The following is a 72,089-nucleotide window of genomic DNA, read 5'->3' on the forward strand; positions in this document are numbered from 1 at the left end:
GTCGAGCGAGTCGATGTGGTCGTCAGATGAGGCGGTGGTTGAGTCCGGGTCCCCCGTGGTTGAAGTTGGAGACGTCCAAGATGGCGGACAAAATGGCGGCGCCCATGATCCCGATCCCCACGCGGCTGGGGGAGCCCAAGATGGCAGACAAGATGGCTGCCCCCACAGTTCGCACGCGGCGCTGCTGGCGTTAGCGGTTTTACCTTTGCAGGCGCTGACATAGTGTCCTTTCTTCCCGCAGCCGGTGCAGGTAGTGTTTCTCGCCGGGCAGTGTGCTCTGGGGTGTTTTGCCTGGCCACAAAAATAGCATTTCTGTGCCTTGGACATCGCAGCAGCAGAAGGTGGCGGTCCCATGACCCAAGGTTGTGGCGTCCACGTTGCGGAGTGGTTAGGGGAGAATGCGTCCATATTCCTGTGGGCCGCGTCGAGCGAGAGCGCGAGGGACACTGCCTTTCTCAGGTCCATTTCTCCCTTTTCCAACAGTCTCTGCCGGGAGTAGTCGGACCTTAGACCCGCAACGAAAGCATCTCGGATCAGTCCCTCCGTGTGTGCTGTGGCTGATACTTCTTTGCAATCGCAGCCTCGGCCGAGTATCCGTAGTGCCTGTAGGAAGGCCTCCACCGATTCCCCGGGCTGCTGTCTGCGGGATCTTAAGAGGTGCCTGGCATAGACCGTATTTACCGGGCGTGTGTATTGCCCTTTTAGCAGATCGATAGCCGCCGCGTAGGTCGTCGCGTCCTGGAATATTGTATAAACTTGGTGGCTCACCTTTGAGGCCAGGATTTCCAGCTTGTTTTCGTCCAGGGTCACAGTTGAGGCTTGCAGATAGGCCTCGAAGCAACGCAGCCAATGCGCGAATTTGGTAGCTGAACCCGATTCTTGGGGGTCTAGGTCCAGGCATGTTGGTCTGAGGGCTCGCAGCAGCTCCTGCTGCTCAGCGTTTGGTGCAGCAGCCTGCTGCTCAGCGTTTGTTGTCGACATTTTGTTTTTGCTAATAAAATTGATGCGCCATCAATTACTCATAAAAGACGGAGAGTTAGGAGAGTAACTAAAAGACTTTTATTAGCAAAGAACAGAGCATGCCTCTCGTGGTTGACTGGGTTCCAAGAAGGCAGGGGGCTGCAGAGCAATCACCTTTATACCTGGGCCTGTGGGTGGAGCCAGGGGCGGAGCCAGCAGAGACATGCTGAGGCATGCATAGGTACAACAGTGTGTAACAACAACAACAACGGTGAACATCAATAACAGTGGTTTACCACAACCCCGAAGTCACCAGCTGGGTGCGTGCAAGGTATTTGGCAAGGTCGTAGGTGCTGGGACCTATGCCAGGGTTGCCTTGGCTAGGGGCTCTGTTGGGGGTCTCAAGGAACCGAGAGGGGATTTGTCTCTGACTTTCTCTATTCGGCATTGATGTGCCTTCAATAACCACAAAACTAGAAGTTATAGGCCTAGAAATTCAGTTGGCGCCGCGCCAGGGCTTTAGCGCCGGAAAGTTAGCGCCGGCGCTAAGTCCCCCTGCGCGCACCAAAAATTCAGTAGCGCCGCGCCCAAACAGCTGCCGGCGCTACTGAAGGGTGTTTGCGCCTGAAAATGGGCGCTACCTGCCGCATTGCGGCGCTATTCCGGCGCTGCGGTGCCCGATGCGGTGCGGCAGGCTCGGGAAGTGCAGGCCTCCTCCTTCAGTTAAGGAGGAGCTGCCTGCACCCGCCCGCTGGCCGGTAAAATCTTCACAAAAATGAGCCCGGCACCTCGGGGAAGTGCCGGGCTCGCAGCCCAGAAGCATCTGTTCCGCGGGGGGGGGTGGAGGAGTCCGGGGAGGGAGGTGCGGGCAGGCGGCCGGCGGGAAAGCGGCCGGCCGCCGCGCGACCTTAATGCGCCGGCGCAAACTCCTGTAAGACTCGGTTGCCAGAGTCTTAGTTGCGGCTGCCACGGGCGAGGTGGCCGCAACTCAATTTCGGCGCTGGGGCCCGTCACCACGGCAACCGGGACGCTGCGCACACCGATGACGTCATCGGTGCCGGCGCAGCGTAACCGGTCTACCGCTGATGGTAGGGCCCCAGGGAATTTCTGAACCGGCTGTAAGTCCAGCGCAATGACCTCTAGCGCCGCAAAATGGGCGCAAAGCCCACTCAATTTCTAGGCCATAGACTTTAACAAGTTGGCTTTTAATCACTAAGATCAGAGCTAACATCTCAACACACCGACTGGCTCACAGGAATGAGTCATACAGATCCTGGGATCTTTAAGTAAGAGAAGTCAGGGGCGGAGCCAAGAGCCAAGACCTGGAACCTTCCAGGTTAGTCAGGAAAGAGGAAGTGAAACTATACACCGTGTGGGGGAGGGTAATATACATGAGTGCAAAACGAATACAGGCAAGACAAACAGATTTCATTACATTCACCCCTTCTTTAGATTTAGTCCATCGGGGTGATGTTTCTTAAAAGTTGGTATAAGTGAGTCTGTCAGGAGGTTTTGCAGTTCTCAGTGATCGGCGCAAAGCCGGTTGGGGTGCCTCTAGGGGAGTGGATTCTGGTTCCTCCGCTGTCCGGGCCTCCGCAGTGTCTTCCAGGTTATCTGCAGTGTCCTCCAGGTTAAAGTTGGGTATTGATACCTCTTGGCGTCCTGTCTCTTTGTAGTGTCGGTCTTCATCGGGTAGTCTCCCATCGTTCTCTCCGCTCCCCGAGGGAGCGAGGTCTTTTATGGAAACAGTGTCCTCTCGCCCGTCAGAGTATTCGATATAGGCGTACTGAGGGTTTGCATGGAGGAGCTGTACCTTTTCCACAAGGGGGTCCGTTTTATGGCCTCTCACGTGCTTCCGCAATAGTACTGTCCCCGGAGACGTCAGCCACGCGGGTAGAGATATGCCCGAGGTGGATTTCCGGGGGAAAACGAACATCTTTTCGTGAGGGGTAGCGTTAGTGGCTGTACATAACAGAGACCTTATGGAGTGGAGCATGTCTGGGAGGACTTCCTGCCAGCGGGAGGTCGGAAGGCCTTTTGACTTTAAGGCTAATGTGACAGCCTTCCAAACAGTAGCATTCTCCCTTTCCACTTGCCCATTACCCCGGGGGTTGTAGCTAGTGGTTCTGCTAGTGGCTATCCCCTTTGAGAGCAAGAACTGGCGCAGTTTGTCACTCATAAATGACGTCCCCCTATCACTGTGTATGTAGTTCGGCATGCCAAACATGCAGAATAGATTACAGAGACACTTGATGACCGTGGCACTGGTCATGTCTGGGCAGGGAATGGCGAAGGGGAAGCGGGAATATTCATCGATGATATTGAGGAAGTATACGTTACGGTCGGCAAAGGGAAGGGGTCCCTTGAAGTCCAGACTTAGGCGCTCGAATGGCCGTGTGGCTTTGATAAGGTGTGCACGGTCAGGCCTGTAGAAACGAGGCTTGCATTCCGCACAGATGCGGCAGGCTCTGGTCATTGCCCTGACCTCCTCGATGGAGTGGGGCAGATTGCGGGACTTTATAAAATGGTATAGTCGGGTGACCCCTGGGTGACAGAGGTCGTTGTGGAGACCCTGTAATTTGTCCGTATGAATGCTGGCACACATTCCCCACGATAGGGCGTCTGGGGGTGCATTAAGGGCTCCCGGCCTGTACATAATATCATAGTCGAACGTGGATAGTTCGATCCTCCACCTGAGTATTTTGTCATTCTTGATTTTCCCCCTTTGTTTGTTATTGAACATGAAAGCCACCGACCGCTGGTCGGTGAGCAGGGTGAAACGTTTGCCGGCTAGGTAGTGTCTCCAGTGCCGCACTGCCTCCACTATAGCCTGTGCCTCCTTCTCGACAGAAGAGTGCCTGATTTCAGGACCCTGAAGGGTTCGGGAGAAGAAGGCCACAGGTCTCCCAGCCTGATTGAGGGTTGCAGCTAAGGCAAAGTCTGACGCATCGCTTTCGACTTGAAAGGGAATGCTTTCATCCACTGCACACAGTGCAGCCCTTTCAATGTCCTGTTTGATACTGGTGAAAGCCTCCCAAGCTTCAGCTGATAGTGGGAAGGACGTCGATTTAATGAGGGGTCGGGCCTTATCAGAGTAATTGGGCATCCATTGGGCATAATACGAAAAAAATCCCAGGCACCTTTTTAAAGCTTTGGGATTGTGTGGCAGGGGCAGTTCCTTTAGGGGGCGTAATCGGTCAGGGTCCGGTCCAATTACCCCATCTTCCACCACACAGCCGAGGATACAGAGACGGGTTGTGTTGAAGACACATTTGTCTTCGTTGTAGGTTAGATTCAGCTTTAGGGCAGTTTTTAAAAATCTCGCAAGATTTAGATCGTGGTCTTGCTGGTTGTGCCCGCAGATAGTGACATTGTCCAGATAGGGGTAGGTAGCTTGTAGTTTATTCTCGTCAACCATGCGGTCCATCTCACGTTGGAAGACCGAGACCCCATTTGTTACCCCGAAGGGCACTCTGAGAAAATGGTAGAGGCGTCCGTTCACCTCAAAGGCGGTGTATGGGCGGTCCTCCGTTCTAATGGGGAGCTGGTGATACGCGGATTTGAAGTCGATAGTCGAGAAGACTCGGTATTGCGCAATCTGGTTGACCATTTCTGATATGCAGGGTAAAGGGTAGGCGTCCAGCTGGGTATAAATATTAACAGTCTGGCTGTAGTCAATTACCATCCGTTTCTTTTCGCTATTTTTAACTATGACTACTTGGGCACGCCACGGACTGGTACTGCATTCAATAATGCCTTCCCGCAGGAGTCTGTCCACTTCTGCCTTGATAAAGTGTCTGTCTTCCAGACTGTACCGTCTACTTTTGGTCGCTATGGGCCTACAGTTCGGAGCGAGATTAGCGAATAAAGAGGGCGGGCTGATTTTTAAGGTTGATAGGCCACAGACTGTGAGTGGCGGCTGGGACCCGCCATATGCTAGCGTGACACTTTCGTGGTGGCACTGGAAGTCCAGGCCCGAGATTACATTAACACAGAGTTCTGGCATCACGAGGAGTTTAAAATCCTTGTAGTCCGTGCCTTTTACAGTCAGTGTTACCACACAGTAGCCCAAAATGTCCGAAGTGTGGGGCTTAGCAGCCATAGCAATTCTGCTCTGTGTAGGGGTTACCGTTAATGAGTGCCGCCATACCAGGCTAGGGTGGATAAAACTCTCGGTACTCCCACAGTCAATTAAACATTTCGTTATATTCCCGTTTACCTGTATGTCCATCATAGATTTTGTCAACGGGTGTGGCCTGGATTGATCCACCGTGATCGAAGCCACTGTTGGGCCCTGGGCGGCCGTTGAGTCGGGAAAAGATGGCGGATCCCAAGATGGCGGCCCGCACGGCACGCACGAGGCGGTGACGGAGTTGGAAATCGGATTCCCCCTGCAGACTTTGCTAAAATGCCCCTTTTTCTTACATTTGAAGCATGTAGCGTCCTTCGCTGGGCATCATTGTCTGGGGTGCTTGGCCTGGCCGCAGAAGTAGCATTTCGGGCCTCGAGACATTGCCGCTGTAGTAGGACTCCTGGGTGAACTTCTGTGTGGGGACTCCGGCGGTGTAGAGCTGGTCTGAGACCTGGATGGGGAAGATGGCTGATTCCAAGATGGCGGCCCGCTCGGCGCGCACGAGGCAGTGAGGGCCGCATGGCCGGAAGAATAAGAGTCAGAGTTTTTCTGGGCCACGTCCAGCGATCACGCAGTGGCCACTGCCTTTTTTAAGTCCAGGACCTCCTTCTCCAGCAGTCTCTGCCGGATATAATTCGATTTGAGGCCCGTGATGAAGGAATCGCGGACTAATTCGTCAGAGTACACGTTGGCCGTCACGGCCTTGCAGTTACAGTCCCGGACCAAGTCCTTTAGGCCCTGTAAGAAATCATCCATTGATTCCTCAGGTCGCTGCCTGCGTGTAGCCAGCAGATGTCTGGCGTACACTTCGTTTACTGGCCTCTGGTATTGGGCCTTCAGGATAGTGATGGCCTCCGTGTAAGAGGTGGCGTCCCGGATGAACGAATAAATCCGATGACTAACGCGAGTAGTCAGTAGACTCAGTTTATCTACCTCGCTAGCGGATGAGGCCCTCGCGAAGAGTTCGAAGCATTTGAGCCAGTGTCCAAATTGATTTGATGCTTCAGCAGAATGTGGATCCAAGTCCAGACGCTCTGGTTTTAGGAGTCGATCCATCCTAGTATTCTTTAGTGATTAAAATTGATGTGCCTTCAATAACCACAAAACTAGAAGTTATAGACTTTAACAAGTTGGCTTTTAATCACTAAGATCAGAGCTAACATCTCAACACACCGACTGGCTCACAGGAATGAGTCATACAGATCCTGGGATCTTTAAGTAAGAGAAGTCAGGGGCAGAGCCAAGAGCCAAGACCTGGAACCTTCCAGGTTAGTCAGGAAAGAGGAAGTGAAGCTATACACCGTGTGGGGGAGGGTAATATATATGAGTGCAAAACGAATACAGGCAAGACAAACAGATTTCATTACAGGCGTCCAATTCCTCTGCACTGTGTCTTCCGTTCTGCTGGGGGAGACTCTGCGGCTTGAGGCACGCCGTCTGCTTTGACCTTGGTTGGCAACTTGTGGCATGTTATACGAAGTGCTTGCGTCTGTAAAGATGTGCGGGCCTCCATCCCTTTCTCCTGTAAACTGTATGTCGGCATGGTCGCTCACGTAATCTATGGTGCGCTGTCGTGGACTCTGCCATGGAACGGGAATTAAAGGTTTGTAAGCTGTCTTGGGAACAGCTCCCTCCAAAATTGCCTCGAATACTTGCGTCTCAGCTAATGCAGCATCTTTCTGTTTTTTTTGCTGCAGAGCATCTAATGTGACTTGGTGACGGGCCTGTTCCGCTTGGAATTCAGCTTGGAGTCGGGCCTGTCCTGCTTGGAGTCGGGCCTGTTCAGCTTGGAGACGGGCCTGTCTTACTCTTATTTCTATTTCACTGTTCGCATGCGCAGCTCTGGCTTGAGCTGCCACTAGCTTAGCCCGTGCTCTGGCGATAGTCACGCTTATTCTAGAACCACCTGATGACCGTGAACCAGCTTGCGATCTGACGTAACCGGAGCTTATAGACCGAGTGTCACCTTCTACAGTTTCGTCTGCCCTTTTAAGGTCTTCTACTCGCTGCAAAGCACTTTCGTTATTATCTTCTGACATGTTGATGTGCGGTAGATGTGCTCTACGAGGTTAAGGATTACACCGGGTTCCTCCTGCTCCGCTCTTCACAGCTAGCCGTATTGCTCTCTTTTCACTGATATCTTTTCACTGATATCTTTTCACTGATATCTTTTCATTGTACTGGCCACGCTAGACGTGCTCCTAGTTATCCAGCAAGTTAAACACTTATTCAAAATAATTCTTCATGAAGCCGTTTGCTGTTTGAAGCTTTTGCTTGAACAAATTTTGTGAAACTGTAAACAAAGATAAAGTATGTTTTGTACATAAACTGAGTACTATACATTCGATATTACATAAAATATAACATATTTACAACAGTAGAATAGACTAATTGTACAACTAACTAACATTTGGACTCACTTCAATAACTATCAAATATTAACCTTTTATAAACATAGTGTTATCAAAATACTACTCTGACAACGTTGCTATTATGCTAACAAACAAAGATACGCACAGATATTGCGCTTGGCCTAACATATGAAATCAGATTACATTGGATTGTGAATCCCTTATGGAATCCTCCATTACTGCCAGGTTCTTCCTGGAATTATACTTCCTGGGATTCTACTTCCTGGGTTACACAGGAAGAAAGGTATGAAGGTCAAATGACCTCTCACAGGAAGAAAGGAACAAAGGTCAAATGACCTCACACAGGAAGAAAGGAACAAAGGTCAAATGACCTCTGTTTCATACAAACACACTGCTAACACAATAACCACCACCAGAGGGTGCTACTGCATGTAAAAATGTCCAGAATGTCACATAATGTCCAGAACATGGAGAGAGCAGCCTCCAAACCTCGCCTTTTGCCCCGTCTTGATGCCACTCTCCAAATGATTCTCCGGATCCCATTCTTGGTTATGAGGCCTGCCTTCAGAATCTTCAGCTCTTCAGACATTATCTGCATCACCTGCAACTTTGCTTCAAGCAGCTCAATCACTTTCAACATTTAACCATCATCAGCAGTCGATGCTGAGAAGTTCTGTAAAGAAAAAGGTTAACTCAAAGTAAATAAACAGCAGGAAATGGAGATAAGCAACCTCCTCTCAAAGTAATGAGGGATTCAAATCTTCCAACTTTTATAACGTGTCTTATTTTAATAAGTAATTCGTCACATGATGTTCACTAAATTATTGAACAAATACGATGAATATTTTTGTGCAGATGGGACACCTGTTTCCCTGTGCGGTTTATCCTTTCCATAAACTAATATTTATCTTCTCCCCTTGTTTCTACATTTCTCACTTTTCCTCTCTCCTCCCCCTCCCATACAAACCCTGAGGCCTACACACAGCTCAGGAGGCAGGAAGCCTAACGCAGATTTCTGCATCACTGTCAACAATCTCCAGTCCAAAACAAATCCCGCGTGCAGCTCCAATGCTTGTGGAGCTGAATGGCCTCCGTTGTCAGGAATATGTTGCAGAGAAAGCCTGGCAGCTGCTGTGATTTTTCTCCATAGTTTCTTTTCAGTCACCACTCAGGCCTTAGATGCTGCGATAACCTGAACTCGTAAAGTATAGAGGTTTGAGCGGGAGTGCGGCCTGTGAACTAAAGTCACACAAAGTGAGGACCGAACTCACCTCCACTGTGGCCACTGGACTAAACTGACCAGGGGACCTGGGATTCATCCTCTGACCGCTAACAGTGAGGTAATATCGAACACGGTGGCGTGTGTATATCAGGGGTTTACTGCACCACTGATTGTTCTGGCACAAGGTGATTCTAATAGAATGAAACATTCCAATATGACTTTCTCAGGGACCATGCTGGGGTTTTACAGTGTGGTGTTAGCCAGTCACAGTGTGAGTGTTTAGGTTCCTGTGAGGTAATTTTGCTTGCAATCTTTTTGATATTTTATTCTGTACATTGTAGACTGAGATATCAGCAAACTGTGATGGTCTTTTTCTGTACGTGACAGGGAACTGGGAAATGCATCCCACAAGACCACAAAAGAACTTGGGCACAGATAGAGAGACCATCAGTTCCTCAGATGTAGAGGAAAGCTGGCCCACAAAACCACCATGGAATCAGGCACTGTGAACACATGGCCCCCAGAGTACTACAGAAAAGTGACACCCACACAAGACACTGTGGATCACCTCAATGCCCAGAGCTACCCAGAAATACTCAGCTGTGCAAGAACTTCATTGTGGGGGGAATTTTAACCCCAAAATCAGGTGGGTTGGGGTCGAATGGGAGGTTAAAGTATTAAAAATTTGAATCCCGGCCACAACAAGCCTACAACCCGTCCACTTCTGGGTTTAACGGAGTCGGGACCGGGGGGGCGGTGGTGGGGGGGTGTTGGCAATTGTACTCATCAGTCACCTGAGAACTCATTTCTAGTGTGGAAGCAAGTCATCCTCAATTCTGAGGGACCGCCTAAGAAGATAACTAGTCTGGGAGCCTCTGATTTAACTTGCTGTGCAGGTCCAAAACTTAAAATTGCAGCCTCCGTGTCTATAAGGGTACTTAGATTTACCAAACACTGTCATTTAACATAGGAAACATCGGAACATGGAAACAGGAATAGGCCATTGAGCCCCTTGAGCCTTTTCCATCATTCACTGAGATCATGGCTGATCTGTGACCTAACTCCATATACATGTCTTTGCCCCACATCCCTTAATACCTTTGGTTACAAAAATCTATCTCAGATATAAAATTTACAATTGGCCCAATGCCAAATGTCATATGCAAAAGAGAGTTCCAAACTTCTACCAGCCTTTGCATGTAGAAATGTTTCCAATTTCACTCCTGAAAGGCCCACCTCTAATTTTTAGGCTATGTCCCCAGTCCTAAACTCCCCAACCAGCGGAAATAGTTTCTCTCTATCTACCCTATCAGTTCCCCTTAACATCTTGAAAACTTGATCAAATCACCACTTAACCTTCTAAATTCCAGAGAATACAACCTCTGTTTGCTGGGTCAAAACCCTGGAACTGCCTCCCTAACAGCACTCTAGGTGTACATTCACCACAAGGACTGCGATGGTTTAAGGCAGCGGCTCACCACCACCTTCTCAAGGGCAATTAGGGATGGGCAATAAATGCTGGCCTTGCCAGCAACGCCCACATCCCATGAATGAATTAAAAAAATGTTTGTGCAATCTCTCCTCATAATTTTACCCTTGAAGTCCAGGTATCATTCTGGTAAACCTACGCTGTACACCCTCCCAGGTCAATATATCCTTCCTAAGGTGTGTTTCCCAGAACTGCTCACAGTACTCCAGGTGTGGTCTAACCAGGGTTTTGTATAGCTGAAGCATGACATCTACCCCCTTGTATTCTAGTTCTCTAGATATAAAGGCCAGCATTCCATCAGCCTTTTTGCTTATTTTCTGTACCTGTCAATCACATTTTAATGTTTTATGTACATAAACCCCTAAGTCTCTTAGGACTGCCACTGTTTCTAGATTTTCACCTTTAGAAAGTACTCTGATCTATCATTTTTTGATCCAAAGTGTAAGACCTCACACTTGCTTACATTGAAATCCATTTGCCAGAGTGTTCTATTCATGTCTCTTTGCAATTTTATGCTTCTATCTACACTGCCAACAATGTCGCCTATCTTTGTGTCATTGGCAAACTTGGAAATGTGGCTCTTTATCCCATCATCTAAGTCGGTAATAAATACAGTGAATGGTTGAGGCCCCAACACAGATCCCTGCGGGACACCACTAGGCACACCCTGCCAATTAGAGTGCCTGCCCATTATCCCTACTCTCTGTCCTCTGCCGCTCTGCCAATTTCCTAACCAGGTCAATAATTTGCCCTCAATTCCATGAGCTTCAACTTTAACTAACTGCCTCTTATGAGGGACTTTGTCAAATGCCTTCTGGAAACCCATATAAATAATATCCATAGACATTCCCCTGTCCACTACTTTAGTCACATCTTCAAAAAAGTCAATTAGGTTCATCAGGTGAGACCACACCTGGAGTATTGTGTGCAGTTTTGATCTCCTTACCTACGTGCGTCAGCGGGAATCCTGAGCGGCAGAGCGGGGCTATAAAAGCCCCAGAGACCAGGTAAGGCCTCAGTGCGTCGGCGGGAATCTCGAGCGGCAGAGCAGGGCTATAAAAGCCCCAGAGACCAGGTAAGGCCTCAGTGCGTCGGCGGGAACTCAGCGGCAGCAGCGGGGCTATAAAAGCCCCAGAGACCAGGTAAGGCCTCAGTGCGTCGGCGGGAACTCAGCGGCAGCAGCGAGGCTATAAAAGCCCCAGAGACCAGGTAAGGCCTCAGTGCATCGGCGGGAACTCAGCGGCAGCAGCGGGGCTATTAAAGCCCCAGAGACCAGGTAAGGCCTCAGTGCGTCGGCGGGAACTCAGCGGCAGCAGCGGGGCTATAAAAGCCCCAGAGACCAGGTAAGGCGTACCAGTCTCCAGTCTGGAAGGAGAGGGGTAAAAAGTAATCCAAGTGTGACGTCACCAGAAAGCGGGTAAGTGATTGGTTGGTAAGTATTTCTCCCTTTTTAAGCTTAAATCTCTTTGGTTTATAGTTTCTAAGGTGTGATATTCACCATCTAGAATCGGGGCAGAGGATATTTAAGAATAATATTAATAAATTTAATTAATTACATAGAATGGGAGATCAGGTGATGTGTTGCTGCTGCAATATGTGGAAGCTGGTGAACACCATTGATGCTCACAGTGATCACATTTGCAGTAAGTGTTGGCTGCTCGAGGAACTCCGGCTCCGTGTTGAAGAGCTGGAGTCCGAACTTCAAACACTGAGACACATCAGGGAGGGGGAGAGATACCTGGACTCTGTGTATCACGAGGTAGTCACACCAATTAGATTAATTAATTAGTCCGTGGCCAGGGTCAGGATGGTGTGACTAGAAGTGAGGCAGGTACGGGGATCCAGGAGGTAGTGTTGGAGGAGCCGCAGCCCTTGCACTTGTCCAACAGGTTCGAGGCTCTTACTCCCTGTGAGGATGGGAACAGGGACTGCGGGGAGGATGAGCAACCTGAACACAGCACCATGGAGCAGGGGGCCATTCAAGTGGGGGGAGTTAAAAGAAATGTTGTAGTGGTAAGGGATAGTATCGTTAGGGGGATAGATAGAGTTCTTTGCAGCCGAGAGCGAGAGTCCCGAAGGCTGTGTTGCCTGCCCGGTGCCAGGGTTAAGGACATCTCCTCTGGACTGGAGAGAAACTTGGAGTGGGAGGGGGAGGATCCAGTTGTCGTGGTCCATGTTGGTATCAACGACATAGATAGGACAAGGAAGGAGGTTCTGCTGAGGAAGTTTGAGCAGCTAGGGGCCAAATTAAAAAGCAGAACCGCAAGGGTAATAATCTCTGGATTATTACCTGAGCCACGAGCGAATTTGGCTAGGACAAATAAAATTAGAGAGTTAAATGCGTGGCTCAAAGACTGGTGTGGGAGAAATGGGTTTTGCTTCCTGGGACACTGGCACCAGTACTGGGGCAGGAGGGAGCTGTTCCGTTGGGACGGGCTTCACTTGGCCAGTGCTGGGACTAGAGTCCTGGCGGATCATATAACTAGGGCTGTAGAGAGGGCTTTAAACTAACTAGTGGGGGGGAGGTTCCTAGAGAGCAAATAATAAAAATGACAACAGAGAAGGTCATAGACTTAGGTAGCAGTGGGGAAATTAAAAACCAGAGCGTGTCAGGAAGGGGCAGAAGGTATGGAGTAAAAGGTAAAGTAATAAAAAGGGCAAAAGCAGGAACTAAGTGTCACAAAACATATTTGAAAGTTCTCTATCTGAATGCACGTAGCATTCGTAACAAAATAGACGAGTTAATGGCACAAATAACTACATATGGGTATGATCTTGTGGCCATTACAGAAACATGGCTGCAGGGTGACAACGCCTGGGAATTAAACATACCAGGTTATTTAACGATCAGGAAGGACAGGCAGGAAGGAAGGGGAGGTGGGGTGGCTATGTTAATGAAGGAAGGAATCACTGTAATACAGAGAAATGATATTGGGTCAAAAGATCAGGATAATGAAATAGTTTGGGTGGAGGTAAGGAATAATAAGGGGGAAAAAACACTAGTGGGTGTAGTCTATAGGCCTCCGAACAGTGGCAACTCTGTTGGACGGAGTATCAATCAGGAAATAGTTGAGGCTTGTAATAAGGGAACATCTATAATTATGGGGGATTTTAACTATCATATTAATTGGACAAATCAAATTGGGCAGGGCTGCCTTGAGGATGAGTTCATTGAGTGTATTAGGGATGGGTTTCTTGAGCAGTATGTAACTGAACCGACCAGGGGGCAAGCAACCTTAGATCTGGTCCTGTGTAACGAGACGGGATTAATTAAAAATGTCCTAGTAAAGGATCCCCTTGGAATGAGTGACCATAACATGGTTGAATTCCATATTCAATTAGAGGTTGAGAAGGTTGGATCTCAAACAAGCGTGCTAAGCTTGAATAAAGGAGACTATGAAGGTATGAGAGCGGAATTGAGCAGAGTGGATTGGGAAAATAGATTAAAGGGTAAGACGATACATGATCAGTGGTGTACATTTAAGGAGTTATTTTACAACTTGCAAAAAAAAAATATTCCACTGAGAAGAAAAGGGTGTAAAAGAAAAGACAGCCATCCGTGGCTAAGTAAAGAAATTAAGGATAGTATTCAACTAAAAACAGGGCATATATGGTAGCCAAATCTAGTGGGAGGATAGAGGATTGGGAAAACTTTAAAAGACAGCAAAAAATAACAAAAAGATTGATTAAAAAAGGGAAGATAGATTATGAAAGTAAATTAGCAAAAAATATAAAAACAGATAGTAAGAGTTTTTATAGTTATATAAAAAGAAAAAGGGTGGCTAAAGTAAATGTTGGTCCCTTAGAGGATGAGACCGGGAAATTAATGGTGGGAAATATGGAGATGGCAAAAACACTGAATGAATATTTTACATCAGTCTTTACAGTAGAAGACACTAAGAATATCCCAACACTGGACAAACACGGGGCTAAAGGGGGGGGGAGGAGCTAAACACGATCAAAATCACTAAGGAAGTGGTACTCGGTAAAATAATGGGACTCAAGGCGGATAAATCACCTGGACCTGATGGCTTACATCCTAGGGTCTTGAGGGAAGTGATGGTAGGGATTGTGGATGCATTGGTAATAATTTTCCAAAACTCCCTGGACTCGGCAAAGGTCCCGGCAGACTGGAAAACTGCTAATGTAACACCCTTATTTAAAAAGGGCAGTAGACAGAATGCTGGAAACTATAGACCGGTTAGCCTAACATCTGTGGTAGGTAAAATTTTGGAGTCCATTATTAAGGAGACAGTAACAGGACATTTGGATAATCATAAATTAATAGGACAAAGTCAGTATGGTTTTATGAAGGGGAAGTCATGTTTGACAAATTTGCTGGAGTTCTTTGAGGAAGTAACATATAGGGTGGATAAAGGGGAGCCAGTGGATGTAGTGTATTTAGACTTCCAAAAGGCATTTGACAAGGTGCCACACAAAAGATTATTGCTTAAGATAAAAAATCACGGGATTGGGGGTAATATTCTGGCATGGATAGAGGATTGGCTATCTAACAGAAGGCAGAGAGTTGGGATAAATGGTTCATTCTCAGACTGGCAATCAGTAACTAGTGGTGTTCCGCAGGGGTCAGTGCTGGGTCCCCAACTCTTTACAATCTATATTAACGATTTGGAGGAGGGGACCGAGTGTAACATATCAAAGTTTGCGGATGATACTAAGATGGGAGGGAAAGTAGTGAGTGAGGAGGACATAAAAAACCTGCAAGGGGACATAGGCAGGCTATATAAGTGGGCAGAGATTTGGCAGATGAAATACAATACTGGAAAGTGTGAGGTTATGCACTTTGGCAGGAAAAATCGTAGAGCAAGTTATTATCTTAATGGCAAGAAACTGGAAAGTACTGAAGTACAAAGGGATCTGGGGGTCCTGGTGCACGAAACTCAAAAGGTTAGTATGCAGGTGCAGCAAGTGATTAAGAAGGCCAATGGAATGTTGGCTTTCATTGCTAGGGGGATAGAATATAAAAATAGGGAGGTATTGCTTCAGTTGTACAAGGTATTGGTGAGACCGCACCTGGAATACTGCGTACAGTTTTGGTGTCCATACTTAAGAAAGGACATACTTGCTCTCGAGTCAGTACAAAGAAGGTTCACTCGGTTAATCCCGGGGATGAGGGGATGGACATATGAGGAGAGGTTGAGTAGATTGGGACTCTACTCATTGGAGTTCAGAAGAATGAGAGGCGATCTTATTGAAACATATAAGATTGTGAAGGGGTTGGATCGGTGGATGCGGGGAAGATGTTCCCGATGATGGGTGAAACTAGAACTAGGGGGCATAGTCTTAGAATAAGGGGCTGCTCTTTCAAAACTGAGATGAGGAGGAACTACTTCACTCAGAGGGTGGTAGGTCCATGGAATATGCTGCCCCAAAAAGCTGTAGAAGCTACATCATTACATAAATTTAAAACAGAAATAGACAGTTTCCTAGAAGTAAAGGGAATTAAGGGTTACGGGGAGCGGGCAGGAATTTGGACATGAGTCTAGGTTCGGATCAGTCATGGCCCTGTGGGTAGCGGAGTGGGCCCAGGGGCCGTGTAGCCTGATCCTGCTCCTATTTAGTGTGTCTAATTCTGTTAGATTCAGGAGATAGTTCTGTGATAGTGGTTTGGCGGTTAGGATCAGATCAGCCATGATCTTATTGAATGGCGGAGCAGGCTCGAGGGGCCGATTGGCCTACTCCTGCTCCTATTTCTTATGTTCTTATGTTCTTATGAAAGGATATAGTTGCCATAGAGGGAGTGCAGCGAAGGTTCACCAGACTGATTCCTGGGATGGCAGGACTGTCGTATGAGGAGAGAATGGGCCGACTAGGCCTGTATTCACCAGAGTTTAGAAGAATGAGAGGGAATCTCATTGAAACATATAAAATTCTGACAGGGCTAGACAGACTGGATGCAGGGAGGGTGTTTCCCTTGGCTGGGGGGTCTAGAACGAGGGGTCATAGTCTCAGGATACGGGGTAGCACAATTAGGACTGAGATGAAGAGAAATTTCTTCACTCAGAGGGTGGTGAACCTGTGGAATTCTCTACCACAGAAGGTTTTGCAGGCCAAGTCACTGAATATAGTTAAGAAGGAGGTAAATAGATTTCTAGGCACAAGAGGCATCAAGGGGTATGGGGAGAGAGCGGGAATATGGTATTGAGATAGAGGATCAGCCATTATCATATTGAATAGTGAAGCAGGTTCGAAGGGCCGAATGGCCTACTCCTGCTTCTATTTTTCTATGTTTCTGTGTTTCTATCAGGCATGAACTACCCTTTACAAATCTAGTACAATAGCAAAATACTGCAGATGCTGGAAATCCAAAATAACAACAGAGAATGCTGGAAAAACTCAGCAGGTCAGGCAACACCCATGGAGAGAAAATTGAGTTGACATTTCGGGTTGAAACCCTTCTTCAAAACTGGAAAGAAAATTAAAAGATCGAAGGCAAAGCTGCGATCGAACAAAAGAAGAAAAAAAGAGACAATAAAAGATATGCAAAGCCAGATGAGATGGTAATGGGCCCGTGGAGACAAAAGGCAGCTGAGATTAGGTGTGAAGTGTACTGGCAGGATAAGGACAGCTCCCAGCTGAGAGAGAGAAACAAAAGGAAAGGATGGGGGAGGGGGGAGAATAAAAGGGCCCAAAACAAAGGGGTGGAAAAAATTAAAAGGAAAAAAGTAATAGGGGCCGAGGCTATGATCTGAAATTATTGAACTCGATATTGAGTCCGGAAGGCTGCAAAGTGCCTAATCGGAAGATGATTTGCTGTTCCTCGAGTTTACGTTGAGCTTCTGTGGAACAATACAAGAGGCCAAGGACGGTGAGGTCCGAGTGGGAATGGAGCGGTGAATTAAAATGACAGGCGACCGGAAGCTCGGGGTCACCCTTACGGACTGAACGGAGGTGTTCCGCAAAGCGGTCACCCAATCTGCATTTGGTCGCCCCAATGTAGAGGAGACCGCATCGTGAGCAGCGAATACAGTATACTAGATTGCAAGAAGTACAAGTGAATCGCTGTTTCACCTGGAAGGGGTGTTTCGGGCCCTGGACAGTGGGAAGGGGGGAGGTATAGGGGCAGGTGTTACATCTCCTGCGCTTGCACGGGAAGGTGCCAGGCGAAGGGGAAGGGCTGTTGGGAGTGATAGAGGAGTGGACTAGGGTGTCTCGGAGGGAGCGGTCCCTATGGAATGCTGAAAGGGGAGGGGAGGGGAAGATGTGTTTGGTGGTGGGATCACTTTGGAGGTAGCGGAAATGGCGGAGGATGATCCGTTGAATGTGGAGGCTGGTGGGGTGAAAGGTGAGGACAAGGGGAACCCTATCGTGGTTCCGGAAGGGAGGGGCAGGGGTGAGGGCAGAAGTGCGGGAGATAGAACGGACACGGTCGAGGGCCATGTCGACCACGGTAGAGGGGAATCCTCGGTTGCGGAAAAAGGAAGACATGTCGGAAGCACTGGTGTGGAAGGTGGCATCGTCAGAGCAGATACGGCGGAGGCGGAGAAACTGGGAGAATGGAATAGAGTCCTTACAGGAGGTGGGGTGGGAGGAAGTGTAATCCAGGTAGCTGTGGGAGTCAGTGGGCTTGTAGTGAATATTGGTCGATAACCTATCCCCAGAGATGGAGACGGAGAAGTCGAGGAAGGGAAGGGAGGAGTCAGAGATGGACCATGTGAAGGTGAGGGAAGGGTGGAAATTGGAGGCAAAGTGAATGAAATTGTCTAGTTCAGGGCGAGAGCAGGAAACGGCACCGATACAGTCATCAATGTATCGGAAAAAGAGGTGAGGGAGGGGACCTGAGTAGGGCTGGAACAAAGATTGTTCCACATAGCCCACGAAAAGGCAGGCATAGCTAGGACCCATGCGGGTACCCATAGCAACACTTTTAATTTGGAGGAAATGAGTGGAGTTAAAGGAGAAGTTGTTCAATGTGAGAACAAGCTCAGCCAGGTGGAGGAGGGTGGTGGTGGATGGGGACTGGACGGGCCTCTATTCAAGGAAGAAGCGGAGCACCCCCAGGCCATCCTGGTGGGGGATGGAGGTGTAGAGGGATTGTATGTCCATGGGGAAAAGGAAGCGTTTGGGGCCAGGAAACTGGAAACTGTTAAAATGGCGGAGGGCGTCCGAAGAGTCGCGGATGTAGGTGGGAAGAGACTGGACAAGGGGAGAAAAGATAGAGTCGAGATAGGAAGAGATGAGTTCCATGGGGCAAGAACAGGCTGAAACGATGGGTCTACCAGGGCAGTCCTGTTTGTGGATCTTGGGAAGGAGGTAGAAGCGGGCTGTGCGGGGTTGGGGAACTATGAGGTTGGTGGCAGCGGGGGGAAGATCTCCAGAGGTGATGAGGTCAGTGACAGTCTTGGAAATGGTGGTTTGATGTTCGGTAGTGGGGTCATGGTCCAGGTGGAGGTAGGAGGAGGTGTCGGACAGTTGGCGTTCAGCTTCCGCTAGGTAGAGGTCTGTACGCCAAACAACAACAGCACCACCCTTGTCAGCGGGTTTAATGACAATGTCAGGGTTGGATCTAAGAGAATGGAGTGCTGCGAGTTCAGAGGGAGGTAGGTTGGAGTGAGTGAGGGGAGCAGAGAAATGGAGACGGCCGATGTCACGGCGGCAGTTAGCGATGAAAAGATCTAGAGAGGGTAAGAGGCCAGGGGGAGGGGTCCAGGTAGAACGGGAATTCTGCAAGTGGAAGAAAGGGTCAGTCGTGCGGGGGGAAGACCCCTGGCCAAAGAAGTGGGCACGGAGCCGAAGGCGGCGGAAAAAGAGTTCAGCATCATGCCGAGCTCGAAATTCATTGAGGTGGGGACGTAAGTACCTTTTATTGTCTCTTTTGCTTCTTTTGTTCGATCGCAGCTTTGCCTTCGATCTTTTTATTTTCTTTCCAGTTTTGAAGAAGGGTTTCAACCCGAAACATCAACTCAAATTTCTCTCCGTGGATGTTGCCTGCCCTGCTGAGTTTTTCCAGCATTCTCTGTTGTTACTTTACAAATCTATGCTGGCTCTCTCCGATCAACTGAAAATTTTTGAGATTTCACTCTATCCTTAATTAACACCGGGTTTAACCCATTTAAAATGAATGAGTTAAGGTTAACATTAAAACAATGAAGACTGGAAATTCTCAGCTGTGCTGTGTGATGTGCAACTTACCACAACACAAGTAAGTGTTTATCACTACTATTACTAAACTCCAATCTGTCAGCTCTTCAGCGATGATGGAGCCGAATGAATTCACTCCACTGCTGTCGGTTCTGATCTGTATACCTTCCTGCGACAAGTCACTCTCGACATTGCCTATCAGAGGAAGACCGAGGAAGCGTTGGATAGACAATGTCAAGTAAGTGTGGAAACTTCAATAAAACTTTAATTGAAGCACTGTCACTGGCTAATGGGTAAAGGCACATCACCATGTAGGGGTAAAGCTGTACAAGGCAATGGTTAGGTCACCGTTACAGGAAGGATGTTGAAACCATAAAGAATGTATAGGATAGAGTTACCAGCGTGATATCAGGGATGAGAAACTACAGTTATAAGATTGAGATACTGGGACTATTTGCACTGGAGCATGTGATGAAATATGTCATTCATCAGACTCTGTATTTAACTACATATATTGTATTGCCTGCTCCTGTGTTTTTACCTTGTATTGTATATAGTGCACCGCCCCCTTTCTCCCCATTGGGTGTGTCGGCTCCGCCCATACCTGGCCCTACTTAAGACAAGCCCAGGCTTGTCTTGCAGCAGAACAGCAGAATGCTAGGTGAAGACACAGGCATCTTTCTTTGCTAATAAAAGTCTTGTTTTATCCAGTTAACTTTGAGCCTTGAAGTTATTGAGGCGCATCAATTTTATTAGCAAACTTTCAACGATGGATCAACTTTTGAAACCGGAACGCTTGGATTTGGACCCGCATGCTTTGGATGCATCGGCACAGTTTGGACACTGGTTCCAGTGCTTGGAATTTTTTATGGCCAACTCCGAAGCCGTCACAACCTCTAAAGCCACCGGAGATGTGAAACTCGGGATCCTGCAGAATCGGGTAAGCCACCGGGTTTTTCCACTCATCCAAGACGCCGCCACCTACCTGGATGCCTGCAACATTCTAAAGGCCCACTATCAGCGGCCTACCAACGAGGTGCACGCCAGGCATCTGCTTGCTACCTGCACACAGCGACCCGGAGAGTCGCTAGAGGACTTTCTAGTCACCCTAAAAGTGCTTGGCAAAGACTGCAAATGCAAAGACGTGAAAGCCACGGTATACACAGACGAGCTTATTCGGGATGCCTTTATCGCAGGCCTTAGCTCTAATTACATCCGGCAGAGACTGCTAGAGAAAACGGGCCTAGATCTGACACAGACTGTGGACACAGCGCGATCGCTGGATGTGGCTCAGAAGAACTCTGACTCCTACTCCTCAGGCCGCGCGGCCCACGCCGCCTCGTACGCACCAAGGGCGCCGCCATGTTGGAAGACATCTTCCCCGCCCGGTAGCCCAACACCGTAGGGGCCCTGCTCTCCCCACAGAAGTCCTAAGACCGCCGCGACGCATCGGGGCCCCAAATGCTACTTCTGCGGGCAGCCGAAGCACACCAGGAACCTGTGCCCGGTGAAAGGCACCACCTGCTGTAAGTGCAGTAAGAAGGGGCACTTTGGGAAGGTGTGCAGAGGGAACCCCGCAGGCAAACCCGCCACCGCCGCGTGCGCGCCATGGGAGCGGCCATCTTGGACGCCATCTTGTCCGACCTCGTGGGGTCCACCATCTCGCGAGCAGACATCGTGGACGCCATCTTACCCGGCCTTGTGTGGCCCACCAGCTTGCCCCGATCAGGGCCCTACAGTGGCGTCGATCACAGTGGACCAGTCCAGACCGCACCCACTATCCAAATCGATGGTGGACATCGAGGTAAACGGGTGCAAGGTTAAAAGTTTAATTGACAGCGGGAGCACGGAGAGCTTCATTCACCCTGGTCTGGTACAACGACTCTCTAACTATAGTCCCTACTCAGGGCACGATCTCTATGGCCGGCAAAACCCAGATATCGACTATTGCGGGTTACTGCGCGGTACGATTGTCCATTAAAGGCACTGTATATAATAATTTTAAACTGTTAATTTTGAAGGATTTATGTGTGAGCATGATCTTGGGCCTGGATTTTCAGTGCCACCACCAAAGCATCACGCTCAATTTCGGTGGGTCCCAGCCGCCCCTCACAGTGTGCGGTCTGGCTACCCTGAAGGTAAATCCGCCTTCGCTATTCGCAAACCTTACCCCTAACTGCCGGCCAATAGCAACCAAAAGCAGGAGGTACAGCTGGGAGGACAGGCGGTTTATCGCGACCGAGGTAGACAGGCTCCTGAAGGAGTGCATTATTGAACGCAGCAGCAGCCCGTGGCGCGCCCAAGTGGTGGTGGTGAGGGGTAGCGAGAAGAAGCGGATGGTGATTGACTATAGTCAAACAGTCAACATCTATACCCAACTAGACGCCTACCCGCTACCCCGCATATCCGAGATGGTGAACCAAATTGCCCAATACCGGGTATTCTCCACTATCGACCTCAAGTCAGCGTACCACCAGCTCCCTATCAGACCAGAGGACCGTTCGTACACCGCCTTCGAGGCAAACGGACGCCTCTACCAGTTCCTCAGAGTCCCCTTTGGGGTGACGAATGGGGTCTCGGTCTTTCAGAGGGAGATGGACCGCATGGTCGATGACCACCACTTGCAGGCAACCTTCCCCTATCTCGACAATGTCACCATCTGCGGCCACAACCAACAGGACCACGACTCAAACCTCGCGAGGTTTCTGAAAACCGCACAAAAACTCAACCTCACTTACAACGAGGACAAGTGCGTTTTCAACACCACGCGCCTCTGCATACTAGGCAGCGTGGTGGAGAATGGGGAAATCGGACCAGACCCCGACCGATTGCGCCCCCTACGGGAGCTGCCCCTGCCCAAAACTCCCAAAGCCCTGAAAAGGTGCCTGGGGTTATTCTCGTATTATGCCCAAAGGGTCCCTAACTACTCCGATAAAGCCCTCCCCCTCTTGAAAGCATCCTCTTTCCCGCTCTCTGCTGAGGCCCATGCTGCCTTCAAAAGCATTAAGCAGGATATTGAGCGGGCCACGCTGCAGGCAGTGGACGAGAACAATCCCTTTCAAGTGGAAAGTGATGCGTCTGACTTTGCCTTGGCGGCCACCCTCAACCAGGCGGGGCGGCCCGTAGCTTTCTTCTCGAGGACCCTCCAGGGGCCCGAGATCAGACACTCATCCGTGGAAAAGGAGGCCCAAGCCATCGTGGAGGCAGCGCGCCACTGGCGGCAGTACCTAGCCGGCAAACGCTTCACCCTACTTACCGACCAGCGGTCGGTAGCGCTTATGTTCAATAATAAACAGAGGGGAAGATTAAAAATGATAAGATTCTTAGGTGGCGGATCGAGCTCTCCACCTTCGAGTACGACATCATATACCGGCCGGGGGCCCTTAACGAATCCCCCGATGCCCTCTCACGAGGGATGTGTGCCAACGCCACCGGGGATCGGCTACAGACCCTCCACAACGACCTCTGCCACCCAGGGGTCACACGGCTGTTCCACTTCATAAAGTCCCGCAACTTACCCTACTCGATTGAGGAAGTTCGGTCTCTGACCAGGAACTGCCGCACTTGCGCTGAGTGCAAGCCTCGGTTCGACTGCCCTGATAGAGCCCACCTAATCAAAGCTACACGGCCCTTTGAGCGGCTTAGCTTAGATTTCAAGGGCCCCCTCCCGTCCGTCGACCGCAATGTTTACTTCCTGAACATTGTGGACGAATACTCCCGTTTCCCATTCGCCTTCCCCTGCTCAGACATGACCAGCGCCACGGTCATTAAATGCCTCAACAGCCTGTTCTGCCTGTTTGGTATGCCAAGCTATATGCACACGGATAGGGGGGCGTCCTTCATGAGTGAAGAGCTACGCCAGTACATGCTGTCCAAGGGGATTGCCACGAGCCGTACCACCAGCTACAACCCCCGGGGTAACGGTCAGATGGAGCGAGAGAATGGGACAGTATGGAGGGCAGTCACCCTAACTCTAAGGACCAAGAGCCTCCCTATCTCCCGCTGGCAGGAAGTCCTCCCACATGTGCTCCACTCAATACGGTCACTATTGTGTACCGCCACTAATGCCACGCCTCATAAGCTAATGTTTGTGTTTCCCCGGAAATCCACCTCAGGCGTATCGATACCATCATGGCTCTCCACCCCAGGTCTGGTACTTTTGCGGAAGCATGTGAGGGGCCACAAGACGGACCCTCTCGTGGAGCCAGTGCTCCTGCTCCACGCCAACCCACAATATGCGTATGTCCGGCACGCCGACGGACGGGAGGACACTGTGTCCATAAAAGACCTCGCCCCAGCCGGTAACAACAGCAACAACGACAACGACTACAACAACAACAGCAACAATGACAACAACCACAACAACTATTACCCAACCACTCCACCCACTATTCTTTCATCACCCCCGGAAGAACACCAGCCAACGGTACCCCCACCACCTACTCCTTCAACAACCCCGGTGGCGCCCACAGCAGAGACCCAGGAGGTCACCTGGGACACCCAGCCGGCACCCGCGGCACCGCAACCGTTACGTCGGTCACAGAGGACTATCACACCCCCGGACAGACTAAATCTGTAGAAGGGGTGAATGTGATGAAATATGTCATTCATCAGACTCTGTATTTAACTACATATATTGTATTGCCTGCTCCTGTGTTTTTACCTTGTATTGTATATAGTGCACCGCCCCCTTTCTCCCCATTGGGTGTGTCGGCTCCGCCCATACCTGGCCCTACTTAAGACAAGCCCAGGCTTGTCTTGCAGCAGAACAGCAGGATGCTAGGTGAAGACACAGGCATCTTTCTTTGCTAATAGAAGCCTTGTTTTATCCAGTTAACTTTGAGCCTTGAAGTTATTGAGGCGCAACAGAGCAGAGAAGGTTACTTAATCGAATATTTTTAAAATTATGAAGAGTTTTGTCAGTGTGAACAGAGAATGACTATTATTTCTGATGGTGGAGTCATTTACAAGGGGTCGTCGATTTAAAATTGTCACTAAGAAGAGAGGTTAGGAGACACTTCTTCATGCTGAGTTATTAGAGCACACAATGCTTTGCCACATGACATGGTTAAGGCAGTGACCAGTGCACATTTTAAGGAAAAAGTAGAAAAACATTTGAAGCTGAAGGAATAGAGAGATATGGAAAGACAGCAATGCAATGGAGCTAGTTCTGTTCCAGTACAGAGCCAGCACAGCGCCTATATTTCCTAAGAAGGCTGAAGGGATGTAACCTGTCACCCCTGATCCTCTCTAACTTTTACCGCTGCACTATAGAGAGCATCCTGACAAACTGTATCACAGTATGGTATGGCAGCTGTAGCTACTATGACCGGAAAGCCCTGCAGCGGGTAGTCAAAACTGCCCAACGCATTACCGGCACCCGGCTACTGACCATAGAGCACATATACCAGAAACGCTGTCTACGGAGGTCACGGTCCATCATCAAAGACCCTACCCACCCCAGCCACAGTCTGTTCACCCTCCTGCCATCTGGGAGATGCTACAGATGCATTCGCACCCGTACGACCAGATTTAGGAACAGCTTCTTTCCCAGGGCTGTCATCCTACTGAACTCCACAAATAAACTCTAAAGCCTGCGCGTCTGCCAATGCACTTTATTATGGTTATATTTATGTTAATATACTACAAGCCAAATGTATGTTGAATGTTTAAATGTCTTAATCCAAATGTACACTCTCGGGAGCCGCAAGCCTACATTTCATTGTACTGCACTTGTGCACTAACAATGACAATAAAAGTTGATTTGATTTGATTGATTTGATAGATACAATGGTTTCTTTCTGCAAATGTCAATGGTTCCATGGGTCTATAAAGCCATACAGACCAAAAGGGCCCAAGTTCAATCCCTGATCTGCGCTGAATTAACTGATCTCAGCCCAACAATTTGGCTCCATATAAGTTGGCTACAGATGGAAATATTCAGCCAAGGTTCCTGCTCTTGTTCAGTATCCCTTGGTAAGAAGATCAGGTGAGAGGAAAATCAATCCAAATGATGATGCCTTATACAGTCAAATAGCCTGGTTTCAGTCAGTGTCCAGGGTCACATAGGAAGAATGGCCAGTTGGGTCAGATGTGGCAAGTCCAGGGGTGCCCGTGCAAATGTACCGCAGCAAGAGTCAGCACCTTCTGTAGATGGGGGAAAATGTGGGAAAATGTGGGGGGACAATGAGATTTAAATAAAAAGGTTGCACCACAAGGAGCACAGATACTGCTTTTACACTGAATATATCATGGAGGGCAACATGCCTGTGAAAACAACAGAGCCTCTGCGGTAATGGTTGGTGCAGGAAGGGACTCAAACAATGAAACCATCCTCTAAACTTAGGGTTGCCAACTCTGGTTGCACATATTCCTGGAGCTTACCACTACCGACCGCCCACCTAGTCAAACAGCCTTTTTCTCCATCATTAATATTATTATAGCTAGTAAACAAAAATGTTCTAAGATAATTAAACAAAACACCGTTTGTATTCATGCCTGTACGATTAATCTCCCGGGTTGCTCGCAGCATCATCCAGGAGATTAATATTTAATTCCAGGAGACTCCAGAACAATCCTGGAGGGTTGGCAACCCGACCTAAACTGAATAACTCCAACAGTTAACACCAGTGGACTGAGTCTGACTTTGTACATATTATAGGTGATCATTTCCTCTCCTCTGTCAGTTCATTATTTCATGTCCTGAGGAATAATATCTGATCTCCCACATTTGTCACCAAACCTAACCACGATGACAATATTTGGAGGAAGCTCTGCCTATATTACAGCCCACTTGTCAGCAGATTTCCGTGCCCAGGATCACCTAACTGAGCAAATCTGAGTCAGAGTTTGAATGTGGTGGAGGTGCAGTATAAAAAGACTGAACACTGCAAGGGAAAGGCAGAGCAAGAGAGAGAAGCAGCTCCTTTACTCTTAGAAACCAGCCAGCTGATCAACAAGAGGCAGAATGAAATCCTTTCTCCTCACCATTGCTGCAGTGCAGATCCTCCACTGCTCAGGTACGTACTGGAGAGAGCGGCACCTCATAAAGCAACCAGTTATTGGGAATGAGCTTCAGACAGCGATGTTTTACCAATGTTTCAAAAGAATTCACTGAAGAATGCTGGAGTGTTTTGTACAACTTTCCTCTTCTCTCTGCAGGAGTACCAAGCCCTAAGGATGCTCTGAGAGAGTCAGTTCTAAAGCTGAACAAAATCACCGAGACCACCAATCTCTGTGGTATAACCAGGAGAAGAGTGAAGGATGTAAGTGTGTCTGGGTCTAAGTGTGTTTCACTGTCTAAAGTCCCTGTTGGTTGATGATTCTGACTGTCCCAGTGGAGGCATCTGTTGAAAATAAAGAGCTGCGTTGTTCTGAGCTTTATCTGACCAGAGTAAGACCACTAGATACGGTAACACACTAATGGCCTGTTTCCTTTCCTTAGATTTATCGCACAGGCAAATTGTCGTACAACATGGATTTAACATTCTCGGTGAAAGAAACCGTCTGCTCCAAGAATTCCGGACTGGAATTTGATGATCCCAGCTGTCACTTCCGCCCCAAAAAGACCGCTGTGAGTCCTGAGTTATATTGTAGCATCAAAATCCCCATGTGTACTGAGTTATATCATAGAAAGGGCCGTGAGTACTGAGTTATATCATAGAAAGGGCCGTGTGTACTGAGTTATATCATAGAAAGGGCCGTGAGTGCTGAGTTATATCATAGAAAGGGCCGTGGGGAATTTATAATGGGGAGCAAAGAAATGGCAGACCAACTAAATACATATTTTGGTTCTGTCTTCACAAAGGAGGACATAAATAACCTCCCAGAAATACCGCGGAACATAGGGTCTGATGAAAGGGTGGAACTGAAAGAAATCAGTATTTGTAGGGAAATGGTGTTAGGAAAATTGATGGGACTGAAGGCCGATAAATCCCCAGGGACTGATAATCTACATCCCAGGGTACTTAAGGAAGTGGCCCTAGAAATAGTAGATGCATTGCTGGTCATCTTCCAGAACTCGATAGACTCTGGAACAGTACCCATGGATTGGAGGGTAGCTAATGTTACCCCACTATTCAAAAAAGGTGGCAGAGAAAAACCGGGAATTATAGACCGGTAAGCCTGACATCGGTAGTGGGGAAAATGCTAGAGTCCATTATAAAAGATGTAATAGCAGAGCACTTGGAAAGCAGTGACAGGATCGGACAAAGTCAACATGGATTTACAAAAGGTAAATCATGCTTGACTAATCTACTGGAATTTTTTGAGGATGTAACTGGCAAAATAGATAAGGGAGAACCAGTGGATGTGGTGTATTTGGACTTTCAGAAGGCTTTCAATAAGGTCCCGCATAAGAGGTTAGCGTGCAAAATTAAGGCACATGGGATTGGGGGCAAGGTATTGACTTGGATAGAGAACTGGTTGGCGGATAGAAAGCAAAGAGTTGGAATAAACGGGTCATTTTCCGAGTGGCAGGCAGTGACTAGTGGGGTACCGCAAGGATCGGTCCTAGGGCCCCAGCTGTTCACAATATATATTAATGATCTGGACGAGGGAATTGGATGTAATATCTCCAAATTTGCAGATGACACAAAGCTGGGTGGGAGGGTATGCTGTGAGGAGGATGTCATGAAACTCCAGTACGATTTGGACAGGTTGGGTGATTGGGCAGAAACATGGCAAATGCACTATAATGTGGATAAATGTGAGGTTATCCACTTTGGTGGCAAAAACAGGAAGGCAGATTATTATTTGAATGGCAATAGATTGGGAGAAGTGGAAGTGCAAAGAGACCTGGGTGTTCTTTTGCACCAGTCGCTGAAGGTAAGCATGCAGGTGCAGCAGGCGGTTAAGAATGCAAATGGTATGTTGGCCTTCGTAGCAAGAGGGTTCGAGTACAAGAACAAGGATGTCTTGCTGCAGTTGTACAGGGCCTTGGTGAGACCGCACCTTGAGTATTGTGTGCAGTTTTGGTCACCTTACCTGAGGAAGGACGTTCTGGCCTTGGGAGAGTGCAGCGAAGATTCACCAGGCTGATACCTGGGATGGCAGGAATGACATACGAGGAGAGATTGTGTCAATTGGGCTTATACTCACTGGAGTTTAGAAGATTGAGAGGGGATCTCATCGAAACCTATAACATTCTGTCAGGTCTGGACAGACTAGATGCAGAAAGGATGTTTCTGATGGCCGGGGAGTCCAGAACTAGGGGTCATAGTCTAAGGATAAGGGGTAAGCCCTTTAGGACTGAAATAAGGAGGAATTTCTTCACCCAGAGAGTGGTGAACCTGTGGAATTCTCTGTCACAGAGGCCGGTGGAGGCCAGTTCATTAAATATATTCAAGAAAGAGTTGGATATATTTCTTGCGGCTAAAGGGATCAAGGGATATGGGGAGAAGGCAGGGACAGGGTACTGAATTTGGATGATCAGCCATGATCTCATTGAATGGCGGAGCAGGCTCGAAGGGCCGAATGGCCTACTCCTGCTCCTATCTTCTATGTTTCTATGTTTCTATGTTTACTGAGTTATAGCCTAGAAAGGGCCGTGTGTACTGAGTTATATCATAGAAAGGGCCTTGAGTACTGAGTTATGTCATAGAAAGAGCCGTGTGTACTGAGTTATATCATAGAAAGGGCTGTGAGTACTGAGTTTTATCCTAGAAAGGGCCGTGAGTACTGAGTTTTATCCTAGAAAGTGCCGTGAGTACTGAGTTATACCATAGAAAGGGCCATGAGTACTGAGTTATATCATAGTAAGGGCCGGGAGTACTGAGTTATATCATAGAAAGGGCCGTGAGTACTGAGTTATATCATAGAAATGGCCATGTGTACTGAGTTATATCATAGAAAGGGCCGTGAGTACTGAGTTATATCATAGAAAGGGCCGTGTGTACTGAGTTATGTTGTGTATGTACCTTTAAGGGAATAACTGGTCTCAGACTGCAGTACCGGCAGTGACCACCCCTGTATAAAAGGCCCTAGCAGGCTTCTGTAGTTTCAGTTTCCAGGTTGTCTCCATTCAGTAAAGACTTGTTATAATCAACTCCTGCAGTCCGTGTCTCAATTATACACGGACATAATACTGGCGACGAGTAAGAAACAAACTTACCTGCAATTCGGCAGCACCTCAGGCGACGTTATTGAAGGTCGAAGCCAGAAGAAAGAAAAAATATAATAAAATAATCCAAAGAAACTGGAGAAACGGGCGTCGACCATGGGCAACCGCCCTCCAAATCATCGAATTGAAAAGTGCAGGAGAGACTGTCGAGAGCCAGGCTTGGTCCCCAGTCTGTGGTTTCCCAGCTAATCGGGCTGGTGGCAGGTGGTGCACTGATCCTTCCTGGGCTGCGGCGGGCTAGAGCTCGATCGGATGGCTCTGCAACTGGGCCGGTCAGCGAGTCGGGAAGCAAAGAGAGAGAGAGAGGGTGGAGCACACAGGGCGCGGCCGGTGCTTCGCAGCTGGGCAGCGTTCGGACCTAAGAAGAGGGAGGGAAGTGTCCCAGAGGGTCCGCTCCATGACGGGAATGGTTCTTCAATTAACGGAGCAAATATTGAAGCGCGCTAGAAAAATAAAAATACTGCGGAGAGCGGTGTTGTGTAAGATTCGCAATTTTCAGCAAAAATCACGCAAGAAAACTGGATAAAATAAGACTGTTTATTGACCAAAGTAAGCTTGCACAGAGAAACCTTTGATAAAAAGGGCATACAAAATGGCCGCCAGGCCCCGTGATCAGTTTATGAACCATTTTATTTCTGTTACTGCAAGCCAGACAGGCTTGTGGATTGAAGACAGTGAGCCCACGAAAGCCAGTATCTGGGAACCGAAACTCAGAGCAACAGCATACATATTCAATGGATTATAAGTACAGGATGGGGCCCATCAAGATATGGGCGGACAATGTAAAAACACTTATACCCATTTATCGTACAAAGGAAAAACCGTTTAGCAGCCATCAAGGAAAATGTCCGGACCGATCAATATGCGAACCGAGCCGCAGTGACAATGCAAAGGACATTAACAGACATTATCGGCCAGGAAGGCCAGTTTAAGTTATCACCGGCTCCGTTACAAGACAAAGCACCCCTGCAGAGATTTCTGCCCGCCAAAATTAATACAAAGACAGGACTATGATTTGGCGGGAGATAAGACTGTCCCAAAAGAGTATAACTATGGATTGAAAGTCCATCTAAAAAACTTCGGACTTGGGGTTGCTTGAACAACTTCACTTGACTGGACAGCGGCTGCTTCTTCTTCTTGGACGACTTCAACTTCTTCGGACGGGGCCAGGATCGGCGCCTCTTCCACTTCGGCAGATGCAGAATCGATGAAAACGTTTTCGTCTTTTTTTTTAAGGACGGACGGTTTCGGAAAAAGGACAACGTGGCCGGTGTTCAGCCAAACAAGGCTCGGCCACGACGAGAAGACGACAAGGGTGGCCCGGGTACTGGGGTCGGGAGATCATCGACGACCCAGGCCGACGGAGAAGAAACCCTCTGGAGAACCGGCGATCGATGCCACAAGATTCTCCCATGTGCATAACCTGCATCTAGGTCTGCTCCATGAACAAAAATCCACGATTGTGGATCTCAACCTTAACGAGCGCTCATCGAGGCTGGGTCTACCCCACCGCCTCGAGGGAGGAGAGAATATCGACTGCGCCAGAAGCTTCCAATCCACGTGACGACGGGAAGCGGTGTCAAAAGGTCTGCGAACCCCTTTTCGCGATTTCGAGAGTGGTGAGCATGATCCCAAGTTCCCCAGGTCGAAACTTAGTTTAGGTATAGGGGAGGGAGTTAAGGGAAATCGTAATGTGTTTCCCCTTTTACGATGTGCCGTGTGTTCCCCATTTCCATAGAGTCAAGTTCATAAATTTGTGCATGATTGTAGTTACTTTAATCTGTGCCTATGACATGTATTTTGTAATGCTTCAAACTGTTCAAAAATAAAAGCATCCATTTCGTGCTATTCAGCCTGGTCTATTGAGTCCTCTTCTCTGCACTACTGTTCTCTGCATCTAAGTCCAAGGTCTAGAACCGTAGGGGGGGTGGGTCGAACCACTCAAGGGTAATTCTTGCACGAAGCCTGGCAGGGGGCCAGAACGGGCAAGAGAGCAGGAAAAACCCCCTACAGAAATGGCGACCGCGGCAGGACCTTGGCAGCAGGAAAGTAGTGTGTTAGATCAAGATCTGAATAAACGAAATGTGATGGATGAAAGAATAGCAGATTATGTTTTCGGAAAAGTCAACCTCACAAAACAATGGATATCTGATCTACTAAGGGATAGGCGCCCGCTAGACGCAGCCATCAAGTGGACAGCGGGTAGAGAGCATAAGAAATCTGTAGAAAAGTCGGTCTGGCTGATGTGCTACAAGAAGCAAGTCCAGCTTTTGGACCAGGTAGTTGCAGCACAGACAGTCCAGATCAACGGCTTGCTTAAAGGCGTAGAGGAAAAGGTTGCGGGAGGTCAAAAACTGATTGAATCGCTTGACGCGCTGAACCAGGAACGCCGCTCTGTAATTCGCTGCCACGAAACCCGGGTAGAATATTTAAAATGTCAGGTCGTTGAGGCCAAGGCCAGTGAAGGTAGAATGAGAGAGAGGTGTTCCCGTCTAGCCAAACAAGTAGATGCCCAAGAGGAAAAGCTCCTGGGAGCCAGGGCAGCATATAAGATGGCCATGGAGGATAGATCTGAGAACACCGACCACAGCACTTGCCGCCGGGAACTAGAGGACCTGAGAAAGGCCCTAGCGAAGGCAAACGGGTTGGTGTGTCTCATAAATCCACCAGCGAGTCAGCTGTTGCTAGCCAAGGAATCCAAAAGACCGATTCCACAAGAGGCAGTTGGGGTACCAACCCCCGAACCTTCTGCGCCTCCTGCCTATGAGGAGTCTTGGACTCCGGGACAGGAGACGGAGACGGTAGAGGAAGAGAGCCCTGAGGTAGAGCAACCCCAGACAGTAGAGTCGGGGCCGGCGCCAGTGTGTCCAACGAGACACCGGAGGATCGGTCCAAATGAAGAAAATGGCGATGACAGACCCCTTGAGAGTCAGATCATAATGCCTCATAGCGCACGACAGCGAAGAGAGATGATAAGTCACATCCCAAAACTCTCCGAGTCAGGAGATCCCTCCGTGCATTTCAGGGACGTGGAGCAGACCGCAGCAGTCAATGACTGCGACGGGGTTGAACAGTCTAAAATGCTGCTGTTCTCCCTGGACAGTTCGCTCCTCCAGTGTCTCCCTGACGAGAGCAAGAGAGGGCACAGGGACTATGAGTTGCTACGGGATGAGATTCTGGAGATCATGGGAGAGGGGGACGGAACTCCGTTCCTCCGTTTAGAAAAGACAGTGCAGCTAGAGGGAGAACCCCCACGGGTTTTCGCCGACAGGTTGTGGCCAGTGTATCGGCGCAGCTGCCCGGGCGGGCCGGCCCGGGCCGGGCTGGATGGCGAACAAAGGGCTCACTGGCTTCGGTGCCTGGTAGCAGGTTGCCTGCCAGTAGTGAAGGAACAGGCCAAAGCATGGTTTGACCCCACTAACGCCCGCTCCACGGAGGAAGTAGTACTAGATCAGCTCACGATCAGTTATAGAAACAACAAGGGCAAGAAAACGCCTGTTGTGAAAGGAAAGGTGCATGAGGTGAGACCCACAGCCTCTGCTAAAAAGGAATGGCGTCAGGAGGGAAATCGCCATCCCCAAGCAAATAGCAGTTGTTACGGGTGTGGGAAGGAGGGTCATTGGCGCAAGGACTGTAGGAATCCTTGGAAGGATAAGAGGGAGAGAGCGTTCGCCGCAGCCCAAGATCAAGCCCAAGCCCGAGTCGCCAACGGCCCGAGAGTTTACCCAACGCCAGCACAACCACAAGTGCAGGCCGCTGCCCCAACACCAGTCCAGAACCCAACCGTAGCCTCTGCCCCGAATAAAGGGGGTGGTGCGGTTGTGGACCCCGCTGCGATCGAGTCAGTCTTGGAGACTATGCGGTCTCTGATGACCTGGCAGGGGAAGGTAGCGGTTGCTAACAGCCCTATCGCCCCCGAGACCCCAGCCGAAACACCTAAATGACTGACGCCCGCGCAGCCCATCTACTTGTGTCCGCTCCGCTATGACGCTTGGAGAAGACCTGTGGTGGAGATGGAGGTGGAGAAACAAAGGGGTAGTTACCTGTTGGATACGGGAGCTTCGTGTACCGTGATCCACACGGACAAACCTTTTGCCTCACCTCTGTCCGCCCAGGCTCCATATTTAGTAGCGGGTTTCACAGGTAGAGCACAGGCTGGCGCGCACTCCCTCCCGCTCTCCATTCAGTTGGGAGCGCTCCACACCACATGGACGTGCATCCTATTGAAGTGGAAAGAGGGGGGGGGGAAAGGCATCCTCGGGGCTGATTTCTTGGTGGAACACGGGATCCTCGTGGGCCTGAGAAATCACTGTCTCTGGGGAGCCGAGGGCGGTTTAGGTAGGGTAGTCGTAATCCCGGGGAAGGAAGAAAAGGGGGCCCTGTGCACTATGAAGCCGTCAGGAGGTTACGATCTCGAGCTCATGATAACAAACGTCCCAACGGACTTGCAGGCGCGTGTGTCAGAAAATCTGACCGCGTTCGCCACCCACAAGCACGACTGCGGGAGAGTCACTGGGTTCGAGTCTGCGTAGACGGGGACCCCATGATCCGACCCCAAAAGCAGTATAATTTCCCCAAGGAGGCAGAACCCGACATGGAGACAGCAATATCTTCATTGGTACAGCAGGGCGTGTTGAGGACGATAGCCACCCACGTGAACTCCCCATTATGGCCGGTAAAGAAACCGGACAATTCGTGGAGAGCCACGGTGGACTATAGAGTCCTCAATAGTAATATCCCAGCCTGCGCGCCCACGGTAGCAGCAGTTGCAGACTTAATAGGGAGTATTCCAGCATCGGCGACCACATTCACGGTGCTGGACATCTCGAACGGTTTTTGGTCCATTCCGCTGCGGCGGGAGGACCAGTACAAGTTTGCCTTTACTTTCAAAGGGCAACAGTACACTTGGAACTGCTTACCACAGGGTTTTCACAACAGCCCCAGCATTTTCCATCAGTGCATGGCGGGGAGTTTGAAAGTTTTCAGCCAGCCCAACCAGATAGTGCAGTATGTGGACGACTTACTCCTGTTCACAGATACAAGGGAGCAGCACGGCCCACTGTTAGCCGAATTGTTGGAACTGTTAGAAAGGAAGGGTTTCAAAGTAAACCCAAAGAAAGGCAGCACGGTGGCATAGTGGTTAGCACTGTTGCCTCACAGCGCCAGGGACCCGGGTTCGAATCCGGCCTCGGGCGACTGTCTGTGTGGAGTTTGCACATTCTCCCCGTGTTTGCGTGGGTTTCCTCCGGGTGCTCCGGTTTCCTCCCACAGTCCAAAGATGTGCGGGTTAGGTTGATTGGCTATGATAAATTGACCCTTAGTGTTAGGGGGATTAAATACGTGGGGTTACGGGGATCGGGTGGGATATGTGTCGGTGCAGGCTCGATGGGCCGAAATGGCCTCTATCTGCACTGTGGGGTTTCTGTGATTCTGTGATTCTGAAAGCCCAGATCGGCCAGCAGGAAGTTAAATTCCTGGGTCTGGCCATCCGCGCTGGGGAAAGAGCCATAGATAAGGCCAGACGGGAATCTATACAAGATCTGCCGATTCCCAACACAGTAACGGGTGTAAGGTCCTTTTTGGGATTGACCGGGTACTGCAGAGATTTCATCGAGGACTATGCTGCCACAGCGGCCCCGCTACTTCGACTCTTACACAAGGGAGTCGAGTGGTCTTGGGACGAGGGGTGCCAGGCAGCATTCGAGAAGTTGAAAAGAGATCTGCAGACCGCGCCAGCCCTAGGGGCCATAGATGGGGGAGAGGAGTTCTTTCTGGAGGTAGCCGCTAGTGGGGACAGCCTGAGCGCAGTGCTGCTCCAAGAGCGGCACGGCAAGCTAAGACCAGTAGTTTATTCCTCCAGGGTGCTCACGGATGTGGAGAGGAGTTTCTCCAATTGCGAACGGCATCTCCTGGCCACGCATTGGGCTGTGAACAGATCAGTGATCTTCACAGGGACCTCTCCCATTACGCTCCTCACCCATCACACCCCCACGAAGATGCTTCTGGACAGGAGGAGTAAGGATGGGACCGTAAGCAGCGCTCAGATTGCGCGCTGGACCCTCCTCCTTTCCCAGATGGATCTCAAAGTTAAAGGCCTCTGCGCTCCAAGGCTCGCAGCCAATATGGCATTACCCGGGACAGCCCATCAATGTTCCGTAGAAGGGGTATGGGAAGTTAACATAGGTTTACGGGCCGGGATACATCCCACGGGCCGCGAGATCTACGTAGACGGTTCTAGCACTGTAGCTGACGGCAAGCGACTCACAGGGTGTGGAGTTTATGACCCTGCGGCAAACATTGCCCTGGCAATTAAGCTCCCCAGCACTATGAGCGCGCAGCAGGCTGAACTGTCCGCGGTGGCGTACGTGGTTACCCACCCCGATATTTTCCCAACCCCATACACGATTTGCTCAGACAGCATGTTCACGTGCAATTCGTGTACAGAGTACCTCGCCATCTGGTCCCGACGCGGGTACACCTCCGCGGACGGGCGGCCTTTAACAGTTAAGCCCTTGCTGGAGAAGATCCTAGCAGCTGTGGGGGAGAAAGGAGAGGTGTTCATCCATAAGGTGAAGGCTCACTCCACTACAGAACCCCGCAGTCAGGGCAACCAGCAAGCGGATGCGCTAGCCAGGGAGGGTGCCCGCAACGGCATTCTCTGGGACCCATACGAACCCGGACCCGTGGCGGCGATCCAAGGCAGGGAGGGAATTCCCGGGAACACAGGGGTGACACCGCCCCCAGACCTAAAGACCGTCCAAACCCTGGATCCCGCCCTAAAAGCAGTCCTAAAAGCTATCACAGAGGACAAACAGGTAGAAGGTCTGTACAGTACGGCAGCCCTCACAGTCAAAGAAGGTATGCTGTTCCGAGAGGAGCAGTGGGTTGTGCCGCAGCAGCACCGAAGGGAATTCCTGCAATTGGCCCACGAGGGTCCAGGAGCGGGACACCCCGGACCTGAGGTCACCTGGCAACGGGTGGAGCAGGCGGGATGGTGGCCGGGACTTCGGGACGATGTCCGCGAGTTCTGCGCAAGCTGTCTTGTGTGTGCTGCTAACAACCCAGACCCCCACAAAAGGAAGGTGCCCATGGGGCAGATCAGGAGGGTAGAGGGACCATGGCAGTCGATTCAGGTCGACTACATAGGGCCCCTGCCCGCCGCCCAGGGAGGCTATAAGTACTGCCTTGTCCTGGTAGATGTGTTCACCAAATGGGTAGAAGCCTTCCCGTGCAGAACAGCTACGGCACTGGGTACTGCTAAGATCTTGATTCGGGAAGTGTTCTCACGGTGGGGACTCCCCCGTTTTGTAGAGTCCGACCAAGGGAGTCAGTTCACCGGTCAAGTAATGCAGAACGCCCTCATGCTCTTGGGCATTGAGGGAAAGTGGCACGTAGCATACAATCCCCAGTCATCCGGGATTGTTGAGCGTATGAATCGGACCCTCAAGGAAAAGCTGAGGAAAGAGACAATGGGCTCGCCCCAGAAATGGGCGGAGGTCCTGCCTTTAGTCCTCATGGGGATCCGAGCCAGCCAGTCCAAAAGCACGGGGTATTCCCCGCACGAGTTAATGACTGGAAGGATCATGCGAACACCCACCCATGTGCTAGCCCCGGTGCTCACTGAGGGCCAGCTCCGAGAGGTGAAACGGGACAAATTCGCCCAAACCCTCTTGGAGCGCCTGAGACAGATTTATGGGCAGGCGGCTGGGAACATGGGAAGACAGCACCAGGGAAATAAACTGTTGTTGGAACCTCGGAAACAACAAGCGTGGGTAGTCGGGGACCAGGTCATGGTCCGAAACTACGCCAGGGTAGGGAGTTTTGAACCACTGTACATGGGGCCATACAGCATTGTAGACAAAGCCAGCCCCATGGTTTATGCAGTGAAGACGCCCCGACGTACCAAATGGTTTCACATCAACCAGTGTAAACTGTTTAAACCGGGTACACAAGGGCCACCAAAGGGGACCAGGTCTGAGAACAAAGATCCTCAGCCTGTAACAGAGTCACAGACCACACAGGCTGGAGCAGTAGCCTGCGTGAAGGGAGAGGCCATCCCATTGGAGTGGGAGGTCTCATCTTTTGAATGGGATTTAGGCAGGGGAGAGCCCGAACAGCTCAACCTCGCTTTAGACCCAATCACGGAGGAGGAAGAGTCAGAGGACGGCAGCCCGCCCTCGACTCAAGCTTGGGGGAGGTAGGGAGTGGGGGTGGAGACTCGTTACCTGTAGGGACAGGTGAGGTGGAGTCGGAAGCCACAGATCCCGACCCCAGGGGGGCGGAGCCTGAGGGAGGGGAGCTGGAGCCGGCAGCTGTGGAGGAACCACAGGCTGTAACGGTAACAGTCACGACCCCAGGTCCATCGGCCCCGGGAGCCCAACCCAAAGCAGCCCCTCGTAGGTCGGCTCGAGCGCCCCAGCCCAGAAAATTTTGGCCAGATTCTCCCCATCCTCCCCAACCACGGTTTAAAGCAGCCCCAGGAAGACATGATCCCCGTTCAGCAGCGACAGGCTGCGGGGGATCAAAGCCAAAGATCAATGCAGCCCCACCGCAGGGTGTGGCACACGACAGACCTCACAGGGATTCGGAAAGCCGCCCCACGGAGGGCGGCGCTGTACATAAGTTAAGATAGGTAATTATGGTCATAGTTTAAGGAATGTAAAGTATATGGTGTTAAGAGTACAATTTTGAGGTCTGCCCGGTATGTGTGTTTGTTAGGGAGCGAGGTCCAGGAACCCGCGCGTCCAATTAATTTAGGCCAGCACCTATCGGGAGCCCGGCTACATCATTTTGTTGGTTACAGAAACCTGGGATACGATGGAAAGGATTGTCGTCGCGTTCATGGCGATCGGGTGCGGGTGGGCCTACCGAGGCCGCACCAAGGACGTCATCATTTTCGGGTGCTCCGGGGACACGGCCCCCATCGCAACGGATGGGACGGGGGAGCGAGAGGTAAAGGAAACCGCCACCTACTTCCACCAAGGGAGATGGCCAGGTTGGCTGGGAACGAATTCTACGGAATATTCCAGCAATTTCGGTTTTGCCTACCAAGAGACTTCATTAACGTGCCCTCGAGTGAGGATCCTAGCGCCCAGAGTCAGCGTCACCGTGGGAAAGAGGATTTGTCTGGTGTGCAATGGGAACGTACCACCAAGGCGATGGTGGTGGCTATGAAAGCTGGGAAAGGACATGAGAAACTCTACGGTCGAGTGGGAGCGACTGGGTAATAATACCCATCGGACTATTACGGGAACTCACGGACAATTACGTGTGTGTTGGGACAAATGGTGGGAACCGGATGAGGGAATATATGTCTGTATGTGGGGTTCGAGACACGTCTGCCCCAAGGGCGTGTCCATCTTCTTCCAGAGGCAGTGGCAGGATGAAGGGAAGGGGATGAGATGGGATGTTAGCACTCGAGCGTGCGGAGCCCCATACTCCCCTATTCCGGTGAACGCCACTGAACTCATCACCCGCCCACGCAAGCCCCTGCCCACGCTTCCGGTAGCACTAGCCCAGAAAGGAGGGTGCCCAACCACCACCAAGGGACCCGGGAACGGTTTAGTATTGGTACCCACCGGTCAGGTGCTGTACCAAGGGGTACACTACGCGGTGGCCTCAGTGATTTTAAATCTCACTGAGGTAAGATTGCCGGAGTGGTGTCCCAAAGAAACGGAACAATTATACCAGGTCCTGCTAACCCGTATGTTTAGACAATTTTACGAATTTGACTTTGCCGACATCGACAGAGACAAATTATACACCACACCGCCAGAAGTTTTGGATCGAGTCGGGAGGCAAAGAAGGGGTACTGTAAATGACATATTCACTGCTTTTAATACCGGGACATCTGTTGTCAACGCTCTAGATAACGTGGAGCTGCAGACACAGATCAACGGTTTAAAAGCCCAGTTAAGGAACATATTGACAGGCGAAAACAAGGTCGTGGGTTCTGAGTTGCATGAGGACCAGGCCATGACACTACACTTTAAGGACATAATTGCTGAGCTGGAGAAACACGCGAGAACGGTAAATGCACTCATTAAGGAGGATCGGAATGCGTCCGATCAAGCTGCGCAAAACGAGGCCTGTGTGCTGTACGGGGCGTGGTTACTGGGCGAGGGCCGCAGTAATCTTGAGGATTTAAAACAGGGTTTGGTCCCGTCCTGGATCAGCAACAAGCACTTGCAAGCGCTCCACCCTTTTGAGAATGCATTAAGCCCGTGCCAGCTCAGACTAGCCGCAGAAGCATACCCAGTTCCAGTGGACTGCGGACATTCGAATCACACTATTATGGGAATAGTAGTAAGAATGCCGGTGTTGGGTCCCGCAGCAAAGCCCGCCCCGGTATACAGAGTAGAGAACATTGGAGTCATTCAGGGGGGCGCACACATTCGTTACGCAGTGGTCCCGCCTTACGTCATCAGATGGGAGCGTACGATGACAGGCACCGACCTCTCGGGATGTCGGAGCCGGGGAGCACACATCATCCTGTGTCCCCAGCACTTGAATGCCTTTTTGAAACCACAGTGCGGGTTCAGAACCGCTAGCGCGAAGCCGGTGAATTGCACCATGGAGGCAATGGCAGAGGACCATGTGCCCCCACAGGTAGCATATATCGGGGGTGGGACATACTGCGTCACCACTGCAGCGCCTCAGTACCGACATGGACAACACGAGTGGTGTTCGGTCGGTGATAGCAGTTTCTGTTTCAAACCCAGGGCCGAGGTTCAAGTGGCACAACAACGAATTGTTCCCATTCCTGCGCCCTCCACCGTACACATCACTATCAAAGAGAATTTCACAGACTTACAACGATTTGTCGCGCATTTTGGTTATGTCATTCCCCCTCTTCCCGAACACCTCACCAAGATTTTAAAAGCCGTTATAATTTCGCAGAAACATTTCTACACACTGGAGCAGAAGACTTTAGAGATAGGAAAAGACATATTGGACATAACCATCCCACCATGGTGGGACTTGTTCACCAACATAGAGGTCCCCGCCTGGATTAGAATAGCATCCTATATCCTAGTAGTATGTCAGGTTTTGATTGTGATATTTTTGCTCTTCGTGCATTGCAAAAGAGGCAAACGCCTCCAGAGGCACGAGAACACAGGAGAATGGAGAGAACGCTATGTGCGAATGGGGGAAGCAGATACCCCACTCTAAGCTGCTAGTGTAAGATTAAGCGTCCCTCCATTTAAAACATTTTTGTGATGGTTTTGGTTTATAAGGAAATAAGTATTGTTATGTTATTAGTTGTTCTTAAGTTTTTTTGGATTAATAAAAGATGCATGCAGATGGTGCCAGGGGGTATCAACCCCCGCACATCTGACAAGTGAATGTGTTATAGTTTAAGATTTGCTGTCTACGATTCCAAATGTGCATGAGGTAATTTTCATTTTCTCCGGAAATGGGAACTGCATGTGTCGTGAGGGGCATAAATAGTTAAGTGCCAGGAATGTTTGGATGTGGGGAATCAGGGAAAATTTGCTCATCAAGGATTATTGATACTTTAAGCAAGCTATCAGTATCACAGGGGGGCCTGTAAGATTCGCAATTTTCAGCAAAAATCACGCAAGAAAACTGGATAAAATAAGACTGTTTATTGACCAAAGTAAGCTTGCACAGAGAAACCTTTGATAAAAAGGGCATACAAAATGGCCGCCAGGCCCCGTGATCAGTTTATGAACCATTTTATTTCTGTTACTGCAAGCCAGACAGGCTTGTGGATTGAAGACAGTGAGCCCACGAAAGCCAGTATCTGGGAACCGAAACTCAGAGCAACAGCATACATATTCAATGGATTATAAGTACAGGATGGGGCCCATCAAGATATGGGCGGACAATGTAAAAACACTTATACCCATTTATCGTACAAAGGAAAAACCGTTTAGCAGCCATCAAGGAAAATGTCCGGACCGATCAATATGCGAACCGAGCCGCGGTGACAATGCAAAGGACATTAACAGACATTATCGGCCAGGAAGGCCAGTTTAAGTTATCACCGGCTCCGTTACAAGACAAAGCGCCCCTGCAGAGATTTCTGCCCGCCAAAATTAATACAAAGACAGGACTATGATTTGGCGGGAGATAAGACTGTCCCAAAAGAGTATAACTATGGATTGAAAGTCCATCTAAAAAACTTCGGACTTGGGGTTGCTTGAACAACTTCACTTGACTGGACAGCGGCTGCTTCTTCTTCTTGGACGACTTCAACTTCTTCGGACGGGGCCAGGATCGGCGCCTCTTCCACTTCGGCAGATGCAGAATCGATGAAAACGTTTTCGTCTTTTTTTTTAAGGACGGACGGTTTCGGAAAAAGGACAACGTGGCCGGTGTTCAGCCAAACAAGGCTCGGCCACGACGAGAAGACGACAAGGGTGGCCCGGGTACTGGGGTCGGGAGATCATCGACGACCCAGGCCGACGGAGAAGAAACCCTCTGGAGAACCGGCGATCGATGCCACAAGATTCTCCCATGTGCATAACCTGCATCTAGGTCTGCTCCATGAACAAAAATCCACGATTGTGGATCTCAACCTTAACGAGCGCTCATCGAGGCTGGGTCTACCCCACCGCCTCGAGGGAGGAGAGAATATCGACTGCGCCAGAAGCTTCCAATCCACGTGACGACGGGAAGCGGTGTCAAAAGGTCTGCGAACCCCTTTTCGCGATTTCGAGAGTGGTGAGCATGATCCCAAGTTCCCCAGGTCGAAACTTAGTTTAGGTATAGGGGAGGGAGTTAAGGGAAATCGTAATGTGTTTCCCCTTTTACGATGTGCCGTGTGTTCCCCATTTCCATAGAGTCAAGTTCATAAATTTGTGCATGATTGTAGTTACTTTAATCTGTGCCTATGACATGTATTTTGTAATGCTTCAAACTGTTCAAAAATAAAAGCATCCATTTCGTGCTATTCAGCCTGGTCTATTGAGTCCTCTTCTCTGCACTACTGTTCTCTGCATCTAAGTCCAAGGTCTAGAACCGTAGGGGGGGTGGGTCGAACCACTCAAGGGTAATTCTTGCACGAAGCCTGGCAGGGGGCCAGAACGGGCAAGAGAGCAGGAAAAAACCCCTACAGTTGGCAGCAGCGATCGGGGAGGCGCGAAGACCATAGGGCATTGCCATTACAGGATAGTAAAATAAATATAATCACCAGCAACAGCGTTGGCAGCAGCGGCAGTGGCGGGAAAGCGTGGGAGGCGCCATCTTAACTCAGCGGGGAAGAAGGAAAAGCGCGGGAGGCGCCATCTTAGATTTTCAAGATGCCAAAGACTGGCGATATCACTGCCTTCGATAATGCAATAGAAGACTGGACCACGTATGTGGAAAGAGTCGAGGTATATTGCAAGGCAAACGAAATAGCCGATGAGAAAAATGCATCGGTATTGCTAAATTTAATGGGCGCAAGAACGTACGGCCTATTGCGGGACCTGATTACTCCAGCCAAACCGAAGGCGAAGAGTTTTAACGAAATTGTTGCTATCCTACAGGAACACCTAAATCCTACACCGCTGCTGATAGCAGAAAGATTTAAATTCCACAGGAGAAATCAGCATAAAAATGAGAGCAATGCTGATTACCTTACGGAACCACGCAAGCTATCAAAGCACTGCCAGTTCGGAGCAGGACTGGCAGATACCTTACGGGACAAATTTGTCTGTGGACTCCTGAGTGAAGGAACCCAGAAGAGGTTACTCTCAGAGAAAGAGCTGACGTTAGATAAGGCTTTCAGCGTGGCAGTATCGTACGAAGCAGCAGGAAGGGGAGCTGCGGAAATACAACAAAAGCCACAGGAATACGGCACCCATGAAATGACATGGGGATTTGCAAAATGTTATCGCTGCGGCAGAACAAACCATGACCAGAAGGACTGCTGGTCCAAGGACAAAATATGCAGGCAATGCGGAAAGATGGGACACATTGCACGAGTTTGCAGGTCTGCGAAGAAGACCAACGACAACAAAAAGGCTACTAAGGAACCGTACAGGAAAGTACAAAAGATGGACGGACAGTAGTTCCGAAGACCAGATGAGCGATAGTGAATCCGGGAACAAGAGACTAAGCTGTCTCAAACTTCACAACGTAATCGCAAAAGAGGATCACCGAACCATTTGGGTCACCCTCACGATAGCAGGGTCCCAAGTCAAAATGGAATTGGATAAATGATCAGCTCTAACCGTCATGAATCGACGAGACTTCGAGCGGCCATTCTCACACACACCCTTGAGAGAGACATCCATTGTCTTGAGGACGTATACGGGGCAAAAAGTATACCCCAGAGGAAAAATAAGAGTGCCTGTCGTATACAACGGCAAGAAAATACGGAAATTGTATCTCTACATTCTGCAAGATGGTGGACCACCGTTATTGGGACGTGAATGGATCAGAAAGATAAGTTTAGACTGGCACTCCATTCAGGCACTGCCGGTGGCTGGTAAAAAGGATGACGACGTCACTCCTGGATGATTGTCAACAATCTTAGCTGACGCCAAAGAGGTATTTCAACAAGAACTGGGCACTCTTAAAGGCGTAACCACCTCAATAAAAATAGAGGAGAATGCAATTCCCAAGTTTTTCAAAGCAAGACCGGCACCATATGAAATTCGCCCAGCCGTCGAGGCAGAGCTGGAGCATCTGGAGAAGGCAGGCGCGTTATCTAAGGTAGACTGGAGCGAGTGGGCGACACCCATCGTTCCTATCATGAAGAAAACGTTAAACAATAAGTCTGAGGAGCCAAGGAAGGTTTGCATCTGTGGGGACTTCAAGGTGACGGTGAACCCAGTCCTTCACACAGTACAATATCCTCTTCCAAGGATAGAAGATACCTTCGCCTCACTATCTGGAGGGAAGCGTTTTACAAAAATTGACCTAGCACAAGCATATTTGCAGATGGAGGTTGAAGAATCCTCTAGGAAGTATCTCACGATAAACACTCACAAAGGTCTTTACCAGTATAATCGACTGGTATTCGGAGTAGCATCAGCTCCGGCGATATGGCAAAGAGCGATGGAACAAGTCCTGCAAGGGATTCCGGGGACTCAGTGTTACTTGGACGACATCCTAGTGACAGGTGAAGATGACAGTGAACACCTTGCCAACCTAGAGCAGGTGCTCACTAGACTACATGAACATGGGCTACGAGCCAATCGCCCTAAGTGCGAGTTTTTTAAGAAACAGATATCGTATTGTGGCCACGCGATTGATGAAGAGGGGTTGCATAAGTCCCCTGACAAAATTGAAGCGGTAGTTAAGGCTCCAGCACCTGCAAATGTGTCGCAACTGAGGTAATTCCTCGGATTGGTGAATTACTACCATAAGTTTTGCCGAAATTGAACACAATTCTGCATCCACTGAACGCCCTACTACGAACGGGAGTAGCATGGAAATGGAGCAATGAATGTAAGTGGGCCTTTCAGAAGAGTAAGGACCTAATCACTTCAAGAGAAGTATTGGCTCACTACAACCCATCACTACCGATAAGACTGCCGTGTGATGCGTCTCCCTACGGTGTTGGGGCGGTACTGTCACATAAATTCCTTGATGGTTCAGAGAGGCCGATAGCTTTTGCGTCACGCTCGTTAACTTCAGCCGAGCGTAACTACGCCCAGATTGACAGAGAGGCCCTCAGCCTGCTGTGGGGGGTGAAGAAGTTCAATCACTACCTGCACGGTCAGAAATTTACTCTACTAACTCATCATCAACCTCTCGTCTCCATTTTCAACCCTCAGAAGGGCGTCCCGATAATGACAGCACAACGGCTACAGAGGTGGTCCCTTTTCCTAGGGGCACACCAATATGACATTGAGTACAAAGGAACTAAACAGCATGGGAATGCTGATGGATTGTCGCGCCTACCATTGCCGATGGTGGAAGAAGAACTGGCAGTGGATCCAGTGGAGTTATTCCACTTGACTATAGTCGAATGTCTCCCTGTGACGAATGCAAACATAGAAAAGGAAACACGAAATGACCCGACACTCTCCTGGGTCTATGATTTAACGGTGAAGGGATGGCCAGCACATGGCGAACCACTGCTGCCAGCATTCTCGCCGAGAAGAGAACAGCTGTCAGTGTGCAGAGGAACCTTGATGTGTGGATCCAGAGTAGTAATTACACCCAAATTGAAGGATAGAGTGCTCAATGAGCTTCATGAGGGTCATCTGGGAGGGGTAAAAATGAAGAACTTAGCCAGAGCGTTTGTGTGGTGGCCGGGAATCGATAGAGAAATCGAAGAGATGACCAAGAGCTGTACAGGATGCCAGAAGGTCCAAAACGCCCCACCACAAGCCCCTCTACATCCATGGGAGTGGCCCTCATCTCCATGGCAAAGGGTGCACATTGATTTTGCTGGTCCCTTTATGGACTCGATGTTTTTAATTGCGGTGGATGCACATTCAAAGTGGCCAGAGGTAATAAAAATGTCCTCAACCACCACAGAAAAAACTATCACAGTCTTACGAACCATATTCGCCAGGAATGGGCTGCCTGAACAGATTTGCTCTGACAATGGACCACAGTTTGTGTCTGAAGAGTTCCGGAGGTTCTTAAAGAACAATGGTGTTAAGCATTACACATCCGCCCCATCCCATCCAGCCACTAATGGATTGGCCGAGAGGTTTGTTCAAACATTCAAGAAGGCTATCAAGGCAATGTGTAATGAAGATATACCCCTACAACACAAGGTGGATAACTTCTTGTTTGCCTACCGGAATGCGACACATGCGGTTACCAACCAAACTCCAGCCATGATGTTCTTCAGCCGAAGACAATGATGCCGCTTGGATTTGGTTAAGCCAAACGTCAGAAGAGATGTGGAGAACAGGCAGTTTCAGAATATGAATGAAAGGCCGACCAGGAGTTTTAAGATAGGTCAACCAGTTTTGGCCCGGACTACCGCACAGAGAAATGGCAGCCAGGAACGATCTGTACACAGCAAGGACCTCTAATGTATACCGTGGACGTTGGAGAGAGCATTGTAAGATGCCATGCTGACCAGATTCTAGAGTCACTGGAAAACGTCAACTCCACACCACGATCTGATACACCTGGCGATGATACCGAAGTACCAATTGCATCTACCGCAGAATCGGTGATATTGGAAGCCGACGAACCAAACAACGACATTGATCCTGACTCAACCTTGCCAGAAGAACCTGATATCCCAAAGAGGCGTTATCCAGACAGAATCAGGAAGCCTCCTCAAAGACTGAACTTATAATTGCTTAACTTCAACCAATGTATCTAGCAACCGTAATTGTAATTAGTTATTATTTAGTTGTTAAATGAATGTTATGTACTGTTTATCTAAAAGGGGAGGAATTGTTGTGTATGTACCTTTAAGGGAATAACTGGTCTCAGACTGCAGTACTGGCAGTGACCACCCCTGTATAAAAGGCCCTAGCAGGCTTCTGTAGTTTCAGTTTCCAGGTTGTCTCCATTCAGTAAAGACTTGTTATAATCAACTCCTGCAGTCCGTGTCTCAATTATACACGGGCATAATAAGTTATATCATAGAAAGGGCCGTGAGTACTGAGTTGTATCATAGAAAGGGCCGTGTGTACAGAGTTAAATCATAGAAAGGGCCGTGAGCACTGAGTTACATCATAGAAAGGGCCGTGTGTACTGAGTTATATCATAGAAAGGGCCGTGAGTACTGAGTTATATCATAGAAAGTGCCGTGTGTACAGTGTTAAATCATAGAAAGGGCCGAGTGTACTGAGTTACATCATAGAAAGGGCCGTGTGTACTGATTTACATCATAGAAAGGGCCGTGTGTACTGAGTTACATCATAGAACGGGCCATGAGTACTGAGTTATATCATAGAAAGGGCCGTGTGTACAGAGTTAAATCATAGAAAGGGCCGAGTGTACTGAGTTACATCATAGAAAGGGCCGAGTGTACTGAGTTACATCATAGAAAGGGCCGTGTGTACTGAGTTATATCATAGAAAGTGCCGTGAGTACTGAGTTATATCATAGAAAGGGCCATGTGTACAGAGTTAAATCATAGAAAGGGCCGAGTGTACTGAGTTACATCATAGAAAGGGCCACGTGTACTGAGTTATATCATAGAAAGGACTGTGTGTACTGATTTATATCATTGTGACTTTCTGTGTCAATGCTGAGCTTACAGCCATCAATAATTTTAATAAATTCTATTATATTTTGACAGGAAAAAGGTTTTTGCAAAAGCCGTGTTGAATATTTTGCTGATGAGGTCGTTGACATCGATGTGGAGTGTCGAGGTTTGAAGGCTGTTGACAGCAACAGTGAATCATCAGAGTCAAGTGAAAAGAGTATTGAGGTAACCTCACAATTATATAAATCAGGGCAATGGGCTTCCTGGACTTTGGGTCAGGATTTTCTTCCCCCTGAAGACTTTACGTTGTTTTTTGTTCCTATCTTCACTCTCTTCCCATGGAGAAAAGTGTGAAAAAGTGAAGGAAAGATTGCTTTGATATTTTTCACAACCTCACTATCATACATTTTGTGGAAGAGCAGAACGTGACCCGGGTCATGTAGTGATCCCAGTCTGGAGCTCTTCAATTGTGTAAGGATCACACTGGTATGAGTACAGAGAATGGGCATCAGGGCAAAAGTTTTCAAGTGTCTGCAGTCATTCCTGGCACAAATGAAGATGGTTGTGGTTGTGTCCTCCTGTGCAATGTGCAACCAGGCTGCGTTGATCTCCTGGGGTGGTCTTCTGCCCATTGGAAGGGAAGAGAACCTCCCTGTGTGCTGTGTCTCCCTTCATATGCTTATGGAGGGAGTAATGGGAGAGCCTGGGTGCAGCCGTGCACCTCTGTGCAGGGCTTGTCAGTGTTTGCAGCACCTCAATGCTGTAGAACACTGACAGCACAACTGTCAAAATCAATTTGCGCATGGTCCCTTTAAGGAAACCCGCTCATGACACATCATCAAGTGACGTCATCAGACCCGCTTCCTTCAATTGGCTGGCAAACGCACTGGGTGGACTTAACAAGCCCAATCACGGTAAAATCATTCAACAGAGTGGGCTGGAGCCAGCAGCGAGGTCGGGACCTGCCATCGATCCTGGCCGCCCCGGACCCGCCGAGGTAGGGGACATCATGGTCAATGAATCTCAACTGGGAAACCAATGAGTTAACCATTCCCCCAATTACTATATATTCATACCTTTGGTGCGGAGATGATTTTAAAACTGGAATCCATTTACAAAATGCCTAAATATCTAAATATTAATATTTTATTCCAGGTGGGAAAGAAATCAAAGGAAACATCACTTGAGAAGACTTCAAATGTAAGTACTAACAAAGACTTTGTGTCAGATGTTTGCCTTCCTGGTCATGATGCTCGACAACAATAAACTGTTGAAACGGAGTTAGAATGGAGTGCCAGGCAGCAATGTGCTTTTATTCAATGCAATGTCCACTCAGAGGCAGTGAGGGAGGGGGCACTGATGCTCAATTCCTATTGGATGTTCTCCAACCCGTGCAAAAGGATTTTTGAACTGATGAAAGTAGAGAGGATGAGTTTGTTTTCACTGAAGATAAAGTGAGCTGAATTCCCACAGCGTTAGGATAGGTACAAGTGATGACATCATGAGGGCAGTGTCTGTTACATTCTCACCATTTAATAAATAATTATTAGATTTTTGCATGGGCCGGAGAATAAACACAATAGAAACCAATTGATGAATAATCTCAGCCTTCATTTGTTTAACCATTGACCCCACAATCCCACTGTACCAGGGCTGTATTGATTATTGCTGGACTGCAGGACATGAGATGTTTGGTGAGGATTTCTCCACTCCAACACACAGCCATTGGATCGCAACTCTGAAATGTCCAAGCTTAACAATTCCACGTTAATATTTTAATCTTTTGTTTGGAAGTAATTATTTTATTATTTACAAAATGTATCATTGATCCACTGTGCTAAACATATCAATATGAATATTTTAATTCAGGTGAAAAACAAGTCAAAAGAATCGTCACTCGAGGAGCCTCCAAATGTAAGTATAATCTGAGGCTTTTACTCAGATGATTATCAACTACAATAAACTGTAGAAACCTGGATTTTAGCTGCGTCAGAATAGAATCTGAGGCAGTCTGTGTTTTTATTCAATTAAATTAATGCCTGGAGCCTAGAAATTTAACACGTTAACAATTTCTCATTTATGGTTTAATAATCAGTGAAATCTATGGTTTGAAGGTAATCCTACAACTCAATATTATTTACAAAGTGTCTCATTAATTCCCTGTACTAAACGGATAAATGTTAATATTTTAATACAGATGAAAAGCAAGTCAAAAGAATTATCGCTCGAGGAGTCTTCAAATGTAAGTATAAACTGGGACTTTGTGCCAGATAATTGCCTTCTTGAACATGATTATCAACAACAATAAAACACTGAACTCAGATTGAACTCAGTCCATCTGAAAATGACAATTCTGTTGATTCCGTTCACTACAGGAACACAATGATGATTCAAGAGCCCAACACTAACCATGAATGAAATTTCTGAAAGGCCGAGCTTGGTGTGAACACAAGAAGACCTCATCCAGATTAAAGAAGATGTGATCAATTGTACTTTACTTGTTCAGATATAAGGGGGACCTGGTGTTCCCGACTGTACTGTAACTGGGAGATTCTATAGTTTGTAAATGTTCTGTCCTTTGTTGTCCTGTATTCTGTGGATTAAATTAAAAATATAAAGAGAATATTTCCTGATGTTCTCCTAAATGTTGTTTCTCACTTCACTGATCAGATGGGAGTTCAGACAGATACAGCGCTCAAACCAGCCTGTCATACATTTGTGACAAGTTTCCTCAGTCTACTGGTAGCTGCTGGTGAACTGGGGCTTTTGCTGCTGAAACTGAGTGTGGCAAGGTGGACGAAATGGCACTGCATCAAGTCTGCTTACTTTACTCGTGTGGAGGTTTCAATCGCTGGGCTGCCTGGTACTTAAATCTCTGACTGGATGAAGTGTTTTGTGAAAGTGGAGCCCTGCTCATAGGGTCGAAGCAAACAGTGCAGATTGCTGAATCTGGTCTTGTTAGAATCACGTTTTCAAATTTAACAGAAAGCCCACAAATTAAATGACCACAGTGTCTTGATTAATTGGAGCTTTTGTTGGGTAGGAACAGGAAAATAATATATTAAAAATATCTGGAATTCCTTCTCTCCAACGTTTGCTTTGGAGGAGAACAGTGAAGCTCACAGTGCAGCTGTGACTGTAGAAATGCAGACTTCCTCTTCCCCTTTCTCGCTTACATGTAGGTTGCCAGCATCACGTGGTGAAGGTGCAAAGCTGGCGGATGATATAGGAACTCCTGCTTGCCTCCAGCCCTGCCCCCTCTTACCTCGAGAGTCATGTTTTAGGTGGGCAAAGCTCTGCCCCACAAGCCATTGTGGGTACATCAATACCCAGGACAGAAGCTGGCATACCTGGGTCCCAAGCTAGTATCGGGCTCTTCTGGTGTACTCCCACCAAACTTACAGTGAGAATGTTCCAGAAGGGCTATAGATTTTCATGCTCTTCATTAATAGTTTTTAGCCTAACGTACAGGGATAAATTTTCAGGGCTCCCCGCCTGGCAGAAATGGGGCGATGGAGCCCCAAAAGTCGCGGGGGCAGATTTACTGCTCCATGTCCATTAATGGTGCTGCTGGCACTATTTTCCTGGGGTCCTTCGGTTAGGTGGCTTGGGCAGCCGCCTGAGCAAAACAATAGACTAATAACGATATTCAAGTCGGAGTCCTATGATGCGATTAGGACCCCAATGCCATTCTTGGCAGGCAAAACGGCAGAAGAGCTGAGGGCCGGGCCCCACCAGCAATCCCTGGTGGCGAAGGCCAGAATTGACATTTAGGAGCAGTATTTTAAGGGGCAGCTACAGATATTGATATCGATGTTTCAGTGGCATGGAAGGATTTACAACTTGGGTAATGATTACAACACGATGCTGAGATGTGTGCCCTTGAGATTCTCGTGGTCCGCAACATCTAGCAGCTCGGGCCATTGAGGGGACAACTGGAGACTGCGACATCTCAGCTGATGCCGGGGCAGCCTGGCCTTTCATGCACCATGGTGGGCACTGATTCAATGGGTGGCAGGCCTGAGAGAGGGCAGTACGTGCGTGCCATTTCCATTGAGCACGTGTCACTCCCATGGACCTGCAGGACCTCACTCCCAGTGATCTGTGATAGGAGATCAGAGATGCTTTGGAAGCACAGATCAATGTTTTCCAACAGCCTATTGAAGCTGGTGGATATTGAGGAGCCCAAAGGTTGAATGGCACCAGTTTGAGCTTCGATCTAAGCTGCCTGAGCTGGTGATACAGACTCCTGTGCAGAGGTCCCGTCTGCTGTGGCCACAGAGGTGACCACACTCTCCATGGTCGACTGCAGGATGCTCACGTCACTGGTCAGAATGCCATACATGGATTAGAATGCCTTTATATTCTCAAACATGCTGCGGTAACTCATAGGCAGACTGACCAATAGCTCTAACAACTGCTGGTACATGTCAAGGAGCTCCGTCTGTGTGCTGAGCCTCTGAGGTCTGCATCTCGATCTCCTATAGCGGAGCAAGGATCCGGGCTTGGTCTGTACATTGATCTCCTATAGCAGAGCCAGGACTTGGGCCTGTCCTCTGGCAACAATTAACTGGATTTCCGTTTCCACTGCTGCCTCTTCAGTTTTAGTGCTGTGCTGTGCATCGGCTTCTATCTCACTCTCTATCCCAACTGTGCCAATCTCAGAGCTGGTGCTTCTATTTCAGTAGGGTTGCCCAGCGCCAAAGCTCTGCTTGATCTCTCAAAGGATGTGGAGGACCTAGAGAAAGAGAGAAGGGGCAAAGATTACTATGGAGGTGACAGTAAAGAAAGGAATTGAAGACATTCAGCACTAGACTGCAGCAAGATGTCGCACCATGTACATGCAGGATAGTGAGAGGAGAAAGGGATAATAGTAATAAAGGCAGACACCCTGCTTTGGGCTTGCTCCAGCCTCACCAACACCAGTGCTTCTGGCTGTTCCCCGGCTCAATAACTCGATGGTTTCCTGCTCCATCTGCCTGAGGCGATGCATGGAGGCAGGCAATCAACTGCCTCCCTCAACACACCCCTCTATCCCACGCCCACCAAACCCCTCCACTACCATCCTCCACCCCCATGCCCCATCAGGGAAGTAAAGGAATTCATAGTCATTCTATTTCCATCGCTATGAGCCATTAATAATGGGATCCCTGGTGCAGGAGTTTGTATATTCCATCTACCCAGGTTGCACTCAGTGCAAACAGCTTTAGAATGGATGCGTTGTTTGCCAGCTATGAAATCCCATTAAGTAATATTAAAACATAGAGAGGGTAATTTTCCCCTTGTACATTGGTGGCAGGACATCGTGCCCATTGGTAGCACGTATTGGAAAGCCATTGGCAGTGTGCCAGGGATTGGTCTGTCCACACTGCCAGCAGGCGAGGTCCGGACACTCAAGAAGCTACCCCCAGAGTCTTTCATGACTTAAAACGTGACTGATCTCCGTTCCAACACACCCGCCTTCAAAATCCTGAGCTCTTCAAATATAGAATCAGAGGCTCCAAAGTTCCAAGTCCCGCGATCTGCCAGAGGAAGTGCGCTGAGGTGGGACTTCGACTTGTCCGAGGGCCTAGACATTGGTCCTGTCAGGTATCCTGGCCCCAGCTCATTCTAAAATTGCTGGGCAGGACAAAGCCATGAGTCCTGAGATCAATTGAAGGCTCAGAAAACACAAGGGGCCGAGGAAGGTGGAATGTGTTGGCATTGAAAGGCAGTCTGCAATTAAAGGGGCAAAGTCAGGAAGTGGAGATGGTATCAGTGAACAGGAGGGAAAGAAGAGCTGCAGATTCTCAGAGTGAGTTGGAGCTCTTATCTGAGATAAGGCAGCAGAGAGGTGCCTTATTGGGGGCAGGTGGCAAATATTCTGCATACAGTCAAGCAACCTGGAAGAAATGGCACTCTCAGTAAATGGGTCGACATGGCCTGCAGGACACCACTGCAATGTAGGAAAAGGTTCAATGATCTGACAAGGTGCCAAAGATAGGCACTGTGGCAGCTATGTGACAATCTAATTTGTACCATAGAGTCACAGAGAAATGAATGTACTGCATGTCGTAATTATTCCTGTGCTACCCTATCGGGTGTCACAGTGAGCAAGGAATTCACAAATACAGTTACTGTGTCACCTACATCCCTCCAGAATTATCTCTCCTCGAATGCCTGTCTTGTGAAATGTCACCTTCCGTGTCAACGTTCTCACACCGCCATAATATTCACTCTCAAGAGCTGATAGATGACAAGAAAGAAATGGGAAGGTTTGGACAGTGTTACAGAGCTTGAAAATTCTTCCCTCCCTGCAGTGGAAAATTGCTCATGATTCAAAGAAACATCAGTCAACAGGCAGATGGCCATTGAACATGAGGAGGAAGAGACAATGGAGATATCGAGCACCAACTCCTCTGCAATCGTAGGGGATGGTAAACTAGGAGTCCCTGCAGTCACAGGAGGCTGAATTTTACTAGCACTCAGAGGGCGGGTTCAGAGGCAGGTCCGCTGTGTAGGGGGTGGCGTGTGCCCAGTCAGCTCTGCCCCTGACTGTCCCTCGGTTCTAGACACTGGACTTAGGTACAGGTGGTGATACAGACAAACGAGTAGACTGGTTCGGTGCAACAAAACCGTAATTTTTATTAAAGGCAAAACAAAATCACAATACTGAGAATTACTAGGATAATTACAGGCATATAAAAACAATACACTTATTTGGGAATGGGGAACACACGGCACATTGAGGGAACAAACACATTAAAATCCCCTTATCCTTTTCCACTCCCAATACCTAACCAGATTAAGCTATGAGGGGCCAGGGGTTCATGCTCACCAATTTGAAACCTGTTGGTTTAACTGGTTGTGGGTTTTGGGGTTCACTCTTGTTGTCCTTTGGGGTGTGTCGTTGTCACATGGTCACAGGGCACGGCAATGGAGTTGTTTGTGCGAAGCACCCTCCTTTTTCCTCCGTTAACGTCTTCGTTGAGTACTTTGTCGCGATGGGTCTTCTTGTTCTTCTGGCCGATGGTTTTATTACGGTTGGGGCTCGGTTGGCGGTTTATATTGTCATTATGCTTTTACTACCCATGCTTCAAACGCCAACTTATTCATCAAACGCCAGCTTATAACTAGGCCGTTTGTCCCCCAACGCGTCTTTCCGCTGCCCTTCTCTGCCTTAACCGTTTATCTCGTCTCGTCTCGTCTGCCCGTTCGTGGCCCTGTATGTCCTGTGCGTAATTGAATCGGGTCTCGTTCTCCTCCTGCGTTTGGCCCTCGGTGTAGTAATGGGCATCCTCGGTGTTGAACGGCGCGGGGAGGGAGAAGAGAGCCCGCAACGAGGCCAGGGGCGAGAGCGAAGAGCAAGCGGCAAGAGCAAGAGAGAGCTTGGCTACCGGTGGGCCTATAATTATACCCGGTTCTCCATCCCTTATCTGCGCGCTAAATCAGGTCAGTCCTTTGTCTAACTTTTGGCAAGCTCATCCAAAGTGATTACGGTCATCCACTTTAACAGCTTTTGGGGCGGTTGTCTCCTGGTTTAATGGCTTCGATATCCTGGCTGTTTGTTATTTATGAAATTTAATTGTCCTTTTCCTGGCTTGGTCGCTACTGTGAGCTGTTACCGATTATGTATGCAGAAACTTAATGGCCTCAAGATTATGCCCATTCTGACTTGATCTGTTCCAAGATGAAGAATGCATATTCTGTGTTTACCTAGCTGTCTGGCTTCACAAAGTCTTTCACAGATTCATGCATGTTAGGTTTTGTTTCAGGTTTTGAAAGTGCCTGCCTTTTGCAGGGCCTTGCTTTTAAAATCCTGTACGTTTTGGTCACGAGGTTACAGAAGCCATTTTGGGTACCCTTTTTTAATAACTTCTCCATGCAGGGTCCCTTTATCCATAACTTTTGGGGAATGTGGGAATTTTGAGAACCCTACACTCTCCCCTGTTGATACTAAACTCTCTTTAAGTACCATCCTGACAAGGTGAGCAAAATTCCCGACCCTCCATAGTCAATCTTCCCCTGTAATTGCCTATCTAAGATCCCACGACACATGCATTTCCCATTCTGTAAAAAATGTAGTGTACATAAGCATACATAGACAGATTACAGGTGTTTTCACACATCCCAGCATGGAGGGGGTTACCAACACCCCTGCACCACTTGTTACACATACATCTTTATTAACATAACAATTTGAAAATCTTTATTAAAAATAAAAAATGAACACAAAAAAATAACAATCTTTATTCAGAAACACAAACAAAAAAATTCAAACAGGTATATCTCCCTCCACCTTAACATAACGTTCCTTCCAGGTCCTTTGGTTTCAGAATTCTAGTATTTGGCCTTTTCCCTTGCACTGAGTGCACACTAGGTACAATAGTATTCCCAGCTGGAAAACCACGAGGATGTGGGAAGCCAGTCTAATCCACGAAGGGACCTCTATGTTTTCAAAAATGTCCCACCAGGGTGGAACTACAATGTCTGATATCTTGGCCCCTATCTCTACTGTCCTCTGCTCCAGAGTGTAGAAATGTTTCTGTGAGACTATTACTGCTTTGAGTATTTTGGCAAGATGTTCTGGGAGAGGGGGAATTTCGTAGCTGAAATGCGCTACATAATTTTGCAGGTTGGTAAAATTCTCTTTTACAGTGAGGTGAACAGTGGAGGGTTCAGGAATGGGGACAATTCGTTCCTGGGCCACTTGAACTTCTGCCTCGGGTTTAAAGCAGAAACTGCTGTCACTTACCGGACACCAGCTATGCTGTCCATGCTGGTAGTGGGGTGCACCTGTGCTGACACAATATGTCCCACCTCCTATATATGCTACCTGTGGGGGAACATGGTCTTGTGCCATTACCTCCATGGTACAGTTTATAGGCTTTGCACCAGCAGCTCTAAACCCGCACTGTGGTTTTGAATAGGCGTTCAAGTGCAGGGGACACAGTATTATGTGTGCTCCCCAGCTCCGGCACCCCAAGAGGTCAGTACCTGTCATAGCGTGCTCCCACTTTATGACATAAGGTGGGACCGCTGTGAAACGGACATGTGCACCCCCTTGAATGACTCCAATGTTCTCTACCCTGTATACCAGTGCGGGTCGGGCTGTCCCACCCATGACCGGCATCCTTACTACTATATGCATGACCGTATGGTTTGAACATCCACAATCTACTGGGACTGGGTAGGCCTCAGAAGCTAGCCGGAGTTGGCACGGGCTGAATGCATTCTCAAACGGATGGAGGGCTGCGAGGTGCTTGTTGCTGATCCAGGAGGGGACTAAACCCTGTTTTAAATCCTTCAGGTTACTGCGGCCCTCGCCCAGCAACCATGCCCCGTACAGCACGCACACCTCGTTCTGCGCAGCCTGGTCCGAAGCATTTCTGTCCTCTCTTATGAGGGCATTTACGGTCTTTGCGTGCTTCTCCAGCTCAGCTATAATTTCTTTTAAATGGACCATCATGGCCTGGTCCTCATGTAACTCTGAGCCTACTACCTTGTTTTCATCCATCAAGATTTTCTTCAACTGTGTTTTTAAACCATTTACCTGTGTCTGCAATTCTATGTCATCCAAACTGTTGATGACAGAGGACCCTGTGTTAAACGCTGTAAAAACATCATTCCATGCTCCCCTTCTTTTCCTCCCCATATTACCCAAAAACTCATGGTGTGTGGTGTACAGTTCTGCTTTGTCGACATTGGCAAAATCGAACTTGTAAAATTTCCTAAACATCTCTTTTAACAGGGCCTGGTATAGTTGTTCTGTCTCTTTGTAAGTGTACCTCGGTGTGGTTTAAAATCACGGAGGCTACCGCATAGTGTACCCCCTGGTACAGCACCTGATCTGTAGGTACAAGTACCAGCCCATTCCCTGGCCCCTTGGTGGTGGCGGGGCACCCCACCCTGTGTGTCCTTGCTGCCTGGGTCATGGGCAGGGGCTTTCGGGGGCGGGTCACAAGTTCAGTGGCATTGACTGGGATCGGGGAGTATGGGACCGTGCACGCCTTCAGGCTGGAATCCCACTTCACCCCCTCCCTGGCATCTTGCCACTGCCGGTGGAAAATGATGGCTATGCCTGTGGGGCAGACCTTCTCTGACCCCCACATACAGACATAAATCCCCATATCCGGTTCCCACCACTTGTCCCAGCACACACTCAATCCCCCGTGAGTCCCTGTAATCGTCCAGTGGGTATTGTTCCCCAACCGTTCCCACTCAACTGCGGGGTTTCCTTGCTCAGTTTTCTGAGCCACCACCACCTATCCAAAGGAATCTGTCCCTTGCATGTTAAGGATACACGTTTCCCTACGGTGACGCTGACCCTTGTGGCAACGACCTGTACCCTGGGGCACAGGAGGAAGGCCTCCCCGTACGTGAACCCGTTCTGGCTGGTGCACTGAGACGAATTGGACCCCAACCACCCTGGCCACCTTCGCTCGTGGACGTAGACGGCGAGCTCCTCCACATCCCATTCGCCACTTCCGTCGGTAACTATCGGTGCTCTATCTCCTGAGCACCCATAGATGTGGGATTCCTCCACGTCACCTCGCTTTCCAATGCTCAGTCCTATCAGGGCAAGTAGGAGTACGCCCCCCTTCATCCTGAAATCCTCTCTGCAAAGAGATACAAGAAAATATAGCCAGGTCCCGAGGAGATTCTCTGGCTTGGGTGAAGTATAGTCGAGTCTTGCGACCTCGACTCAATATAAACAATCTTAACAAATTACTACTATTTATTTAAAACTACCCATTGTAATGTATGTAATGTATATATACCTTAAGGGAGAGAACTACTTTTTACAGCTCCTGTATACTGTAGTACCGGCAGAGACCACACCTATATATAAACCCTGAGTAGTGATCTGTACAGTTAGTTCTAGAGTAACCCTCATTCAGTAAACACCTGTTGAATCGTTCCCTGCAGTCTGATTATTGAAGGACACAACATTAAGATACACGGATATAACATTGGCGACGACGCAGATTCGAACCTACCTGCAACTCTGCATCACCTCCCAGGGATTCGCTCCTGGAGAACAGTGGAAGTAGGTCGTGTCCAGAAGCACGGGCGTCGACCACGGGCAACCACCCAGTCATCCAGCGGAGATTTGAGCATCGCAGGGGAGGCTGTCGAGAGCCAGGCTTGGCTTTCCAGTCACGGTGGTCCAGCGAAACGGGTTGGCAACAGGTACTGCGCAGACCCTTCCCGGACAGCGGCGGCTAGAGCCGACCGAGCGGCACAGAAAAAGGCCGAGCGGCGTCAACGGGGAGAGAGATGAGAGAGAGCAGAGCGCAGCCGGTGTTCAAGGGCCGAGCAGCGTCAACGGGGGAGAGAGGCGCGCAGGAAAACGCGAGGCGCTACCATTGCCACAAAGACCGCAGAGAGCGGCATTGTCAGCAGTGCAGGAGCAGTGCACAAAACCCACAGGGTGTCGCCAATTGCCATGAGGACCGCCGAGAGCGGCGTTGGCAGCAGCGCGGAAGACGCCATTTTAAGCCGCAGCGGGGAAGAAAGGAAAGCGCGGGAGACGCCATTATAAGCCAGTCTAACCACACCCAAAAATGCCGAAGAGTGGCAGTATCACAGCGTTCGACAATGAAGTCAAAGATTGGACGACACATGTCGAACACATAGAAGTATACTGCAAGGCGAATGAAGTGCCAGATGACAAGAAAGCGCTGGTATTGTTGAATTCAATGGGTGCAAAAATGTATGGCTTACTACGAAACTTAGTAACCCCAGAGAAGCCAGTAGAAAAGGATTTTGAAAACATAGTGTCAATCCTACAGGACCACTTAAACCCTACACCGCTGCTGATAGCAGAAAGATTTAAGTATCACAAAAGGAACCAGCATAAAGATGAAAGTAATGCTGAGTATTTAACGGAACTGCGCAAGCTATCGAAACACTGCCAGTTTGGAACGGGACTAGCAGATACTTTAAGGGACAAGTTTGTGTGTGGGCTTCAAAGTGAAGGAACCCAGAAACGGCTTCTATTAGAAAAGGATCTTACGCTGGACAAGGCTTTCAGCATTGCAGTATCACATGAAGCAGCAGCACGGGGCGCTGCAGAGGTACAACGGAGACCGCAAGAATATGACACAAATGAAATGTAATACGGAACAGTGAAGTGCTATCGCTGCGGCAGAACAACACACGACCATAATGATTGCTGGCTCAAGGACAAAGTGTGCAGACAGTGTGGAAAAGTAGGACACATAACACGAGTCTGCAGGTCGGGAAAGAAAACCAGCAGCAAGAAATCTCCACAGGAGAAGTACAAGAAGGTACATAAGGTGACGGAGAGTAGTTCAGACGAACAGAAGAGTGATACAGACTCCGGAAGCAAGGAGCTGGGTTGTCTGAAACTATATAATGTGATCAAAACGGAGGACCACCAAACTATCTGGGTCATGCTCAAGATAGCAGGAGTCCAAGTGAAAATGGAATTGGACACAGGATCAGCCCTAACAGTCATAAAAAGGCAGCACGGTGGCATAGTGGTTAGCACTGTTGCCTCACAGCGCCAGGGACCCGGGTTCGAATCCGGCCTCAGGTGACTGTGTGGAGTTTGCACATTCTCCCCGTGTTTGCGTGGGTTTCCTCCGGGTGCTCCGGTTTCCTCCCACAGTCCAAAGATGTGCGGGTTAGGTTGTTTGGCTATGATAAATTGACCCTTAGTGTTAGGGGGATTAAATACGTGGGGTTACGGGGATAGGGTGGGATATGTGTTGGTGTAGGGGTTACGGGGATTGGGTGGGATATGTGTCGGTGCAGGCTCGATGGGCTGAAATGGCCTCTATCTGCACTGTGGGGTTTCTGTGATTTCTGTGATTTCTGTGACTACAAGCGACTATTCTCACATATACCCTTGAGAGATACAAAGATTGTCTTGAAGACGTACACGGGGCAAAAGTCTACCCCAAAGGAAAAATAAGGGTGAACGTTATATATAACGGCAAGGAAACACCAAAAATGGACCTATATGTATTGCCAGATGGAGGACCACCACTACTAGGACGTGAATGGATCCGGAAGATACAGCTAGATTGGCATTCCATAAAAACACTGACTGTAGATGCCAAAAAGGATGACGACGTCACACCTGGACGACTGTCAAAAATGCTAACTGACGCACAAGAAGTGTTCCAGCAGGGACTCGGAACACTAAAAGGCATAAAAGCGACGATCAAAATAGAGGAAAATGCAAGCCCAAAGTTTTTTAAGGCCAGACTGGTACCTTATGCGATCCGCCCAGCCGTCGAAGCAGAGCTGGAAGGTTTGGAACGTTCAGGAGTACTGTCCAAAGTGGACTGGAGTGAGTGGGCTACACCCATCATTCCTGTAATAAAGAGGTCGTTGAGTAATACGCCTGGGGAACCAAAGAATGTTCGCATCTGTGGGGATTTTAAGGTGACAGTGAACGCAGTCCTTCACACTGTACAATATCTGCTTCCACGGATTGAAGATATTTTCGCCTCGCTATCTGGAGGGAAACGCTTCACTAAGATTGATCTGGCCCAGGCGTACCTGCAAATGGAGGTAGAAGAAGCCTCGAAACAGTACCTCATGATCAACACTCATAAAGGTCTCTACCAATACAACCGGCTGGTCTTCGGGGTAGCATCAGCTCCGGCTATTTGGCAAAGGGCAATGGAACAAGTCCTGCAAGGGATTCCAGGGACCCAGTGTTATTTGGATGACATCCTGGTCACGGGCGAAAATGACAGTGATCACCTCCCCAACCTGGAGCAGGTGCTCACTAGATTGAAGGAATATGGGCTCTGAGCTAATCGCCACAAATGTGAGTTTTTCCAGAAGCAGATCTCTTATTGTGGCCATGTTATTGATGAAGAGGGGTTACATAAGTCCCCTGAAAAGATTGAGGCAGTAGTCAAGGCTCCAGCACCGGAAAATGTGTCACAACTGAGGTCGTTCCTCGGGCTGGTGAACTACTACCATAAATTCTTGCCGAATTTGTCTACCGTACTACACCCACTGAACACCCTACTGCAAACGGGGGTACCATGGAAGTGGAGTGATGAATGTAAATGAGCTTTCCAGAAGAGCAAAGCATTGATCACATCAAAAGAGGTGCTGGCTCATTTCAACCCAGCACTACCAATTCGGTTGGCGTGTGATGCATCACCCTATGGCATTGGAGCGGTGCTGTCGCACAAATTCTCGGACGGCTCGGAGAGGCCAGTAGCCTTTGCGTCTCGGTCACTAACCTCAGCCGAGCGTAACTACGCCCAGATTGACAGGGAGGCCCTCAGCCTAGTGTGGGGAGTGAAAAAGTTCAATCACTATGGCCCAGAAATTCCAGAACGGGGCTTGCAGCGTGTGCAAGCCCCGTATTTACACTTACCCCGCGCTACTGCCGATCAGCTCCAGGGACGCCTGGAATTGGTGTTTCCAGAAGAAGAATCCCGGGCAGCGTATGACGTCACGCCGCCCAGGAGTGCAGCCAGCGCGAAGTCAGGAGCGTGCAGTGCAAGTGAGACACGCCCCTTGAGGTCTCAGTTTCACTGGACACGCCCCCAATGTTTCTGTCAAGCTGCTAACCATTTTTACATGCAAAGCAGCAGTTTAAATAGGTTTTTGGAAGTTTTTTGAAGATTTTGGTAACTTTCATAAACTTTTTAAAATGTTTACATTATTTTGAGTAATCTGAAGTAGTTTTAAAGAGAATTAAAGCAATTTAAAGACTTTTAAAAGCCCTAAAAGAATTTTTTTAATTCCATTTATTTATTTAGCAATGTCGTCGTCATACGTGTCTTCACACTGTTCCCTTTGGGGAACTGTATGAAGTGGTGGAAGGATTTATGGCCATGATTAACGCTCATTCCGTGACCGTAACCATCTTTGAACCAGCCATTAGGGCGGTTAGTCCTATGGCGGGAGGGTTTTACGGGCTCCCACAAGCTATACAAGGAGTGGGGGCCACCCACACCCACGGACACAAATATCCCACTGGATGTCAACCCAGAATTTAGAGCCGGAGCTCCGACTCCACTTGCCGGGACTGTCTGGAGAGGGGTTCGAAACCCTACCCTGATCTGGCCCAGCGGCGGGGATCCTACCGCTATGACAAAGGCCCAATCCAATTAGCAACGTGAAATGGCAGCATAGGGCTCCAGTCACGGGGAGGGAAAAGGCGCAGGAAACGTATGGGTGTCACCTTTTGTGCGGAGTGGGCCTTTTGCGTAGCAGTAAGCATCCCCGCCGCTGGGCCAGAAGGAGTAGGGTTTTGAACCCCACTCCAGACAGTCCCGGCAAGTGGAGTCGGAGCTCCAACTTTAAATTCTGGGTGGACATCCAGCGGGATGCTTGCGTCCGTGGGTGTTGGTGGCCCCCCCCCCCTCAGATGGGTTGTGGGAGCCCGTAAAACCCACCCGCCATAGGACTAGCCACCCTAATGGCTGGTTCAAAGATGGTTACGGTCACGGAATGAGCGTTAATCACGGCCATAAATCCTTCCACCACTTCATACAGTTCCCCAAAGGGAACAGTGTGAGGATACGTACGATGATGACCTCTTGCGCAATGCACCTCCTTGGACCCTCAGTCGCAGATGCGAGGGGGCAAGTTGTGCAATTGTTAAATTTTTTATTTTATTGACATGTAAAATGTTGGCCCAGTAATTCCCTTCCAAATGCGCTAGTACGGTCGGGGTACTTACGCATCTGGCCGGATGAAATGCCGGTTTTCAGCATGCACAGTGCATGTGGGGAAAACCAGCATTTCCTGTCCTCTGAACGAAGGGGTTCAGAGGCAGAACGCGTGCGACTGCACAGGCAGCGCGTGCGCAGTATAATTCGCCGCTTTCATTAATGCTTTCAGTGAGGTCCAGTCATTACAACTTACACATGAAAAAAGCATGGGTACAGTTGCTCCAGAGGCTGCGGAGGAAGATATTTCTTATCGTGGAGCTTCTGAAAGTATGTATGTCTGTATATATTCCTTTGCGTGTTATGTATATATTCCTTTACTTATGTGTATGAATGTATTATTTAATTATGACTTTCAGAGAAAGTAACTTATTGGAAAATCATAATTAAAAATATACATTCATACACATTAGTAAAGGAATATAAAACATACATACACATACGTAAAGGAATATATGTGGACATACATACATAACTCATTCTCACATTCCATTCACACAGCCACAATTGCTCCTTCTACCTACCGTTCTGAAAACCCGTTTAAAAAAAAAAAATTAAAGTTTAAAACTTAGTTAAAATTTCTTAAAATAACTTCCCTCCCTTTCCCAAACCTAAATATTGCATTTCATAAGCTCCTCCATAAAATATATCTCCTTCCCCAGCCAATGAACAACTTTACACTTGCTTTTTTTAAGTGCAAGTTCTAGGGACTTACCCTCACTGAATCCATCAGTGAAATCTACAAAGTTCACTGCGCAAGCGCTGCCTGTGCAGTCGCACGCGCTGTGAATAGACCTCGGGTCTGGAAATGCCGGCGTTCCCCGCGTGCGCTGTTCCTGCTGAACACCGGCATTTCCAACGGCCAGATGCGTGAGTAACCCGACCGTACTCACGCTTCTGGCCTGGAATTTCTGGCCCATTCTGCACGGGCAGAAGTTCACCTTGCTGACTGACCACCAACCACTTGTCTCCATCTTTAATCCAAAGAAGGGCGTTCCGGTGATGACTGCGCAACGGCTACAAAGATGGTCCGTTTTTCTAGGGGCGCACCAATATGAAATCGAGTGTAAGGGCACGAAACAGCATGGAAACGCTGATGGGCTATCACGCCTGCCACTGCCTACTGCGGAGGAAGCACCAGCAGTGGATCCTGTCGAAATATTTCATTCGACTATAATTGAATGCTTGCCAGTAACTAACGCTGGTATAGAGAAGGAGACCCGAAATGACCCGACACTGTCTCGCGTATATGATTTGCTGGTGAGGGGATGGCCAGCACATGGCGACTCACTGTTGCCAGCATTCTCATCCAGAAGAGAACAGCTGTCAGTATGCCAGGGGACCTTGACGTGTGGCTCCCGAGTGGTAATTCCACCCAAGTTAAGGGAGAGAGTGCTCAATGAGCTTCACGAAGATCATCTGGGAGGGGTGAAAATGAAAAGCCTTGCTAGGGCTTATGTGTGGTGGCCGGGGATCGATCAGCAAATCGAGGACCTGACAAAGAGCTGCTCAGGATGCCAGAAGGTCCAAAATGCACCACCACATGCCCCTCTACACCCATGGGAGCGGCCCTCATATCCATGGCAACGGGTGCATATTGATTTTGCTGGTCCATTCATGGACTCAATGTTTTTAATAGCCGTGGATGCGCACTTGAAATGGCCTGAGGTGATCAAAATGTCCTCTACCACCACGGAGAAAACTATTGCAGTCCTACGGACCATTTTTGCCAGGAACGGCTTGCCAGAGCAGATTTGCTCTGATAACGGACCACAGTTTGTGTCCGAAGAGTTTCGAAGATTTATGAAAAGGAATGGGGTAAGGCATTACACATCTGCCCCGTATCATCCAGCCACAAATGGATTGGCTGAGAGGTTCATACAAACCTTTAAAAAGCAGTAAAGGCCATGTGCGATGACGACATTCCACTGCAGCATAAGGTGGACAATTTCCTGTTAGCCTACAGAAATGCGACACATGCAGTCACCAACCAGGCCCCGGCCATGATGTGCTTTAACCGAAGGTTGAGATCTTGTCTGGATTTGCTCAGACCAAATGTGCGAAGAGATGTTGAGAGTAAGCAATTCCAGCACATCAATGAGAAGCTGACAAGGAGCTTCAATGTAGGGCAACCAGTCTTGGCCCGCGACTACTGAACAGAGAAATGGCAACCAGCAGACGGCAGGGGCCACTAATGTACACAGTGGATGTTGGGGAGAACATTGTGAGACGCCATGCTGACCAAATCCTAGAGTCACAGGAACGAGTCAACCCCATGTCTCGGCCATATGTACCTGGTGAGGAACCCAACGTACAGGTCGCATCTACCTCAGAAACAATAGCATTGGAAGCTGATGAATCAACTGACGACAGGGTGCTAGAATCGCCTCCGCACCAAGAGCGAGACACTCGGGAAAGACGTTATCCAGAAAGAATCAGGAAGCCTCCCCAGAGACTGAATATATGAATGGACTATTTTCATATAACATTGTATATTAAAAATGTTAATTGTTAAATGAGTATTATGGTACTGTTAATCTGAAAGGGGAGGAATTGTAATGTATGTAATGTATATATATACCTTAAGGGAGAGAACTACTTTTTACAGCTCCTGTATACTGTAGTACCGGCAGTGACCACACCTGTATATAAACCCTGAGTAGTGATCTGCATAGTTAGTTCTAGAGTAACCCTCATTCAGTTAACACCTGTTGAATCGTTCCCTGCAGTCTGATTATTGAAGGACACAACATTAAGATACACGGATATAGCACCCACCACCTTGTTTAACTTAAACCAAACACCCAAAACTTAATAATACCAAACTTAAATTACCTAAAGTATATACATCCGCCGCCCGTCTCCGGGCGGCCAGCCTAATTCCTGTTCAGGCTGCGGCACACTGCTCCCTTCAGTGTGGCCGCACTGTCCTGTACTTTCGGTCCCTCACAGCCTGTGCCTGCTGGCTGGGAACCTCTGCCCTCAGACCGATCCCTCACTCGAGAGGCTGCCCTTTTTAAATGGGGAGCTGGTGACCACTGTTTCCTTGGCGGGGGCGTCCGTGGGGACCTTCTAGGGACTTCGGCAGGTGGGGATTTTCTGGCTGGTGGGCCTTTAACCCGAACCACTGCCCCCTCCGGTGCGGTCTGTGGACTTACCACTACTGCCAGCTGGGGATCTTCTTCCTCAGGCTTTATGTCTCCCAAACCTGGGCTAGGGGCAGGTAACTCTTCGCAGCCTGGTGCTACAGGCTGAGGGTCTCCGCCCCCAGGTCCCAAATCTCGGTCTGGGGCGGGGTCTTCGCCCTTGGGTCACTCCTCCTCTAAACCTGGGTCAGGGAGGGGTCTTCACCCTCGGGTCCCTCCCCATCTGGACCTGGACCAGAGGCGGGGTCTTCACCCTCGGGTCCCTCCTCATCTGGATCCCAGAAGAGTGGGGGAGTGTCCCAATCGGTGGGTGGGATGGCCCCTGTATTGATTTCTTTGTGGGTTCAATAACGACTCAGTTATGAAAGAGAATGAGTTTTAATCTGAAGTCTATTCAACTCTTTTTAACAGCCTTTACAGAACACACCATGCTGTGATGCATCTAGAATGAAACTGAAAGTAAAACTGTCTGCCTTGCTTCTCTCGGTCACATGACCTCTGCTGCTCAGGCACAAGCAATCAAAAACACAGACAAATATGCTGTAAGGCATAAGTAATCAAACACAGACAAATATCATCACTATTTGCTGATATCATTACATCTCCCTTTCTTAAAACAAAAGTATTTTACTTTTAACTAACAACATTTAATGAACTTACATTATCATTATCATGATCAAGGTTTTTTACCCTTGCTTTGTGTGTTCACATGAAATATGTCAATACACTAGAACTTGAAGAAAGAATAAGATAACATTACTTCCTTCTATAACAATAGTCCTTAAATTTGCTCAATGAGTCTCTCAGGAGGCTTCACGTGTCTTGAGGATTTTCTGATTGATTGTCCTTGAATCTGAGTTGTTGCCTCAGATGATTGGTTCTCAGCTGCGTGATCAGGTTGTTCTTTGAACTTCCTCACTTTCTCCCCCTCTTTTGTTTTCAGGAGGTTCTCCGGGATGGGTAGGTTTGACCTTAGCCGACGTCCCATCAGGAGTTGGGCTGGTGACATACCACACTCGAGCGGCGTTGTGCGGTATACAAGCATGCTCTGGTCGAAGTCAGTTCCACTGTCTTTTGCCTTGTATTTCAGTCTTTTCACTGTGTTTGCGGGCTCTCCTGGGTCAACAGCTCTGGACAACGTGTCTGCTGTATACATCAGCTTACCCGGTGTGTACGCAACATTCAGTTCATCATAGACTGTCTCTCTTTCACTTTCCACAACGAGGACTCTCTTTACCAGGTTCAGTCTCTCACAGGCTTTTAAACCTAGTATGGCTTGCACATCCTTTGGCACCACGATTAATGCTAGCGTGTGCTCTCTGTCCTTGTGTGTTACTTTGACAATGCATCTTCCTTTCACTGGTATATCAGTACCTGAGTATCCGGTCACTTTCACTTGTATTCCATGTAACTTTGGTCTGGGTCTAATTCTCTTAAAATCGGTCTCTGATATCACATTAACTTGTGCTCCAGTATCCAATTTAAATGGAATGTGTATGTCATTCACTTTTAGTGTCAACATCCAGTCTCTTTCTTCTTTTTTGTTTTCAGACACAACATCTACATTGAATTCCTCTATCTCGCTTTCATCTACTGTATGGACCTTGCTTTGTTGCGCTTGGTTCTTACAGCAACGGGCATAATGGTTGTTTTTGTTGCATCTATTGCATGTTTTACCATATGCTGGACACTTTCTTGGTGGATGCTGTGTACCGCATCGACTACATGACTTCCGATTGTCCCTTTCATTTTCATTTGTTGGCCACGTCTCTTTTTTCACATTGGCGTTCTCTTTGTTAAACGGTTTGTATCCGTTCTTTCTCACTGCATCCACGTTGCAGCTACTGTCACTGAACAGCTCCTTTGCCTGCAACTTCACAGTCTCTGTAGCCCTACACAGTGCTATGGCTTTTCCCAGGTCTAGATCTTGCTCTCGTAGCAGTCTTTCCCTTAGACCATTATCTGGAATACCACACACCAGTCTGTCTTTTATCAGCGAGTCTGTGAGTCCCCCAAATTCACACGATTTGCTCCGGTTTCTCAGTTCAGTCACATACTGATCAATAGTCTCGCCGATTTTCTGTACACATGTGAAAAATTTGTGCCTCTCAAAGGTCACGTTGCGTTTAGGTATGCAGTAGGCCTCAAACTGTTCCATTATTTTATCTAGCTTCATTTTGTCTCCATCAACATCAAATGTGAAGTTATTATACACCTCGAGCGCTTCATCACCCACGACATGTAAAAACAGTGACGATTTCTTTTTATTACTTTTCTCGTCAGCTCCGATTGCTGATAAATACAACCCTACACGTTGTTTGAATCTCCTCCAATTTTCAGCCACATTACCTGACAACTGAAGCGTCGTCGGTGGGAGTAAACCTTCCATTTTTCACTTCGTTAGCAATTCTCTAATGGTAAGCAACGATGTTCTCTTCTGGCTTGCTAATATGTGGAGAGCTGATTTCGCTTACTTGCCACAACTCCTTTCACTGTCCCATCGAGTTGCTACCTTCAGATTTTTTCTCTTTCAGCCACTTCTGACATCATGTATTGATTTCTTTGTGGGTTCAATAACGACTCATTTATGAAAGAGAATGAGTTTTAATCTAAAGTCTATTCAACTCTTTTTAACAGCCTTTACAGAACACACCATGCTGTGATGCATCTAGAATGAAACTGAAAGTAAAACTGTCTGCCTTGCTTCTCTCGGTCACATGACCTCTGCTGCTCAGGCACAAGCAATCAAAAACACAGACAAATATGCTGTAAGGCATAAGTAATCAAACACAGACAAATATCATCACTATTTGCTGATATCATTACAGCCCCTCCCCTTAAACAAGCCACAGCACCTGCCTGTGCAGTCTGTGAACTTGTTTCCGCTGCAGGCTGAGGAACTCTATCCTCAGACCTTATCCCAACTGGCTGTTCCCTCCTCTCGGGCTTAAACAGTTTACACTGATTAATGTAACTAGCAGCCTGTTTTAAAGTCTCGTCCACTGCCCCGAACGGGCCTTCCATGGACTCCCCACTCTTTCTTCCTACCGGAATGGCCTTAGGGACGGGATCTTAGGGGCTTGGACCTGCTTTAGGTCCGGGGCCAAACTACCCCCTGTGTGCCTCCCTTGTCCCGATTGCGGCTACCGGGCCTGCTCTTCAGGGATCCCAGAACTCTCCTTCCCTGGCCCTCTGCTTGGGCACCTCGTGGGTCTTTTGGTTACCCTCCCACGTGGTAGGGAGGGACCCTAATACTATGGCACAGGTTTGGCCATTTCCCCAGCCTGCTCATTCCCTGTGACTCCCATTAGGCTAAATGGGACCTTGTTAGACCTGGGTGGATTGGTCGGGTCTTCCGAATGTCCAGTGTCCACCGAATATCCCCCCTGCACCGTCTCCACCCGCATCTTAACACAGGGCCTGCTCCCCTCATCGTTTTCAAGGGGACACAGGTCGACAGGCTGCACTGGTTCTAGTCAGGGCCGTGGGTTGGATGGGGCGGATGGGGTCAGAGCACCGGTAGTGGCTGCTACTCTCCCTTGGCCAGTCAATATGGACCTCATGGTGTCCAAAAATGACTCGACCGCGGCAGGAGGGATTCTTGTCTCTGCCTTTTGGACTGGGGTTGTGGAGTTCTTTCCCTTGCTATCTTTCCAAGGGTTTTTGCACTCCTTCCTCCAATTGCCATCCTTCCCACACCCATAGCAATTGAGCTTATTGCTAGAAGAGTTATTCCCTTCCTGATGCCACTCCTTCCTACCCTGTCCGGGTTTTACCTCATGCACCTTTCCCTTAGGTGGGCGTGCATCGGTTCCCCTACCGTTCTTATAGGCTAGGGTCAACTGTCTGATCACTGTAAGTTCAGTGGTCTGGGGATTCCTGGGGTCGAACCAGACTTCCGCCTTGGCCCGGACCTGTGGCAAGCTGTTCGCTACCAAGCAACGGAGCCAGTGGGTCAGCTGATCCCCGTTCAGGAACGCACGGTTAGGTGCCCCAGGACAGGCACGCCTGTACACCGGCCATAACCTGTCCGTGAAAGTCTGCGGGGTTTCCCCTGCGAGCTGCACTGCCTTCTCTACACGGGAGAAAGGACTTCCCTCATTCATCCCCATCGCCTCCAGAACTTCATCCCTGAGCGCCTCATACCCACCCTGCCCCCTTTTACACTCGTCAGAGAGGGATTGGAGGAGCTTACTCTCCAAAGAGAACAGCAGTATTTTAGCCTGCTCAGCACCATCGCATTTGTTGAGCTGGCTGCCTGTTCTACTTCCCTGAAGTGGACCGAGGGGTCCCCTTTCTCGGTGAGCTTTGGGATATGGCTCACCATAGCCCAAAGCTGTTGGGTGCTATAGGGTAATACGAACTGGTTTTGGAGGGGTCCCTCATCCTCACCATTAACGGGTGGGCCGAACCTCCGATGCTGGGCTGGGCACATCGGCCCTGGTTCTAGCCTCTCTACCCCTGACTTCACCCCCCCTTGCTGCCAGACCTCGCTAAAACCTGGCACTATGGGTGGTGGTCGTGGGACCTCCTGCTCCTCAACCGGGTCGTCCCTTGGCACTACCAGTGGGGTTTGAACCGTTCTCCCCAGGTTCCCTGTAAATTCGACCTGGGCTGCCTTCAGGCTTATGAGGCACACCATGCCCTTTGCCCTCCTTAGGGCCAGACTCGATTCTCTATCTGTTCCTTGCAGGGGCCATGATCTGCGTCTTCAAACCCCTGTTCGCTTGCCAACTTATAAGCTGCCTTTACTTCTTTTACCTTTTCCTCCTGCTCCCTTACTTGTCTCGCTAGGCGGGCGTTCTTTTCCTGTAACCTCAACTCGTTACCCTTGGCTTCGGTTACCTGGCACTGTAGGTATTCCAACCTGGCCTTGTGTTCTCCCATTAACTGCACCCTTTCCTGATTCAGGGCCTGCAATGCCACCAGTAACTTCTCCCCTGCTAGAGCCTTGTCCTGGATCTCCAGGGCTGACTCCTTTATCTCAGCTGCCTGTGCTGCAACGAGCCTGTCCAAAAGCTGGACCTGCTTTTTGAAGCACATCAGCCAGACTGCCTTCTCTAGGGATAGAACCATAGAAACATAGAAGATAGGAGCAGGAGTAGGCCATTCAGCCCCTCAAGCCTGCTCCGCCATTCAATGAGATCATGGCTGATCATCCAAATTCAGTACCCTGTCCCTGCCTTCTCCCCATATCCCTTGATCCCTTTAGCCTTAAGAAATATATCCAACTCCTTCTTGAATATATTTAATGAACTGGCCTCCACTGCCCTCTGTGGCAGAGAATTCCACAGGTTCACCACTCTCTGGGTGAAGAAATTCCTCCTCATCTCAGTTCTAAATGGCTTACCCCTTATCCTTAGACTATGACCCCTAGTTCTGGACTCCCCGGCCATCGGGAACATCCTTCCTGCATCTAGTCTGTCCAGGCCTGACAGAATTTTATAGATTTCGATGAGATCTCCTCTCAATCTTCTAAACTCCAGTGAGTTCAAGCCCAATCGACACAATCTCTCCTCATACATCATTCCTGCCATCCCAGGTATCAGCCTGGTGAATCTTCGTTGCACTCCTTCCATGGTAAGAACATCCTTCCTCAGATAAGGCAACCAAAACTGCACACAATACTCAAGGTGCGGTCTCACCAAGGCCCTGTACAACTGCAGCAAGACATCCTTGTTCCTGTACTCGAACCCTCTTGCTACGAAGGCCAACATACCATTTGCCTTCTTAACCGCCTGCTGCACCTGCTTACCTTCAGCAACTGGTGCACAAGAACACCCAGGTCTCTTTGCACTTCCCCTT

General features: G+C 48.8%; 1 protein-coding gene across 2 annotated transcripts; it reads left to right on the plus strand.

Annotated features, from left to right (window-relative positions):
- The first annotated feature begins 26,171 nt into the window (after positions 1 to 26,171).
- LOC147120106 (secreted phosphoprotein 24-like) lies at positions 26,172 to 49,890 on the plus strand. 2 transcript variants are annotated; one of them, XM_085983814.1, is made up of 8 exons: positions 26,172 to 26,296; positions 26,439 to 26,542; positions 26,722 to 26,850; positions 47,576 to 47,707; positions 48,638 to 48,682; positions 49,352 to 49,396; positions 49,680 to 49,724; positions 49,858 to 49,890. In XM_085983814.1, exons 1-8 carry the CDS (start codon positions 26,245 to 26,247, stop codon positions 49,888 to 49,890), a joined length of 585 nt encoding a protein of 194 aa, XP_085839940.1. In that variant the 5' UTR covers positions 26,172 to 26,244. The 2 variants fall into 2 exon arrangements, with proteins under 2 accessions (XP_085839940.1, XP_085839941.1); XM_085983815.1 differs by lacking the exons at positions 48,638 to 48,682; positions 49,352 to 49,396.
- The last annotated feature ends 22,199 nt before the right edge of the window (positions 49,891 to 72,089 follow it).

The sequence above is a fragment of the Somniosus microcephalus genome, chromosome 4, assembly GCF_052327205.1.
Source record: "Somniosus microcephalus isolate GS21.2 chromosome 4, FLI_Smic_1.0, whole genome shotgun sequence".
Taxonomy (NCBI): Eukaryota; Metazoa; Chordata; class Chondrichthyes; order Squaliformes; family Somniosidae; genus Somniosus; species Somniosus microcephalus.

Coding starts and splice junctions, on each gene's coding strand:
- LOC147120106 (XM_085983814.1), top strand. CDS start 26,245: ATGAAATCCTTTCTCCTCACCATTGCTGCAGTGCAGATCCTCCACTGC. Junction 47,708..48,637: donor CAAGTGAAAAGAGTATTGAG/GTAACCTCACAA, acceptor ATTTTATTCCAG/GTGGGAAAGAAATCAAAGGA. Junction 49,397..49,679: donor CACTCGAGGAGCCTCCAAAT/GTAAGTATAATC, acceptor ATTTTAATACAG/ATGAAAAGCAAGTCAAAAGA.